This window comes from Mobula birostris, chromosome 10 (assembly GCF_030028105.1).
Source record: "Mobula birostris isolate sMobBir1 chromosome 10, sMobBir1.hap1, whole genome shotgun sequence".
NCBI lineage: Eukaryota > Metazoa > Chordata > Chondrichthyes > Myliobatiformes > Myliobatidae > Mobula > Mobula birostris.
The window spans coordinates 44,336,374-44,408,462 of NC_092379.1; the positions used below are offsets into that span (position 1 = coordinate 44,336,374).

The following is a 72,089-nucleotide window of genomic DNA, read 5'->3' on the forward strand; positions in this document are numbered from 1 at the left end:
GATACAGAGGCTCCTCAGTACAAGCAATTGATACACATGTGACATAAAGCCAAGGTGACAGCAGCAGCTTCAGCAAGATAAATCATGACAAGCCATGGGGAATAAGATCACCTTTCTTCACTATAATCCACGCTTCCCTCATCCACGTCACCTGCATTCCCACCCCACAAGCCTTTCCAGCGCCTCAGTGTCTGTAGCCCCCACCACCCACAATAGACTCCTAGACTAATCTCAATCCTCCGCTATCTGCAAGGGGCCTCTGCCACTAATCACACCCCCCTTCACCCACCCCACCCCTCAGGTTTCCACGCCACTCATTCATCCTCGCCGCTCTCCCCGAAAGCAAGACAAGGTCTACACTCGCCCATTTGCCTCCGTTCAGGGCTGCAAACAGTTCTTGCAGGCGAAGCGGTGCTTTCCTCTCGGAGCTATTCGCTGTATCTGGAGCTCCTGCCGTGGCCTCCTCGACATCGGAGGACCAACACAGATGGGGTTGGGGGGGTGCGCTTCTTCATCGAGCACCTTCTCTGGGTCCGCTGCAACAGCCGGGGTATCCCAATGGCCACCCACTTCAATTCGACTTCCCGCTGCCACTCCAGTGTCTGCTCTACAACTACATACCTGCTCATCAGAAGCCAGGGAAGTGAAGAGGGGTAGAATGTCACTTTTCAAAAACTCCAGCTCCACAACCTTTGCAAATTCACCCAACTTTGATGCTGCTGCCTGGCGGACCACTGGTGTGTCATCTGAGCACAAGCTGTGGAAAAGTCTGCAGAAAAAATAAAATTAAAGGTCACATAGGAGTAGTCGCCCATTGATGCAGAACTTAACAATTCGCAAGCAGAAATACAAGCACTAAAAATTGACATTTTTGCAATTAATGTTTCTAAATCAGAAGCTAGTAAAATATTTTACTAGCAGGAGAAAATATCGGTGGTTTCTAAGCAGGAGCTACACCTTGCCCAAGGGTGGCCTGCAGACCAGCAGAAGGAAGCCTTACACCTCCTTTGGTAGAGACGCATCTCCACTACACCACCCAAAAATCCAATATTTGTGGTATTCAGTTTTTATCCTGAGAAATACTTCAAGATAGCAACAGAATATCGAAATTTACTGCACATTACAGGCCCTTCAGCCCACAATGTTGTGCTGACCACGTAACCTACTCTAGAAGCTGCCTAGAATTTCCCCACCATACAGCCCTGTCTTTTTCTGAAACAACTGACTGTATCTGAAAGTTTACACAAATGACACCACAAAAAATTTTAATTCAGGGAGTAAAGCGGCTGGAAGTGAACCCCAGATATGGGACTCCTGCACTTGGAGCAGAACAGAGCCATTGGTTGTGGACTGCAGGGGCACACAGTTACCAAAGCAACCTTCTCGTCCGACAAAACTCAAACACCTCCGAACAAGTGAAATCCTCTGCGCGCCAGATTAATCAAAATGGCCCTGAAGCAGAGCAACAGGCTTGACAAGACACGGCTCTCAAAAAGAGCACGCTTTTGTAAATGACAAGGCCACTTCAACCCCACAGCCGAGAGTAAGCGATGAGCACCACTCGACTATGATGCACCTCGGCTTTTGCTCCTTCCTCACTAAAAACACACAAAAAATCTTCAGTTTATGTCATTAAAAACAAAAATGCCACACTTTCTGTGCTATTTTGGGGCTGATTATTCTCTAAACTAGAAACTTCTACCCACTCAGTTAAAACAAGGTCCTGTCCACCATGGTGGTAGCATCTTATTGCCAATAAAACCAAATTATACCGAAATTGGGTGGCAGGAAGGAAATACGTCCCTGCCAAAGGAGGTGTAAGGCACTCCTTCCCTCCACTAGCCTGCAGGTCACCCTAGGGCAAGGTGTAGCACCCGCTTAGCCTCCCCGATCGGGACTACGTGAAGCCGTGGGAGCAGGTGGTGGACGGTTGTATGAGCAGCAGGTGCAGATCTCAACTCCTGACACTGACACCAGGCAGACAGTCTCGGAAGCGTATTGATAATGGGCTGGGGGTCACCCGTCTTGTAAAGACACACGCTGCCCAGAAAGAAGGAGATGGCAAACCACTTGTGTAGAAAACTTCGCCAAGAACAATCGTGTCCACGGAAAGACCCACGATCGCCCACACCATACGACACGGTACATAATGAGCGATACTACAGGATGTAGATTTTCTACAATAATACTGTAATATTCCTAGCTAACTTCAATCATGTTCATCTGCAGCATTCCAAGGGAGGAAAGTACTTACTGACGCAGCTTGGTCTTTACAGAGCTGGATACCCGAGGGTAGCAGACACTGAAAAGGCTGCATGCCGAAGTCCTGGACGTGAACCAGTCACCACAAGTCAGGCGCTTGACCAGTGGCACAAAGTGGACTTCTAGGTCTGCAGGAGAGTGCTCGTGGGAGATGGCTCGCAGTGAATCGATGGCTTTATCTCGTACTACCGATTTTTCCACCGTTGCCAGGTTCTCCAAGGGAGGCTGATTAGTGGGAAAGAATTAAACTGAAACACATCTTCTTTTTACTCTACTTCTAAGAAACACAATATTTAGAACAATCTTTAAGATAAATTCTTAAATTTACTGACATCTTTCCTGTGGGTAGGCAGCTGAAAGTGCACACGACACTCCAAATTAGGTCTTACTGCTGTCTTATAGAATTTCAACATAACATCCAAACTTACCTTGATTTATGAAGGCCAAGGTGCCAGAAGCTTTCTTCATGACCATATCTACCCATGGTACCACTTTCAGTGAATTATGGTCCTGTATTCATGGAAATGGATGACCAAAGCAGAGGCTCGGCATCTGTAGAAAGAGAAACCATTTAATGACTGGGCTCGGACCTTGTGCTGACGAGAATAATGTTGTGCGCTGCCCAGTGGAGTGGCCAGTGTTATTACTGAACCTCATCAACTGTACTAATGAATTATACCTGTACCGTATAGCCTACTGTATAACATGGGACTATTTTATGTCGTAGTAACGCGTTATTGAGCATGCGCTATTAGGCGCGTATTGATCTGTATATCTGTGTTCAGTTCGGGTTCCGTCAGTGAGAAAAACCCTGTTAACTTGGCTCCAGTCTCTAGCATTTTTATTTATCGTTTTATTGTGTAACCCGGCCACATACACAACAATGCCCAAGCAAGAAATGGATTGAATCGCTAAATCATGAGATCCAATCTTTCTGTCACAACAATAACCGCACTCTGCTCTGGAAATAATGCTTTCTGCTATGGGTTTCTGTTCTGTTCGCCATTACCTGCATTTAATTGTTACAAGGGGCACTTAGTGGTGTATTTTTGATTGTAGCAGAGTTTAAGCAAAATATCTTTTTTTTTCCAGAATTCTGTTCAGGGTTGGATGGCATTGATCAATTTCATTTCTTTCCTTTCCCCAGTCACGGTTGAACAACATAAAGCAACTGTCCACAACTGCCTTGGCCTTGCTGGTAGAGCGTACCGGGAATGAGCTGCTCCCACTTCTGACTGGTAGGTACAAAGCTGCGTGTGGTTGGGCTGCCTCTCAGAGTCGCCTTGCCACTGATTTCTCGTCTCGATGCAGACACCATTTTCGATGAAGACGAGCCACTGCTGGCATTAGCGGAGCAACTAGGGAGCTTCACGGTGCTCGTTGGCGGACCGGAGTATGTTCACTGTTTGCTGGTAAGAGCGGACGTACATTTACAAAGCACTGCACAGGACGGTCACGCGGTTAATGCCATTGAAGTGGTATTACTGTCTTAATAAAGGTTAATTTCCAGAAGATGATTCTCAAAGCAGCAGCGTTCCACAGGCAATGATAAAGTAAATGACTTAATAATGAGTCATAGAACAGTTCAGCACATGTTCCCCTTAAACATTTCACCTTTCACCCTTAACCCATGACCTCTAGCTGTAGTCTCATCCAACCTCAGTGGACAATGACTGCTTGCATTTACCCTATCTAAACCCCTCATAATCTTGTCTCCTCCTGTCATATCTCTTAGCAATCTTCTATGTTCCAAGTTAAAAACAAGTCCTGACATATTCAATCTTTCCATATAACTCAGGTCCTCCACACCCGGCAATGTCCCTGTAATCTTTCTTTGTTATGATGGGTTGCATGTATGAGGGGGAAAACGGACACATACAGAACCCTCTCTGCTTTTATTGTTTGCAATAAAATCTTTGAGGCAGATGAGGCTTTGTGCCACCCCAACATATTTGTAGGCACGAGAAAGTCTGCAGATGCTGGAAATCCAAATCAACTCTCACAAAACGCTGGAGGAACTCAGCAGCTCAGGCAGCGTCTGTGGAAAAGAGTAAGCGGTTGATGTTTCTGGCCGAGACCCTTCTTCAGGACCTGGTTGAAATATTGGAGGGGTGTATCATTGAGAATTGCTACAGTGAAGTGTAGTTACTCTACCCCTGATCCAGGTTCAGCTGCGCAGCCTGTTGGAAAACCTACACGGACTGATACCGTCCCCCAAACACTGAAACCTCTGCTCTGTATTGACCAAATATCCGTTCAACATGAGCCCAACCGGGGGAAACAAAACACAGATTTTAATGCCCAGATGCAATGATCCTATGCATTAAATATTTATTTAAAATAACATACTTGTATTGTTTTTAAATACCCATAATGGGGAACAAGATTCTGAAATTAAATAACGAGGGCCTCAGTCTACTACAGGGCATAGATCAAATTAAAATGATTTTCAGTGATCAGTTCATCATAGGACAATTCGGAATTAAAATAATGAAATCAATTTATGAAACCACCAAAGTAGCTCGATCAATGAGGTTTAACCAGGATGCTGCCTGCTTTAGAGGAAGTGCTGCAACTTTATCAGACTCTGGGTGGGCCACGTCTGGAGTACTGCATGCAGTTCTGATTGTCCCACGATAGGAAAGATGTTGGGGCTTTGGAGTCGATGCGGAAGAGGTTCGCTAGAATGTTGCCTGGTTTAGAGGACATGCGATCATGAGAGCTGGATAAACTTATGTTGTTTTCTCTGAAGCGCTGGAGGCCGAGGGGAGATCTGCTAGAGGTTTGTAAGATTATGAGGAGTATGTGCATAGATAAAGTAGAGAGGAGTATCTGTTTCCCAGGATTTAAATGTCTAATACCAGAGGTATGCATTGAAGGTGAGAGTGGGTAGGTAGGTTCAAGGGGGATGTGAGGGGTAAGTTTTTTTACCATCAGAGTGGTGGATGCCTGGAATACATTGACTGGTATGATGGTAGAGACTTTTCAGAGATTTTTGGATAGGGACATGGGTATGAGAAAGATGGAGGGAGATGGACATTGTGCAGGTAGGAGGGATTAGTTCTTGGTGGTTTTTGATTTTCTTTTTAGCTGGTTCAGCACAACATTGTGGGCTGAATGGCCTGTTTCTGTACTGTACTGTTCCATGTTTTACTTTATTGTTTGCAGTGGTTCCAAATTAGACATTCCAGCGTCAGTATGTTGCGTATAGAGTGTGTACATTCTTTTGTATTGATACTCCTTTCAAAAATGTTTTCTTTTTGTGTAAAATTACCTGTGAGTACAGGCAGAGAATTCTTAAAGCATTTATGTAAGGAATCCAATTTGCTCATGTGTGGGTGGGGGCTGTATATAAAATATCACAAACTTTTAGCAGTGTTTCTTGAAGAACGCTGAGATGGCGTGGCTTTGTATTATAGAAAATAGCAATTCAGAAACGTTTTCTCAGAGCCCCTGTGATGCCTGCAATTCTAAACTGAAACGTGGGCACAGTTGTTGTTTGAATAGTTCCATAAGATATAGGTGCAGATTTAGGCTATTTGGCCCATCGATCCATTTTCCCCTTTCAGCCCCAATCTCCTGCCTTCTCCCTGTATCCTTCCATGCTGTGATTAATCAAGAGTCTTATCAATTTGTCTTTCAATCATGGCTGATCCTTTTTTCCCCTCCTCTGCCCCACTGCCCAGTCTTCTCCCAGTAACCTTTGATGCCATGAACCTATCAAGAACCTATCAATCTCTGCCTTAAATATACCGAATGACTTGTCCTCCACAGCCACCTGTGGCACAGAATTCCACATATTCACCACCCTCTGGCTAAAGAAATTCCTCATCATTTTCATTCTAAAAGGATATCCCTCTATTCTGGGGCTGCGTCCTCTAGCCTTAGACTCCCCTGCCATAGGAAACATCCTGTCCACATCCACTCTGTTCAGACCTTCCAACATTTGATAGGTTTCAATGAGGTCTCTTCTCATTCTTCTGAACTCCAGCGAGTACAGGCCCAGAGCCATCAAACATTCCTCACGTGACAAGCCTTCCATTCCCAGTATTATTTTTGTGAATCTCCTTGAAACTCCACACAATGTCAGCACCTCCTTTCTTAGATGAGGGGCCCAAATCTCCTCATAATACTCTAAATGATGACTCACCAATACATTATAAAACCTTAACATTACATCCCTGCTTTTATATTCTAGTCCTCTCGAAATGACTGCTAACATTGCATTTGCCTTCCTCAGCCTGCAAGTTAACCTTTAGTGAATGCTGCACGAGGACTCCCAAGTCCCTTTGCACCTCGGATTCTTGAATTTTCTCCCAATTTAGAATGTAGTTTACACTTTTATTTCTTCTAACAAAGTGGATGACCATGGACTTCCCTCAAACTTTGGCAAAATTATTATGACAGGCAGCTTCATGTTTATTTGCATATTAAAACCTCATAGGATGAGCAATTATTGGTACTTAATTTGAAGATGAAATTGTAATTACTGATAATTAGGAACATGACAGTGTAATTTCCATTTAATATTAGTACAGTGTTTTCTGGTTAGGAACCTTGGGAATTTCTGTGATTGAGAAAATATGTCCTTTGATTTATACAGTTTTTGGTAGTTTGTGTTTTATCCTCCACCACAGCTCTATATTGTTCTACCTTTAAATGTTTCTCTGTCTCATGTTCTTTATGAGAATTCCTAATTCTCAGCAATTTAAGAATTTATCTTAAAGATTGTTTCTAAATATTGTGTTTCTTAGAAGTAGAGTAAAAAGAAGATGTGTTTCAGTTTAATTCTTTCCCACTAATCAGCCTCCCTTGGAGAACCTGGCAACGGTGGAAAAATCGGTAGTACGAGATAAAGCCATCGATTCACTGCGAGCCATCTCCCACGAGCACTCTCCTGCAGACCAAGAAGTCCACTTTGTGCCACTGGTCAAGCGCCTGACCTGTGGTGACTGGTTCACGTCCAGGACCTCGGCATGCAGCCTTTTCAGTGTCTGCTACCCTCGGGTATCCAGCTCTGTAAAGGCCGAGCTGCGTCAGTAAGTACTTTCCTCCCTTGGAATGCTGCAGCTGAACATGATTGAAGTTAGCTAGGAATATTACAGTATTATTGTAGAAAATCTACATCCTGTGGTATCGCTCATTATGTACCGTGTCGTATGGTGTGGACGATCGTGGGTCTTTCCGTGGACACGATTGTTCTTGGCGAAGTTTTCTGCAGAAGTGGTTTGCCATCTCCTTCTTTCTGGGCAGCGTGTGTCTTTACAAGACGGGTGACCCCCAGCCCATTATCAATACGCTTCCGAGACTGTCTGCCTGGTGTCAGTGTCAGGAGTTGAGATCTGCACCTGCTGCTCATACAACCGTCCACCACCTGCTCCCACGGCTTCACGTAGTCCCGATCGGGGAGGCTAAGCGGGTGCTACACCTTGCCCTAGGGTGACCTGCAGGCTAGTGGAGGAAAGGAGTGCCTTACACCTCCTTTGGCAGGGACGTATTTCCTTCCCGCCACCCAATTTCGGTATAATTTGGTTTTATTGGCGATAAGATGCTACCACCATGGTGGACAGGACCTTGTTTTAACTGAGTGGGTAGAAGTTTCTAGTTTAGAGAATAATCAGCCCCAGAATAGCACAGAAAGTGTGGCATTTTTGTTTTTAATGACATAAACTGAAGGTTTTTTGTGTGTTTTTAGTGAGGAAGGAGCAAAAGCCGAGGTGCATCATAGTGGAGTGGTGCTCATCGCTTACTCTCGGCTGTGGGGTTGAAGTGGCCTTGTCATTTACAAAGGCGTGCTCTTTTTGAGAGCCGTGTCTTGTCAAGCCTGTTGCTCTGCTTCAGGGCCATTTTGATTAATCTGGCGCGCAGAGGATTTCACTTGTTCGGAGGTGTTTGAGTTTTGTCAGAGGAGAAGGTTGCTTTGGTAACTGTGTGCCCCTGCAGTCCACAACCAATGGCTCTGTTCTGCTCCAAGTGCAGGAGTCCCACATCTGGGGTTCACTTCCAGCCGCTTTACTCCCTGAATTAAAATTTTTTGTGGTGTCATTTGTGTAAACTTTCAGACACAGTCAGTTGTTTCAGAAAAAGAGAGGGCTGTATGGTGGGGAAATTCTAGGCAGCTTCTAGAGTAGGTTACGTGGTCAGCACAACATTGTGGGCTGAAGGGTCTGTAATGTTCAGTAAATTTCTATATTCTGTTGCGATCTTGAAGTATTTCTCAGGATAAAATCTGAATACCACAAATATTGGATTTTTGGATGGTGTGGTGGAGATGCGTCTCTTCCAAAGGAGGTGAAAGGCTTCCTCCTGCTGGTCTGCAGGCCACCTTTGGGCAAGGTGTAGCTCCTGCTTCGATACCACCCCCTCCCCCCCCGCCCCCCACCCGGTCAGGGTCAGGTGAAGCCATGGGATCAGGTGGTGGATGAGCAGCCGGTGCAGATCACAAGTCCTGGTTATGCGACCCCTGACGCCAGGTAGACAGTTTCTGAAGTGTATTGATAATGGGCTGGGGGTCACCCACCTTCTAAAGACACACACTGCCCAGAAGGCGGAAATGACAAACCACTTCTGTAGAAAACTTTACAGAGAACAATCAGGGTCATGGAAAGACCGTGACCACCCATAGCATATGACACAGCACATAATGATGATGGGTTTAGCAAAATATTTTAGTAGCTTCTGATTTAGAAACATTAATTGCAAAAATGTCAATTTTCAGTGCTTGTATTTCTGCTTGCGAATTGTTAAGTTCTGCATCAATGGGCGACTACTCCTATGTCACCTTTAATTTTATATTTTCTGCAGACTTTTTCACAGCTTGTGCTCAGATGACACACCAGTGGTCCGCCAGGCAGCAGCATCAAAGTTGGGTGAATTTGCAAAGGTTGTGGAGCTGGAGTTTTTGAAAAGTGACATTATACCCCTCTTCACTTCCCTGGCTTCTGATGAGCAGGTATGTAGTTGTAGAGCAGACACTGGAGTGGCAGCGGGAAGTCAAATTGAAGTGGGTGGCCATTGGGATACCCCGGCTGTCTCAGCGGACCCAGAGAAGGTGCTCGATGAAGAACCCCCCCCCCCCACCAACCCCATCTGTGTTGGTCCTCCGATGTCGAGGAGGCCACGGCAGGAGCTCCAGATACAGCGAATAGCCCCGAGAGGAAAGCACCGCTTCGCCTGCAAGAACTGTTTGCAGCCCTGAACGGAGGCAAATGGGCGAGTGTAGACCTTGTCTTGCTTTCGGGGAGAGCGGCGAGGATGAATGAGTGGCGTGGAAACCTGAAGGGTGGGGTGGGTGAAGGGGGGTGTGATTAGTGGCAGAGGCCCCTTGCAGATAGCGGAGGATTGAGATTAGTCTAGGAGTCTATTGTGGGTGGTGGGGGCTACAGACACTGATGCGCTGGAAAGGCTTGTGGGGTGGGAATGCAGGTGACGTGGATGAGGGAAGCGTGGATTATAGTGAAGAAAGGTGATCTTATTCCCCATGGCTTGTCATGATTCATCTTGCTGAAGCTGCTGCTGTCACCTTGGCTTTATGTCACATGTGTATCAATTGCTTGTACTGAGGAGCCTCTGTATCCCACACGTCATGGCAGTGTGTGAAATAACGGAGAGCAGTTGGCTCATTCCGGTAACAGGCTGTCTGTCATTCCGCTCACTGGAGGAATTCCCCCCCACCCCACATCACCGCTTGCATTTTACTGTATGGATGAGCTGGAGGTGGGAAAGATTAGTATGGATGGTGTGTCCGTGGCAAAGAACTGAGTTGCATCCGGTTAATACGGCTATGTACTCAGTATGCTACGCCTTGTTAATGCCAGTTCCTGCTTGCAAAGTTTCTGTTGTCGTAGTCTGCACCATCTGTTCACCTTTGTAACCGGGGTTCACAACCCTCTTTTACGCCATCGACCCCCTACCATCAACCGAGGGGCCCCAGGTTGGGAGCCCCTGCTTTATAAACTTCCTTTGTCCACAGTAGATGGAAGCAGTGCCTGTCAATCTATCGGCATGATTACACCATTCCAGTACTCCAGCTGGAGATGCTCCTCCAAGAAGGTGGTTATCTTGAGGCTTTTGCCTGAAGAGTGAACTGTTTAATCAGTGTGTGTCCTTTCATATTCCTCCAACCTAAAGTATCCCGGGCATAAGGCTTGACGCAGTCCGCAGTATTCTCCTGTACTAAGGAGCCAGAGTCGTACAGAAATGGTACGCTGAAGGGGAGCTGGGATGGACACTTTGACCCTCACCTAGCTTCTGGTTAACGGTTGGACGTGTGCTCCTTGGTGTTGAGTAAGCTTCTCTTCTGGTTACTGTCCAGTGACTCCTGGAAATAAACCTTCACATCTGTAGCCAAGGAGATGTTCACACTTGCTCCAGGTTCAGACCCCACCAATGATGGCTAGCGTATCAAAACAAGGATGTAATGTTCACATTTTATAAGGCTTCACTTGGAATATTGAAGGTAGTTTTGGGCCCCTTATCGAACAGAGGGTTTGCCAAGACAGGAGTGGGTTCAACCGAGAGTCACGAAAGTGATTGAAAGGTCCAGGATTGAAAGGCTTGTCGTACGAGGAGCATTCGATGGCTCTGTGCCTGTACTCATTTGAATTCAGAAGAATGAGGGGGAGGGATCTCATTGTAACCTGTCAAATACTGAAAGGCCTGTAGAGTGGATATGGGGAGGATGTTTTCTATGGTGGGACAGCCTAAGACCAGAGGAAGCAATCTCAGAGCAGAGGTTTATCCAATTAGAATGGAGATGAGGAAGGATTTCCTTATCCAGAGAATCTGTGGAATTCATTGTCACAGAGGCAAAGTCATTGGGTATATTCAGGGCAGAGAGGTTGATAGATTCTTGATTAGTCAGGGCATGAGAAGTGACCTGGTTGAAGCATATAAGATGATGAGAGGTATTAATCGTGTGGATAGCCGGAGGCTTTTTCCCAGGGCTGAAATGGCTAACATGATGGGGCATAGTTTTAAGGTGCTTGAAAGTAGGTATAAGGGGGACATCAGAGGTAAGTTTCTCACCTAGAGAGTGGTGGGTGTGTGGAATGCACTGACAACAAAGGTGGTAGAGATGGATACAGTAGGGTTTTTTAAGAGACTCTTAGATAGGTACATGGAGCTTAGAAAAATAGAGGGCTATGCGGTAGGGAAATTCTAGGCAGTTTCTCGAGTAGGTTACCTGGTCTGCACAACTTTGGGGCCGGATGGCCTGTAAAGTGCTGTAGATTTCCGTGTTTCGATGAAGGGATATGGGGAGAAGGCAGGAGATTGGGCTAAAGGTGAAATGGATCAACCATGATGAAATGGCAGGGCAGACTCGATGGGCCAAATGGCCTAATTCAGCTCCTATATCCTACGGTGAAAAGTGACCACTTGGGTGATTAGCTTGAAGATTCACTCAGCAGAGAATGGTGCTTCAAGAGCAGGAGAAAGAAAATTGATTTATCAATAAATTTTTGCACTGTCATGACATTTGCTAATATACTAATCCAAGGAATGCTTCCATCAAAGGTTGCATGTTGATACACTCCAGTACTTGTATCCTGGGAAGATTCCAGCACACATTGCAAAGTAATGAAACCTGTTGCTACTTTCTAGGTGATCTGAACGGATAGCATCTGGGAAACAATTGTAAAATTGTCAGTATTTATTTTTATGATTTTTTTGATGAGATTAGTTCTTCCTAATGTAAACTTCAGTAAATTAATTTTGTTTTTTAATTAAGAACCAGCTCAAACCCGGTTTGAACATCTTTTTCACAGGATTCGGTGAGGCTGTTGGCAGTTGAGGCTTGTGTGAGCATAGCCCAGCTGCTGCCCCAGGAAGACCTGGAAACGTTGGTGATGCCAACCCTCCGGCAGGCAATGGACGATGAATCCTGGCGTGTTCGCTATGTGGTGGCAGACAAATTTTCTGAGGTACGTGTTATTGCTAAAGCACAAAATGCATCTCTTTGGTATGATGATATGGTGCATTTATGTTTTAAAACTAGTCTTTAAGTTTTCTGTTCCAGCTGGAATCCCTTCTGATTCTGTCAAAAGTCATGAAAACACGATCAGTTCGTCTAATATAGTTTTAAAAAATCATTAAATCAAGCACCTGCGTATTTTTAATATAATTGACTGACATGCCAAAAGGTGCTGAGATTTCTTTCCAGATTCATTTAATTAGCCTGTTTTTAAACATGGATCTGAAATAGAACAAAGTTGGTCTGAATTGAGCTCAGATCTTTTTCAGTGTATCTGAAGGATAATCCTGTGACAGGGGTTTAGAACAAACTTGTTGGCATAGTGCCAGGGATCTGGGGATTCAGCACGTGCACAGGTTGATGACACTGATATTTTTCACTTTTGACTGGAGGAAGTTAAGGGGAACTTCAGTTCTGTTTAGAAATGAGCCGAAAGGTTGAAAAGCCAGGACGATCCTCAGAGACTTTGACACTCAGGAACTTGAAACTACTCACCCTTTCCACAGTCCCCTTGATTAGGACTGATGTGTGTTCCCTTGACTTCCCCTTCCTGACGTCCACAATCAGTTCCTTGGTCTTACTGTCATTGTGGTAAATTTTGTGATGTAGTGCATGAATTAATTAATTTAATTAAAATTTTGATGGACTGGACTTTGCTGGTTCCTTCCCACTGCTGACTTCACACAGACCGGGTATGGTGTAGGGAGTTGGTGATTCAACTTCACCTTCCTGTGGTCCACAATCAGTTCCTTGGTCTGACTGACAAGTGCCAGATTGTTGCCACACCACTCAACCAGCTGATCTATCTCACTCCTCTTCGGCTCCTTGTCACCATCTGAAATTCTGCCAACAATAGTTGTGTCATCGGCAGATTTATAGCCCTGAAGAGCAGTCTCAGCCTGAAAGAGCGACTGTTTATTTCATTTCCATAGATGCTGCCTGGCCTGCTGAGTTCCTCCAGTATTTTGTGCTGGGTTTCCAGCATCTGCAGAATCTCCTGTGTGTTTATAGTTTTTGAACCAGATGGTCTTTGTTCTCAGTACAAAACTTGTTGCCTCAGGCTTCCTCCTGGTGCTCCAGTTTCCTCGCACAGTCCAAAAGCATTCCGGTTAGTTGGTTAAAGGGTCATTGCAGATTGTTGCACAAGTTGGTGGCTTGCTGGCGGTGCAGTTTGAAGGGCCGGAACAGCTTGTTGTGTTCTGTGTCTCCAATTAAATCTATGCCCTTTAGTCTTAGGCTTTCCCAGCCTGGGAAAACACTTGGATCAACTGAAATCTCTGTGCTTTTCTCACCACAATGTAATCCAAATCCTCAAAATAAAGGCACATTGCCTACACAGGTTAATTGCAAACATTAACGATCAGTTTAACATTATTTAACAACTAAGAAACATTATTTAATCATTAAATAACATTATTTAGTTGTGTTTTTTGACCTGAGAAATTAGCTGATTACAATTGCTCACGTTATTGTCTGTGTACCATACTTTCGGATTCAGAGCCATCAACGACAATATTTTCTCAACTTTGCCTTTCTTTAAAAATTTAAAATTCCGTCTCTTTAGGCCAGGAAAATCCGGTCCCACCCAAAGCATTGAGATTAAATCTTTCTGTTCTGTACGAGTGTAAAATCTGTACTGAAGCAGCTGGTTTATCTGTGGATATACTATCAAGGATAGATCATTACAGCTGTTTTACCTGGGTAACACTAAAGAATGCTGCTTCTAAATGGACACCATTTATCTGACCATTCCCTTTTTCTCCCCACTCATTTATTTCTTTACCAGAGCATGAGGTATCCACTCATTGATAAACATCTGAACACAATGGCAACATTTCTCTGGGTTTCTTTACTCTTACCCCATAGCTTCACGTGACCCTGATTGGGGGGTGGGTTGGCTAAGCAGGTGCTACACCTTGCCCAAGGGTGACCTGCAGGCTAGCGGAGGGAAGGAATGCCTTACACCTCTCTTGGTAGAGATGTATTTCCACCCCGCCACCCATGCTAAAATTACATAATTCAAAACTGTAAACCTGATCGAAAATTAAAGCAAATTACAGATGGACCAGTGTTCAAAAGCACACAGAAAACACAGCCATTTTATCAGTTTAGGATTATTACCCCTGGAACAGGCAAAGACGTTATATTGTCTGTCTTTATTAGATAACTAACCCATGTTGAAAAATAAGCTCCATATAAGGTAACACACACAAAAATGCTGGAAGAACTCAGCAGGTCAGGCTGCATCTGTGGAAGTGAATAAACAGTCGATGTTTTGGGCCAAGACCTTTCATCAGGACTGGAAAGGAAGGGGAAATATGCCAGAACAAGATAAAGGTTGCCAGAGCACTTGTGAAATTGGCACCAACCCATTATTGGAAAACAATTGCATTAGAACGGTACGGAGTTTATTGTATTTATAAAGTTCTGCTATCATTGCTAATGACAGACCATCACAAAAGGCACTTTCTATGCTCAAGATCACGTATAAACTAATCTTGCAATGAAGTCTGTAGCTAAAGTATAGTTCAGATTTTTAATTTTGAAGTTCATATTTTCAGAGTACATACATGTCACCACATACAACCTTGAGATTCATTTTCCTGTGGGCATACTCAGCAATTTCTATAGAATAGTAACTGTAAACAGGATCAATAAAAGATAAAGTACAAATGCAAATGTAAATAAATAGCAATAAATAACAAGAGTATGAAATAACAAGATAAAGAGTAATTAAAGTAAGTTCATTGCTCGTGGGAACATCTCAATCGATTAAGTGTACTTATCCCCTGTAGTTCAAGATCCTGATGGTTGAGGGGTAATAACTGTTCTTGAACCTGGTGGTGTGGGTCCTGAGGCTTCTGTACCTTCTACCTGATGGTTGAGGGGTAATAACTGTTCTTGTACCTGGTGGTGTGGGTCCTGAGGCTCCTGCACCTTCTACCTGATAGTTGAGGGGTAGTAACTGTTCTTGAGCCTGGTGGTGTGGGTCCTGAGGCTCCTGCACCTTCTACCTGATAGTTGAGGGGTAGTAACTGTTATTGAGCCTGGTGATGAGAGTCCTGAGGCTCCTGCAGCTTCTACCTGATGGCAGCAGCGAGACGAGCGTGGAAAAGAAAGATGGTGTTGTCTTTGTGATTCCTCTGTTCACGTGTTAATGCAGAGATTGCTGCTATTGAAACCCGCTCTATCTTTGTTACTCATTCAGTTTCTCTTGCCTTTAAAGCTTCAGAAAACCGTGGGTCCTGAAGTTGCGGAAAATGATCTGGTTCCTGCTTTCCAAAACCTGTTGAAAGATTGTGAGGCTGAAGTGCGAGCAGCTGGGGCCAACAATGTTAAAGGTTGGTTGGGAATTCTCATTCTTGTCTTTTCCATCCGGTTAAGATGTTGTTGCTGAAGCACAGTGACAACTTTCTGGCAGCAGAAACAACTATCAATTACTTTAGTAATAGACTCTCGTTCTGGGCAATGACACTGCAATCTGTGCCTGTAACTTTCCTAGTGGAGACGAGGCCTTTGATCCAGCTGTACAACCTGGCATTTTGCAGTGCAGTCCTGAACATTATTTACTTCTGTTTCTTGTCTGCACAATTTGTCTTTTTTTCCTGCGCATTGTGTGATTGATGGTTTTCTGTTTTTAATAGGTTCTGTTGGGTTCCTTTGCTTTGTGGCTGCCTGTAAGGAGACAAATGTCAAGGTTGTGTATAGTACGCATGGTGGTTGCACATTTTGTCCGACGATGACAAGAAACCTGTGCGGGAGAGTTTTCAAAATGGAAAAGCCTTTGTACTGTGGCAGTTCCACTCTCTTGGCCTCAGAAGTCCGGGTCCAGTGGTATGAACAAGCGCCAGAAGAAACTGGGGTCTTCTTGTTTGCAGTGGATGACCAGGACGCTTTCTGTGCCTTTTCATGCCCCTCGTTCTCCACAGCGCGATGCAGAGCCACCTTCATGGCTGTTGGGCTTTACTATAGATCGCACCCGCCCAGTCCGCTGAGGCTGACTTTGCGTGCTAGGACTGGCTTGTCCGAATCTCAGCGGAGTATGAGACTGCTGTCACGTGCAAATGGCTGCTTGCAGCCACAGGGGAGAGATGAGTGTCCGGTGGGGAGCAGAAGTGAGTGAGCTGCCCCGGAATGGACACGACAAGCCCCTTCACCAGAGGTGCGACCCCTTCCCTGGACACCCCTGAACTTTGAACTCCTGTGAAAGATGTAAACAAGGTTGAAAGAATGCAGAGAAAATTTACAAGGATGTTTCCTGGTCTGGAGGACCTGACTTAGAAGGAAAGATTGAATAGGTTAGGACTGTATCCTTCAGAATGCAGAAGATTGAGAGGAGATTTGATGGAGGTACAATATTATGGGGGGGTATGGATGGGATAAATGCAAGCAAGTTTTTTCCCCTGAGGTTGGGTTGGACGACAACCAGAGGTCATGGGTTAAGAGTGAAAGGTGACAAGTTCAATGGGAACATGAGGGGAAACTTCTTCACACAGAGGGTCATGAGAGTGGAACGAGCTGCCAGCACAAGTGGTCCATGCAGTTTTGATTTCAATATTTAAGAGAAGTTTGAATAGGTACATGGATAGTACGGATATGGGGCGGGGGGGATGTTATGGTCCTGGTGCAGGCAGATGGGAGTAGACAGTTTGAATTGTTCAGAATGGACGAGAGGGGCCAAAGGGCCTTTTCTGCACTGTGCTTTTCTATGACTCTATTTAATGTGGTACCACATATCCAGGTGACACTTCTCCAAGTGAGAACAGCATGCCAGCATGCCTCCCCTTTGGCATCCTGATCTGATCCCAGAACTGGATGACAGCAAATGGAAAGGAATTGTGTGCCACTTGACTTCATGTTCCGATGGTGGCTGCTCCTTACAAAGTGCACTTCATTGCTTGTGCAGAGTCTTGAAAGGTTGTGAGATTGTGAAAAAGAGTGAATGCTGTTCTTTACGTTTGTACCACAGACTGCCTAACCCGAGGCCCTCCGTTGGTCAGGGTCCACCATGGATGTTACGTGCAGCTGTCTACGTGATACGTAAGCCAGGGCAGTATGATATGGAGAGTAAGCTGTTGCCCATGTAGCAGGCTCCCCCTCTCCACGCATCTGATGAATCCAAAGGATCGGCAGAGACCGATACAGTTTGGTACCAGTGGCGTCGCAGGAGTTGACAGCGTTGAACTCAACGTAGGACTGCCTCGGAGAATCCGGCTCCGGATTTTTCCCTCTGGGTTTACTCCAGGGAGAACGTACAGATGTGCCAGAATTGAACCTGTGCTGTCTGACTCTTGATGTTTACACTGTTGGTGCTGGCCTTGCTTTTCCTTGTGCGACTTAAATTGTGCTTCAGAATGTATGTTTTCTCTTGCCACAATCTTCTGAGAAGATACAAATATTAAGGCAGATGCTTTTCAGCAATTGCTTAATCTGTGAAACTTTATTGATTTATCATTGTGGTGAGAGTGTGGAACGAGTTGCCAGCGCAAGTGGTGCGTGCAAGCTCGATTTCAAAATTTAAGAGAAGTTTGGATGGGTACGCAGATGGTAGTGGTATTGAGGGCTATGGTCCAGATGCAGGTTGATAGGAGTAGGCAATTTAAATGGATCGGCACAGAATAGATGGGCTGAAGGGCCTATTTCTGTGCTGTACTTTTCTCTGACTCCATTGATTTGTTTGAGAATAACTCTCTAACATGCAGTACTCTATCTTGCAGATTTCTGTGAAAACTTGCCAGTAGATTGCAGGGAGACTGTCATAATATGTCACATCTTGCCGTATGTTAAGGTAATATGCCTTCTCAAATTTTTGGCTGGTTATACAGTCTATCTAAAATTAATGTAGCAACCCATCTCATTCACTTCAGGAAAAAGTCCCTCAGTATTTTGGGTGGGTCTGAAATGAGGACTCGGGCACCTTTTAATTCAAGTTTTATCACTCTGAACTGCTTGTAACTGGAAAAGCTCAATGTCCAAGCACAAGTCACATCTTGCCCCCTGTCCCGTCCCATCCCCCTGTCCCGTCCCATCCCCCTGTCCCGTCCCATCCCCCTCTCCCGTCCCATTCCCCTCTCCCACTCCCTCCCCATCCCCCTCTCCTGCTCCCTCCCCCTCTCCCAAAGGGCTGAGTTCTGCCGAAGGGTTTTGGACTGAAATGTCGACTGTCCTTTTCTCCATAGGTGCTGCCTGGCCTGCTGAGTTCCTCCAGCATCTTGTGTGTGTTGCTGGTTTTTTAACATGGTGTTGGCTGCCTGGAGTGATGGTGGAGGCTGATATATCGGGGACTTTTAATGACGTTGAGATAAGCACACAAATGTGAGGAAAACGGAAGAATATGGACATCGTGTAGATTAGATTGCCCACTTGATTAGGAATTTAAGTATAACATTGTGGGTTATAGGGCCGGTTCTGTTCCATGATTTATATAAACTAGAATATCAAACTGTAAAAGAAATTATTTAAGAATGATCCATGACTGACCAGGTGGATCATAAGAACGTGGAGGAGGATGGCATCATGAGTGAGATATCTAATGACAAACAAGAGAAAATCTGCAGATGCTGGAAATCCGAGCAACACACACAAAATGCTGAAGGGACTCAGCAGGCCAGGCAGCTTCTATGGGGAACAGTACAGTCGACGTTTCTGTAGGTGCTGCCTGGCCTGCTGAGTTCCTCCAGCATTTTGTGCGTGTTGACTGAAATATCTGTCTAGGTTATCATTTAATCATTTTATGTGTTTCTTTTCCAGGAACTTGTGTCTGACACCAATCAACACGTGAAGTCAGCTCTGGCCTCTGTTATTATGGGCTTGTCCACCATCCTGGGCAAGGACAGCACTGTTGAGCACCTGCTTCCCCTGGTCTTGGCTCAGCTCAAAGATAAGGTAATTTTATCATGAAGTACGAACTTTAACATACCCCTTGCGTGACTGGTGGCCATCGTGGATAATATTTGATTAGCCTACCGAAATCAGGCAAACACCAATGGAGAGCTTTCTTCTGTGTGCTGTTTGGAAGCTGTTGTCAAGTCCAGAGTGCTGAGGAAAGGTCGCTTATTGTTCATAAGGCGATCAAAAAGCTGGTTGTCGTCTCTGGAACTTGTACATCTGCTGAAGGTGACGAGCAGTCCATGCTCCACCACAAGATACAGGTATCTGGATAAGTGTGCCAGAACGGGACGTGTTGCAACACAGACTGATGTGTCTAGGCTTTTACTCTCACTGATATCGATTCCTGGAAGGGGACAGCAGTTGGCCCATGTTCATCTGCTTTCTTTCCTGTTGAGAAACATTGTAACTGCCGTTTGCTTGGAGCTGTGCGGTGATGTCCAGCATTCTAAAGTGGATAATCACAGATTCTGCAGATGCTGGCAATCCACAGCCACACGCGTGCACACACACATACACACACACACACACAATGCTGGAGGAACTCAGCAGGTCAGGCAGCATCTATGGAGGGGAATGAACCCTTGGGCTGACACCCTTCGTCAGGACTGGAAAGGAAGGGGGAAGGCACCAGAATAAGAAGGTTGGGAGGATGGGGGGTGTACAAGCTGGTAGGTGATAGGTAGACCAGGTGATGGGAAAGGTTGGTGTGTAGGGGAGGGGAGTTGAAGGCAGGTGATGGGTGGGAAAGGTGAAGGGCTGGAGAGGATAGATAGTAGGGGAATTAAGGGTTATGGGGAAAAGGCAGGTAGATGAAGCTGAGTTTATGGACAGGTCAGCCATGATCTTACTGAATGGCGGGGCAGGCTTGATGGGCCGGATGGCCTACTCCTGCTCCAATTTCTTATGTTTTTATGAATCATGAATGGAATAACAACTGTTTCTTCCACCGGAGTCTCTCGAACTGTTCTTTTAGTTTGAGAGCTTCAGATAAGAGCAAATGTGCAGTGCGTTCTTTAGAAGCAGTGATGTGAGCTGGTTTGTAATCTGAGTGCATATTGGATTAAAGATGAATCGGTTAATGGTGTGATGGAGCTGTTATTTCTCCATCCATCAAGTTCCTTGTTTATTTTGGCGTGAGCTTAAACAAAACTGTTGCATGTGCAAATTCTGGATTTTTAAATTAATATGGAAATTTGCATTCTTTCATTATTTTTACAGAATTAAGATTACTTTTAAAAATGTAAAAAAAATCTCTCCCCTCTCCTCTCCTTCCTCAATTCCCCGCTCTGAGCTTTTACTTCTCACCTGTCTATTACTTCTCCCTGGGTCCCCACCTCCTTCCATCTCTCCTGTGGTCCACTCTCTTCTCCTCTCCTCTCTCAGATTCTTTCTTCTCCAGCCATTGACCTTTCCCACCCACCTGTCTCACCTAACACCTTCCAGCTGGCCTCCTTCCCCTCTCCTCACTTTTATATCCTAGCATCTTCCGCCTCCCTTTACAGTCCCGATAAAAGGCCTCGGCCTGAAACACCGACTGTTTACTCATTCCCACAGATGCTGCCTGAGCTGCTGAGTTCCTCCAGCGTTTTGGGTGAATTGCTCTGGATTTCCAACGTCTGCAGACTTGATTCCCTTCATGTGCTACACCCGAAAAGATTCCCCAAATGTCGGAAATGCCTCGATTTTCCAGGCACAGCTGACAGATTCCAAGTGTACATCTTCAAATTGTCAGCTGTTAATTCAAGCCTTGAATTATTTGTTCATTTGAAATGAAATCAAGAAAAAAGCCTGCCGAATCATGATTTGAACTGTTGGATAATTTAATAGTAATTAGTATTTTGCATCTATTTATGCCAAAGGTGCAGAAGGATTTCTCAAACGCAGAAATTCAAGTGTTTTTCTTTTGTGAAATGCAGCTTTTCACAAAATGACCGTTGTTTCCTCCCATGGCCCTCCCGAGGAGCTCGCCTGCACTCCGGGAGAGTGAACGGACAATAAAGGACAATTACGACTCAGGAACAGAATTAGGCCACTCAGCCCATCGTGTCTGCTTCGCCATTCCATCATGGCTGGCTTATTACCCTCTCGGCCCCATTCTCCTGCCTTCTCCCCCGTAACCTTTAACACCCTGACTAATCAAGAACCTGTCAGCCTCCATGTTAAATATACCCAGTGACTCGTCCTCCACAGCCATCAGCGTTGATGGATTCCACAAATCCACCGCCCTTTCACTGAAGAAATTTCCTCTCAGCTCTATTCTAAATGGACATCCCTCTGTTCTGAGGCTGTGCCCTCCGGTCACAGGAAACATCCTCTCTGTTCTAGCCCTCTTAATATTCCATAAGTTCAATGAGATTCACCCCTCTTCCTTCCCGTCTGAACTCCATCGAGGACAGAGCCGGAGCCGTCAAGCACTCCTCTTGTATGTTTCATTCCCAGGATCATCCTCGTGAACCTTCTCTAATACCAGCACATCTTAGATAAAGGGCCCAAAGCTGCTCACTATACCCACAACTGCGTTCTGACCAATGCCTTATAAAGCTTCAGCATTACCCTTATATCTTTTCTAGTGCTCTCAAAATGAATGCCAACATTCCATTTTCTTTCCGTACCACCAACTCAGCCTGCAAGATAACGTTTAGGGAACCCTGCACGAGGTCTCCCAATTGCCTTTGCATGTCTGATTTCTGAATTTTCTGCCCATTTGGAAAATAGTACACGTCTTTACTCCTTCTACCAAAGTGCATGGCCATACGTTTCTGGTAGTAGGCACCCTTCGATCCCGGGGATGATGGGTTTGTGCCTCTGGTGGACTGTGTCCTCTCCTGGGCAGGAAGGTTTGAAGGACCGGCTCTTGTCCATGCAGCAGGCTCCCCCTCTCCACGTCACTCATGTTGTCGAAGGGAAGGGCAAGCGCCAATACAGCTCGGCACCAGTGTCATCGCAGAGGTTGCCGGAGTGAAGCTGTAAACGACATCAAACTGCCTTAGGGGTTTACCCCCAAAGCCTTTCCCATGGGTGGGCATGACTGCAAGGCAGCGGAGGTTTAAAATCAGGGTTTTCCCTCTCCTAAGCGGGTGCCGTCCAAGGCTGAGGAATCCTACCTACCAGAAACACTTTTGGTCAGTGCAGTACATTCCAACTGCCACTGCCTTGCTATTCTCACAATCTATCAAGTCCTTCTACAGAATCTCTGCCCCTCCACCTATCTTGGTATCATCCACAAATGTGACCACCAAGCCATCAATTCCGTTGTCCAGATCATTGACATCTGCTTGAAAAGAAACGGTCACAATACCAACCTCTGTGGAACACTAATGGTCACCTGCAGTCAACCAGAAAAGGCCCCTTTCATTTGCAACTCTTTGCTTCTCGTCAGTCAGGCAATCTTCTATCTTTACTAGGATATCTTCTGTAATACCATGGGCTCTTAACTTGTTAAGGCATCTTGTCAAGCTCCAAGTAAACAACATCCACTGACCCTCCTTTGTCTATCCTGCCTGTAATTTCCCCTTAAGGAAACCATGCACCTCCAAGTACTGGAAGCCTTGTCTTTAATAATGGACTCCCAACATTTTCCCAACCACTGAAGTCAGGCTGAAGGGCCTATAGTTTCATGTCTTTTGCCTCCCTCCCTTCAGAGTGAAGTGACATTTGGAAATTTCCAGTCCTCTGGAACCATTCCAGATTCTAATGACTCTTGAAAGGTTATTACTAATGCCTCCCCAATCTCTACAGCTGCCTCTTTCAGAACCCTGCGGTGTAGCCCATCTAGTCCAGGTGACTTGACTACCTTCAAAACTTTCAGCTTCCCAAGCGCCTTCTCCTTAATAAAAGCAACTGCACTCACTTCTGCGAACTGACTCTCGAATTTCTGGCATACTGCTCGTGTGACCATAACTTGGACCATAATGTATAGTACTGTGCAGAAATCTTAGGCTGGTGTATATAGCTAGGGTGTCTGAGTTTTGCACGGTCCGGTAGTAATTCTTATATACTGCACTGTGCTGCTGCTGCCGCAAAAAACAATCAAATTTCTTGACATCTGTGAGTGATGATAAACCTCACAGATGTCTGATATGGGTCTCTGATGTGGACTGAGAGTGGGCAGGGGGCAGGGAGAGGGGAGTTGTGTCCCTGCCCCCCTCTTTTGGTGAATGTCGGTGATAGCGTAGGATGATATCCTGGTTCTGAATTTGTGTTTATGGACTGTGGACTTTTTCAGATTTAGGGTTTTTATATTCTGTTTTCTTCATCGCCTTATTCTTTTCGTTTTGTTGTGTGAGAGGAGGGTGTTTGGGGGTAAAATGCTCTGTTAGTTTCTCGTGCGGGGAATGGATTGGGGGGGTCGATGTTGCTATTCCGTTTTGTGTGTGGAGGGAGGGGTAGTTTTGGGGATCAGATGATCAGGATGCCATTATTTTTTGTACCAGGGCTGGGGAGGTGTAGGTTTCATGCTTCTCTCTGAATGACTTTCATCTTCTTTCTTTGCTTCGTGGCTATCTGGAGAAGACAAATTTCAGGGTTGTATTTGGATACGTGCTTTGATCATAAACAAACCTTTGACTCTTTGGTTGGGAAAAGGGGGAAGGGAGCGGGAAGCACCGGAGAGACATTCTGTAATGACCAATAGACCAATTGTTTGGAATCAAATGCCCTTGCTAGTGTTCTCAGGGCTGAGTGTGTCTGCACTCGCGCCACTCCCTCCTGCCCCTGGCAGTCCTCAGCCACCTGTCCCTCACCCCTCCCGTGGCTGCTCCACTCTCACCATTGCCAACATCCTGTGCTCCCGCCAGATTTACAAACTTGCTCTCCACTGCACGTTGGCAAGTACAGTTCTGTGCAAAAGTCTTTGGCACCCTGGCTAGATGTGCATGTGCCTAAGTACTGTAAGTGTGAAAGTGGCATTCATATTTCTTTTGTGGGATTAATATTTCATAAATATCCAAGATGATACTTTGAAAGCAGAGAGTCTGGGGAGCGCCAGTGTGTTTGTCAGACAGCGTTCTCAGTATGAATGTTTTTCACCTTTGCTGTACTCAGAAAATTGCCTTTCCTTCCTAGTGCCCTGAGGTCCGTTTGAACATTATCTCCAATCTGGACTGCGTGAATGAAGTTGTTGGAATTCACCAGTTATCACAGTCTCTCCTGCCAGCCATTGTAGAATTAGCAGAAGATGCCAAATGGAGAGTGCGCCTTGCGATAATCGAGTACATGCCTCTGCTTGCAGGGCTGCTGGTGGGTGGTTTATTCTAAAATGTTTTTATAGTCTATTAGCAATGCTTCCATATGGATGATTTGCAGAATGGAAATGATTGCCCATATCAAATTGATACTTTAGTTTAAAGACGGAAATAACTTTGAACATCTTCTTTCCTTTTGCACCAGAAGCAAATGTGCGATAGTAACAATTATACTTGTAGCCCACTGACATGGGTAGTCTTACTTTAGACTCGGGACTCCCAACCTTTTTTTTAATTGACCATTAACCAAGCAGGGGTGGAAACCCCTGGTTTAGACCATCAGGTTTAGGCCCCTGTTTAAGGACTGCGGACTTTGTCAGACTTACGGATTTTATATTCTGTTTTTATATTGCCTGTTTCTTTTCATTTTGTTGTGCGAGGGGAGGGTGTTTGGGGGTAAAATGTTCTGTTGGTTTTTGTGCGGGGGGTGGGCTGGGGTTGTTGCTGTTCCATTTTCTGTGTGGAGGGAGGGGTGGTTTTGGGGGGGGCTGATGATCAGGATGCTATTCAATGACTTTCATGTTTTTTCTTTGTTTCATGGCTATCTGGGGAAGACAAATCTCAGAGTTGTACATGATAATAAGTGAGCCTTTGGCCTGCACATCAAACAGATCCAAACAGAAAGGGCAATAAACTCCATACAATCAGATGAGGGGGTGACAACGGTTGTCGCAGAGGAAATGAACAATATTTTTTTGAGATTTTACCAAGATCTGTACAGCTCAGAATATTCAGATTCAGCTCCACAAATACAAAAGGAATTTTTCGACTTGTTACAACTTATACCCCGAGATGAAACGTCCTTGACATCACTGGAGTTTAACTTAGAGGCCAAGGAATTGTCTGCAGCTATAACTAACATGAAGGGAGGGAAAACTCCTGGGCCCAATGGAAATTCCAATTGAAATATATAAAATCTTTAAGACCAAGCTAATACCAGCTCTATGTATCAGGAGTCATTTGACACTGGATCCCTTCCCTCCTCTCTTAATATGGCAGCAATCACACTACTGTTAAAACCGGGAAAACCACCATCCCTTTGTGGATCTTATAGGTCAATCTCACATCTGAACAATGATCTCAAAATTCTCTGTAAGGTATTAGTTAGGAGGCTGGAGCCACTGTTGCCAAAAATGGTCCACCCTGACCAAAATGGATTTGTAAGGGAAGGCAGGGCTTCCACAACATTCGAAGAGTGCTTAATATACTTCATGAAAAATCTGGAAGCTCTGATAGCGCTATTCTGTCATTGGATGCCGAGAAAGCCTTCGACAGAGTGGAGTGGAATAGGGGGAAAATTTCTAAGATACAGCTTCTATATTCTAACCCACAGGCTGAAGTTTCAACTAACGAGCTTTTTTCGGCATCTTTTAAACTCCAACGGGGAACAAGACAGCGCTGTCCCCTATCTCCCCTCCTGTTTATCCTGGCCATTGCGCCACTTGCTATGCCAATTTGAAAACAGGCTAACATAACAGGAATAACTATAGGAGATGTAGAACATCGCACAGCCCTGTACATGGATGATGTCATTTTGTCAGAACAGGGTTTACCTATTTGGGTGTTAAAATTACTCCTACTATTGATAAAATTATCCCAACTAATTATAAACCTCTCACAGACTCAGTTATTCAACTTACAAACAGATGGACGAAATTGCTCATAAATTTGATTGGACGCATAAACATTCTAAAAATGTCAATTTTACTGAAGTTCCTGTACCTTTTCCAATCTACCCCACTTTCTCCTCCATCATCTTTCTTTTATTTATTTTTTTTTTAATTTTATTTTTATTTGGATAAGGAATTCACAAATATCATGTACTTTTTTCACACATAACCTTTTCCATTTTTTTATATGTATAAAACTACAATTATTTATACATTCTTAAGTACACATTGAGATGATATAAAAGGAAAATAAACATTTAAAAAGATAATTATGTACTGTGGTAAATCTAACCAATTAGGCTAAGTAATGGAATTAGTTGTTAAGAAAAATGGTAATAATAGTTTCCATATAACCCTTCTGGACCATTTCCACTGGTCCAAAATGTTGTATATAAGCCTAAGTATCAACCATTGCAGGTGTTTATATCCTAATTTGTTCATGCTTGCTCCTGCCCGCAGACATAATTATCCAATCCCTATGTACTTATTTACTCTTTCTTTTATTTATTAAAGAAATTTTTTTCTAATTTCATCTGGAACAATAGATGTCCAAGACTCAGGCTTTCCCTGTTATATCTGCCGTATGATAGAGGTGGCTTACAGCTACCACATCTTATATGGTATTTCTGGGCGGCCCAAATTAGAGCAGGAATGTTTTATTTTGTTAAGGATCACTCCCCTCCTTGGGTCTCAATGGAATCCCAGTTGATCAATATCCCTCTAGAACTATATATGTATTCAGCAAATAAGAAAAACCTGGTCACACAATCTAAAATCCCTTTCTTAAAAAATACAACAATGATTTGGCACAATGCTCTTGCGTAAATAGGAGAGACATCACAGTTATCCCAGTTTACTCCTATCTTTGGTAATGATAGCTCCAGCCCGGCAGAGCGGATCCTAGTTTTAAAACTTGGCCGCCCCGAGGCATAGCTAAGGTGTCTGATCTTTATAATGGCAATTCATTTATGTCTTTTGAAGAACTCAAGGCCACATATGGAATTCCAACAAAACACTTCTTTAAATGCCTTTAGTTGCAAAGTTTTATTATGTCCAGGCAAAGTTACAGTTTGAAGCTCCCTCCTTTATTTACCCTAGAAGACATCACTCTGAAATTATCTGAAGCTAGGGGACAAGTGTCTGAATTAGACATGTAAGGCTTTCTTCTTTTATGTTACTTGCCAAGGCTAATAAAATGGCTTATCTGTACTGTTAACTGCTGAGACAGTGGTTCTCTAGAGCAGCTTGTTTGGGTTATAATTACTGATACAGGAATTGTATTCATTTGCTAACCAATTGGGATAGATGGTATTCTTTCTTGTGTGTCTGTAAGCTATTGTTTTTCGTGGGCTTTGGGCAGAAGGCGTGATGGGGACAGAGAGAGGAGACGCGAGGAGAGAGATGCTGTAAGCTGGGCGACGGCACGGACCCCGAGCGGGAGTCCGAGGCCCAGGGTCTTCAGCGAGGATAGGAGGCGAGGACAGACTCGTGTGGAGTGTTTGGTGGATCACCGAGGGTGGTCCCATTCGTGGGTCGGTGGAGTTCGGAGGACATTGATTGGAGGAAGGGGGACCCGGTTCTGTAAGAGCTCCAACGAGTGTGCACTGAACTGAAAGAGTTACTGACTTGGCACCTTTATTCTATTTGTTTCTACTAACCCATCACCAAGAAATACTTATAAAGTGTAATCATTTAATGGCATATGGCGTACTGTCTGTTAATTGGCGGTGTGGGGTACATCACACAGCATCCACACAAACTTGATCTCCCCGTTTGGCGGGGCTGAAAGCTGCTCCCCCTAGACGAAAGCGAGCTGAGCGAGTCTAGGCTTACCAGGGGGCTACATACAAATTGTTTGCAAGTAAATGCAAAGAGTCATCAAACAACATGCTACAAGCATGGAGAACTGATTTGCATGAGAATCTGTCAGAAAAAGAGTGGTCAGGAGCTTGTTCCTTCGTTCAAACCCAGTCAGTGAACACTCATTCTAAACGGATAACCAAACAGTACATTACTCCAGTCAGGTTTCGTCACTTTAACCCCAACATTCCAGACACATGCTTTAAATGTAATCACTAAAAGGGGTCTCTGTTCCATTGTATGTGCGAGTGCCCCCAGATAATCTGCTTCTGGAAGAAGGTGCTGGATTTGATTAGTCAGATTATTGGAAAAAAGGTGCTCCTTGATCCTAAATTATGTATTCTGAACATTTATCCAAAGGCCTTTCTAACCTCCAGAAGTGCAAGGTCTCTGCTTAATACTTGTTTTTTGGAAGCCAGACGTTGCATAGCCTATTCATGGAAGAAACCCACAACCAGTGGACTTTAACAATGGCTGAAAGGAGTGACTTTGTATCTTGCTCTAGAGAAGATCAACTACATCACAGAAAAACAAACTTGGCAAATTTCGGGAAATTTGGGATATTTTCTAGAAGTTTCTGGAGAACAATATTTGGGATGATGAAAGTAACAAATTGAATTGACAGCTTGTTTTTAATGGCCGGGTGTTTGCTTTTTTTGTGCGTTGTTTTTCCTTTTATTTCTGATGTATTTTATTTTTCCCTTTTTCTTTAACCTTGTTGCACTTTCAAACCTATGGATGATCGAATGTGTTTACTTTTAATTCTGTAAAAGCAATAAAGAGTTGTTTGAAAACAAATAAGTGAACCTTTGAATCTTTGATTGGGAAAAGGGGAAGGGAGAGGGAAGCACCAGAGAGATATTCTGTAATGATCAATAAACCAATTGTTTGGAAGCAAATGACCTTGAGAGCAGAATTAGTCCATTCAGCCCATTGAGTCTGCTCCAACATTCCACCATGGCTGATTTGTGATCCCTCTGAACCCTATTCTCCTGTCTTCTCCCCATATCCTTTCACGCCCTGATTAATGAAGAGCCTGTCAGCCTCCATTTTAATTATACCCAATATCTTGGTCTCCACGGTTGTCCATGGAAGTGAATTCCACAGATTCGCCACCCTCTGGCTGAAGAGTCGCTCCTCATCTCTGTTTCTGCCAGGCACTCCGATTTCCTCCTGCATCCCAAAGACGTGCTGGTTGTAAACTGGTTGTTGTAGAGTCCTCCTCTGTGTCGGTAACTAGCAGGAGTACTGAGGTAGTGTTCATGGGTACGGTGTCCACTCAAAAATCGTATGGCAAAGGGGAGGAAGCTGTTCCTGAATCAGTGAGTGTGTGTCTTCAGACAAATTGTCCCTCCTTTCTGGTAGCAGCAATGAGAAGAGGCTGGTGGGGCCCTTAATGATGGACACTGTCTTTTTGAGGCACCGCTCCTTGAAGATGTCCTGGATAATATGGAGGCTGGAGCACACGATGGAGCTGACTAATTTTATAACTCTCTGTAGCTTACTTAAGCTCTCCTGTATCATACCGGATTTAGTATGTATTTGGTTTTAAGGAAGCAAATCGCTCTCAGTTTCGGTGTGCAAACACAAAGTAGATTTTCTTCAATAAGGCCTTTGACAAGGTCCCGCATGGGAGGTTAGTTAGGAAAATTCAGTCGCTAGGTATACATGGAGAGGTGGTAAATTGGATTAGACATTGGCTCAATGGAAGAAGCCAAAGAGTGGTAGCAGAGAATAGCTTCTCTGAGTGGAGTCCTGTGTCTAGTGGTGTGCCACAGGGATCAGTGCTGGGTCCATTGTTATTTGTCATCTATATCAATGATCTGGATGATAATGTGGTAAATTGGATCAGCAAATTTGCTGATGACACAAAGATTGGAGGTGTAGTAGACAGTGAGGAAGGTTTCCAGAGCCTGCAGAGGGACTTGGACCAGCTGGAAAAATGGGCTGAAAAATGGCAGATGGAGTTTAATACAGACAAGTGTGAGGTATTGCATGTTGGAAGGACAAACCAAGGTAGAACATACAGGGTTAATGGTAAGGCACTGAGGAGTGCAGTGGAACAGAGGGATCTGGGAATACAGATAGAAATTCCCTAAAAGTAGTGTCACAGGTAGATAGGGTCGTAAAGAGAGCTTTTGGTATATTGGCCTTTATTAATCAAAGTATTGAGTATAAGAGCTGGAATGTTATGATGAGGTTGTATAAGGCATTGGTGAGGCCGAATCTGGAATATTGTGTTCAGTTTTGGTCACCAAATTACAGGAAGGATATAAATAAGGTTGAAAGAGTGCAGAGAAGGTTTACAAGGATGTTGCCGGGACTTGAGAAACTCAGTTACAGAGAAAGGTTGAATAGGTTAGGACTATTCCCTGGAGCGTAGAAGAACGAGGGGAGATTTGATAGAGGTATATAAAATTATGATGGGTATAGATAGAGTGAATGCAAGCAGGCTTTTTCCACTGAGGCAAGTGGAGAAAAAAACCAACAGGTGCGTCTTTGGATTGTGAGAGGAAACCCGCGCTTTCCGCAGGGAAAATGTACTGGCTCCTTACAGGTGACATCAGAATTCCCAAGCTGTAATAGTGTCACGCCAACTGCTACGCCACCGATAGTGGTTAGTAACGTTCTTACTGTCTGCATTAAACCATCGGACACTTTTAAGATTTTTCCTATTTTTCATGGATCACAGTCCTGGTATTGACACAAAGAAATTAATTAAGGATAGTCAAAATACTAGATGCAAGTCCCTTAGATAGGGTATCTTCTGTGTAGCCTTCTGCCACGGCACAATCTAGTTTTGTGCAGTTTATTAGAGCATGTTGCCAGTCTTTCTTGTGTGACCCCTTCACCATTGGCTCAAAGGAGTTAGCAAACTGTACTGGTAAGTAGCGAAAGGTGAAGACGGCTACAATGCAAATGTGGCAAGTTGGCATGTTCTACTAGAAATTCGAGGGGTTATTTTATCAACATTCTTTCTTTTGTCAAAACCTGTTTAGGGAGTGGAGTTTTTTGATGAGAAGTTGAACTCCTTGTGCATGACGTGGCTGGTGGATCGCGGTGAGTATCGCCTGATGAATCGTTACTTTTGTTGAACGAAAGTCCTTCAAAGTTGTCCATGTCATCTTACTGGTGCTTCCATGATGCTGAGTGACCCTACCAGGTGCCTAACCAAAAATCCTTCATCGTGCTTTGTCACATCCTCAAAGGATTGGGTCAGGCTCAAGACACGACATGCCCCTCACAAAGCCATGCTGACTGTCCCGAATCAGACTATGCTTCTTGTAAATCCTGTCTGTAGGAATCTTCTCCTGTAATTTGCCCACCAGTGAAGTAAAACTGACTGGTCTATAATTCCCAGGGTCATCCCTACTCTCTTTCCTGAACAAGAAAATAACATTTGCCAACTTCCAATCATCTGGTACTTCCTCCGGTGAGGACTGGCCAGTGAGGATGCCCAGATCGTCACTAAAGGTGCAGCAATCTCTTCCCTTGCTTCCCGTAGTAACCCTGGGGTATATCACATCTGGCCCCGGGGACTTATCTATCCTAGGGCTTTTCAAAATTCCAGAACATCCTCTTTCTCAATGTCAACATGTTGCAGCATATCACTGCCCTCGCAAGCATCAAGGTCCCTCTCACTGGTGATTACTAAAGAAAAGTATTCATTGCGGATCTCCCCCAAAGTCCACCGACTCCAAACATTTTGCCTCTTTTAGCTCTGGCCGGCCCAGACTCTCACTCTGGCCATCCTCCTGTTCTTCAAGTTTGTTCTTCTGAATCCAACTCGCCAAGTCCTTCTCGTGGCCCCTCCTAGTTCTCCGAAGTCCATTCTTCACTCCCTTACTGGCCACATTGTAACCCTCTGGAGCCCAGGCTGATCTTTGCATCCTATGCTTCTAGACTAGCTGTTGCGCATCTCTTGTCAAGCATGGCTCCTTCACCCTTCTGTTCTTTCCCTGTCTCAGTGGGACAAAACTCTGCAGAGCTCCATCCAAGTGAAGCCCAAAACAACTTCCACTTTTCAATTGTGTGTTTCTGAGTGCATTCATCACAGTTTGTACTCCCAGATTCCTGCCCAATGTCCAATACCATCATAGTTCAAACACCGGCGTCCCCCTCCCCCCCCCCAGTTATTACTGCTGCAAGCAATCTTGTCGTACTCTTGTACACATGGCAACAAGAAACAGACTTGACTTTGACCAATACGTTTATTTATTTAATTATTCCAGAATAGCATGGAACAGGCCCAACGAGACGCACTGCCCAGCAACCGGCCGATTTAACCCTCGCCTCATCACAGGACAGTTTACAATGACCAATCAGACTACTAAGTAATAAATAATGGTAATCTATTCAAAGTATTTTTTAAGTATCCACTGGGGTGACACAGTGGCGTCTGGTTAGCGCAACACTTTGCAATTGGGTTCGATTCCCACTGCCACCTGTGAGGAGTTTATACGTTCTCAGCCTGACTGCGTGGGTTTCCTCCGGGTGCTCCTGTTTCCTCCCAGAGACCTACTGGTTGGTAGGTTAACTGGACATTGTAAATTGTCCTATAATTAGGCTAGGGTTAATCGGGGGTGGCTCGCAGGGCAAGAAGGCCCTGTTCCACGCTGTATCTCAATAAATAATCAATAATAAATAAGTATATTAAAATGCTACTTTCCAAGTGCATAATTTCCTCCACTGTGTGTAACTTGGTATGGAACTGGTTGACATTTTGAAGAAGGTGGTACGAGCATTTCATTTCGGAACTTTGTATTTTATCAGCAAGGTACATATTTGAAAATCAAGTAGTAACAGCGATCAGATCATTTCTTGACCTGTGAACGCTGTCTTGCAGTGTACGCCATTCGCGAGGCCGCGACCAACAACTTGACCAAGTTGGTGGAGAAGTTTGGCAAAGACTGGGCAGAATCCACCATTGTGCCGAAAGTACTTGCCATGGCCAGTGACCCCAACTACCATCACAGAATGACCACCCTCTTCTGCATTAACGTGAGTATAGCTTTGACAATGTACTTGCCCATGACCAGTGACCCCAACTACCATCACAGAATGACCACCCTGTTCTGCATTAACGTGAGTATAGCTTTGACAATGTACTTGCCCATGGCCAGTGACCCCAACTACCATCACAGAATGACCACCCTGTTCTGCATTAACGTGAGTATAGCTTTGACAATGTACTTGCCCATGGCCAGTGACCCCAACTACCTTCACAGAATGACCACCCTCTTCTGCATTAACGTGAGTATAGCTTTGACAATGTACTTGCCCATGGCTAGTGAGTCCGACTACCATTGCAGAATGACCACTCCGTTCTGCATAACGTGAGTATAACTTTGACAATACTTCCATTACACTTCACAAGCTGCTAAAATATTTCATGAATAAAACGTACAGTAAGAACACACACTAAAGAATAAAGAATTTAACAAAAATACTATGGATTTGTTTAAAATGTTCTTTTAATATATTCTTTGTGAATGTTTAGATTCTGCAAAAAATCAATTAACACTTTGCCAAAGCTGCTCCTTCCAATATTGACATCTGCTTCATACGAGCTTCTGTGCTTTCGTTATTTGCTGAGGTGTAGCGGTGTTTTGTGTTTAATCTGCAAGGTGTCTGGAGTAAAAATTGAGTTGAGGACGAGACTTTTTATGATTTCGTGTGGCAGAGTTCCTAACCGTCCCTGTGGAAATGGACTGATGGTGTTAGCTGAAGGACAACTGATTTAATGACCTGTTGACCCACCAGATGGCTTACAGCTTTCAAGTTTTATTTCTCAAGGGTCTGTTTCCGTGCTGTAGTGGACTATGGCTCTGTCTTTTGCTTAGAGATCTGAGTACCTTGAAATGGACATTATACATTATCTGGCTGAGGGAATTGTAAGTTTTTTGACGCAACTAGTTTCAATTTACAAGTGTACTTAAAGGCCCCCACAGTCATTCCAGTTGCGGAATTAACTTCTTTCCCTGGATTTATTTGATGGGCCTGGGCTTTGCTGGAGTTTGGACAAGGTGAAGGAGAGATTCAGTTGAAATGCCTAGATAAAATGGATGTTTCTAAAAGTGGGTGAGTCTCGGACTGGAGGGCACAGCCTTTGGAACAGAGGGATATCCCTTTAGAATGGAGATGAAGAATTTCTTTAGCCGAAGCGTGGTGAGTCTACAGAATTCATCGCCACAGGCGGTGATGGGAGGCCAAGTAATTGGGTGTATTTAAAGTGGAGCTTGATAGGTTCTGGAGGGTGTCGAGAGGTCTGCACGACCTGGCGTTTTTGCGGTATCCTCAAGGATTTGGCAAGCTGGACTCTCAAGAATGCAGGTGCAGCGGCCGCGACCATTGCTGGGAGTGGACTTCAGGTTGGATGAGAGTGGCCTGAGAGGGGAAAATGAAGTGGTGTTCAGTCGATTTCAACAACGAGCCAGGTTAAAAAGTTTAAAGAGTCGCAGGGGGAAAGACTAACTTCTCTGTGAGGCTTTACACACCTCAGCAGTGAACCGACTGTTACTGTCAGCACTTGTCTCCGCACTGAATTGACTTGCTGGCTGTGCCCTGCGACCATTGGGACCCTGGCTCAGATAAAGTGCTGAACTGGCTCCTTGGCTGTGGACTGCAACCATTGGGCCCCTGGACTGGTTTCACTTCTCTCAGCACAGAACTGATTCCCTTGCTGTGGCCTGCAGCCATCTACTGATCTGAACTGGCTCCCTGCCTGTGGGCCTAATTTCAGTGACCCTGCGGTTCATGTTCTGTTTCTTACTGGTTTACTATTTTTTTTATCCTTGTTTGCCCGATTTGTTCTTTTTGGGCACATTGCGTGTCTGACAGTCTTTGCTGTGTAGGATTCTTTCTTTTTCCATGGATTCTCTTGTGTTTCTTTGCTTTGTGGCTGCCTGCAAGAAGATGAATCTCCTGCTTGTATATGGAGTTCATACTTTGGTAGCAATGTACTTTGAAATTTAGACCTCTGGATCAGCAGGAACACCTCAGAAAGATATGCCTGCACGGGCTGGACCAAAAGAGGGCTAACAGCCTGCGGGTGTGCTCGCTGGGATTCAAACTCATAGGGATGGGCCACAGGCCACATTTACAGTTGAGGTGGCAGTGGAGTTAAATATCGAAGGGAAACAAAGCAAGCCCCAGTCAGTCTGATAAGAAATGCAAGATTATATTTATTTTGGTGTAAGCAACGTTACTAGTAAAGCAAATGAGCTCACAGGAGGGTGATATTGTTACTGTCATAGAGAGGGTTGAATGGCTGAACGATTCACTCAGTGAATGGTGTGGTGGGCGTGGCACCGTAATATTGATTTATTACTGAAATATCGAGGAGGAGGACATTCTGGGACACACCTTACTAATCCACAAGCCTCTACTGGTGAACTTCCAGTAAGATGGCGGTGTGCTGGGGCGCATCGGGTTCTACGGGGCCAGCCAAACATGTTACTATCTTTTGTTTATTTCTTAACAATCTCAAGACCCTGCTGGAAGTTAAGCACTTAAAGAGTGCTGCGGCCTACCCCATCGGCGTAGAAACTGAAGAAGCTGGACTTGGGGCAGATCGTTCTGCTCCCCGCGTCAGAGAGTCAGCAATGTGGTTGGCGTGCAGACTGGCATCGAGCAATTGTCTTAGTCTCTTTTCTTGTGATTGCAAAACCCTGTTGAGCATTGTTAATGTGTAATGCTGCAAGTCTGGTCTTCTGATTTATTGCGGACTACAGGGGCTGGCAGCAGGGGTGACTGACACCCCTGCAGGGTGAGCGGATGTGGCCTCAAGCCATGGGGCCGCCTGTTTGCAGCCACCCAGGAGAGAGGCATCAAGAGCTGGCACTGGAGGTGGTGTAGCACAGCGTTTAAGTTAACGTTGGTGCTGTCCCTCTCCCCCCAAGTGTTTGCTTGGCAGAAGGCAGGATGTATGTGTTCGACTACAGACTGCTGCAACATTCATGGACTCAGGGACTTGGACTATATTTGTTGTGTGACTATATTTTACTGCTATATGTGCCACGTGCTGTGTATGACTGTTGGTACTGTGTTTTGTACCTTGACCCTGAAAGAACACTGTTTCGTTTGGATGTATTCATGGGTATTCATGAATGACAATTAAACTTGAACTTGATGTAAACAGCCAAGAACAGCAAAACATTGGAATATTACCTGCAAGCTGCACACCAACCGGACTTGGAAATATATTGCCATTACTTCTGAAACCCCCTTTTCACTGGGCGTCTCTGGAAATGCAGCCTTTTAGCCCCTCGCAAACAGCCACTGGACTCCGCGGGGAGAAACTTCAGGCTTCGTACATCTGAGGTGTATGTGACTTTGGTCCCGCAAAATCCGTGAGGTTGGGATGTCTCACCTACCCAAACCCCGGTTTGTGTGAATGCTGTGTGATTTACTGCCCTTGGCAATCGCCTGTCAGCAGAAAATAACAGATTGTACACTGCATAGAATTATTCAGGAGTATATTTAAGAATGTTAACTTCAGCAAACAGTTATTAAAGGAAAGAAAGAGAAAAAAAGCAAAAAGGGCCCATTCTACTTAAAAAGTCACGTATACAGTGGAGCTCAAATCTTGAACTTGTCTGTAAATGGTGTGCTGGACCCTCCCTCCATCTGCGTGAAAGCACACAGCACCTTCCGAAGGTCACTGGAAATCCATCTTGAACAAAGAGGCTTTCCCACGGGATTATTGGTCCTTCCTCCTTGAAGCCATTCATCTGCAGAAAGCACCCTCATCGTCCACCATCTTTCCTCCTGTCTTCTCCCAGCTCCGGCCAAACAAAGACCTCTCTGCCCAGTAATCTCTAGCACCTTCTCCCAATTCTACCATCCTGATTGGATGACACCTCATTCCTCAGCTCAGACCCAAACAGGCTGAAAGCAGAACAGATTGCTCTTACAGAACTGCTAAAATGAAATGCCTACAGCATAGCAGTAAAAATCTGAACCAGGGCATTGACACTGACTGGGTCAGAATCCTGGATCACCCACCCTAACTGCATTGTGGGTGCACCCACACCTCAAGGGCTGCAGCCCACCACAAAGGAATTAAATACCACTTCAACCTGCGATGCCCACACATTCCTTGGAGGAATATGCAAAAAGAGCTTCAAGTAACAGAGTACAGGTAGTCCCTAGGAGTGGTCACATGTGACAGCTCTCCCAGTATTCAGCATGAGGTACAGGAGCAAGGATATCAGAATCAGGTTTAACGTCACCGGCATAATGTTGTGAAATTTGCTGTCTTTGTGGCAGCAGCACAGTGCAACACATGATAACAGAGAAAACTGTGAATTACAGTAAATATATAAAATAATAGTGCGGAAACAGAAATAAAAAGTAGTGAAGTAGAGCATGGGTTCAGTGTCCATTCAGAAATGGCAGAGGGGAAGAGACTGTTCTGGAATCGCTGAGTGTGTGCTTTCAGGCTTCTGTGCCTCCTTCCTGAGGGTAGCAGTGAGAAGAGGGCATGTCCTGGGTGGCGGGGTCCTTCACCATGGATGCCGCCTTTTTGAGGCATCGCTCCTCAAAGATGTCCTGGATATGAAGCAGAAAGGCAAAACACAGTTGTGCGATTTATCAGGTTATAGCAGTACAGAACCTCAACTTCTCTGATATCAGCACGAACTATTTCAAAGGGAATGGCCCAAAGGAGGGGGGATCCAGGAAAACTTCGTGAGAAACAGAGTGAGAGAAGGACGTGGCTGGAAAACTCGAGCAGGGCAAGAAACCGAGTTATTAGGAGTCTTCAGTGGGGTTGGATATGGATATGTTTCCAAGGCCTGATGAAATGTATCCTTGGCTGTTATGGGAAGGAAGGGCTGAGCTCCCAAGGTCTCTTTGAGAGTTTAGTGAAACCCTCTCTCATTGCTCCCCCTCCGTGATCTCTGCTTCCCTTCGACGGGAGTCAGTGAAACCTTCTCTCACTCTGTGATATCTGCTCAGCTCTTTACTTTATCCCTCCCCCCTCCTGGTTTCACCCAGCATCTTGTATTTCTTTCTCCACTCACCTTCCACTCCCCCCCCACAACTTTTAAATCTACTCATCTTTTTTCTCCGCTCCTGCCGAAGGGTCTCGGCTGGAAATGTCGACTGTACTCTTTTCCAGCGATGCTGCCTGGCCTGCAGAGTTCCTCCAGCATTTTGTGTGTGTTCAAGGATCCTGGTAGTTTAAAATCCTAAATTGTCACAGAACAGGTGGCAGGTAACTGGATCCCAGCAGTATGGTGCCGTTCTTCAACGAAGGCAGCAACTGGTAACTACAGAGCTGTGAATCTAACATCAGTGGTAGAAAGGGTGTTGTAAAAAGTCTCGAGGGACGGGATTCAGCTGCATTTGGGCAGAGCTTCATCAGAAATGGTCAGCGTGCAAGTGGTGATTCTGTCGGCCAGTTTGAGTTTCTTGGAGTTACGGGTGTACTCATGCAGTTGGTGTTGTCTACAGGGACTTTGGTAAATATTTTGACAAAATCTCCAAATGAGCAAGAGACCGAGGGATCCGAAGTAACTTCACAAATTGGGTTCAAGGTTGATTTGCTGATCAGCTTTTGTGATTACCCCGTGGCGTACCACAGGAATCTGTGCTGGAACTCTCCTGTAAATGATTTGGATGTGGCTGGAAGTTTAGAAGATGACATAAAAATGTGAGCTTTGTCTTGCAGCGTTAGTGCTAATGATGGTGAATTGGTTAGTTGGCAAACTGGGCAGAGCAATTGTACCTAGAACATAGAACGTTAAAGCACTGTGTTAAAGTGCTGTGCTGATCTTTTAACCTACTCTGAGATCAATCTAACCGTTCCCTCCTACATAGCCCTCCATTTTTCTGTCATCTGTGTGCCTATCTAAGAATTTGTCAAATGCCCCAATGCATCTGCCTCTACCATCACGCCTGGCGGGGATTCCACACACCCACCCACTCTGTGTGTGTGAAACAAAAATCTTACCTCTGTACCTTCCTCCAATCATCTCAAAATTATGCCTCTGGTATTGGCCATTTCTGCCTTGGGAAAAAGTCTCTGGCTGTCCACTCTATCCACACCTCTCATCCTCCTGCACTCCAAACAGAAAAAGCCCCAACTCACTCAACCTTTCCTCATAAGACACGCTCTCTAATGCAGGCAGCCTCCTGGCAAGTCTCCCCTGTGTCCCCTCTGGATCTTCTCCATGCTTCCTATGACAAGAAGGAAGAAAAAGAAAAAATTTAAAGAAAAACTGGATAGGTATATGGACAGGAAAGGAATGGAGGGTTATGGGCTGAGTGCAGGTCGGTGGGATTAGGTGAGAGTGGAGTTCGGCACGGACGAGAAGGGCCGAGATGGCCTGTTTCCGTGCTGTAATTGTTGTATGGTTCTACAAGTCACTTATAAATCAATAGCATCATAACATTTTAAGTAACATTTGGATATTAAACACACAGCACGTATTTTCCCCGCATGAGCATATAAATTCATTACAACACACCAATATCGCTGATTCAGTGGGAGCCCTGGGCTTGTTTCCCTGCAACAAGACGGTCCTATCACGGGCTGATGGGAGTCAGCGATACTCGAAGGAGGTTCCTTCTGTCCAGTCTTTTCCGCAATTTAGTTTTTGTTGCATTCATTGCAGAGATATGTTGGAAATGGAAGCACCGTTTTCAGTGCTTTCATGGCTATCTCAGGATATTTAGCCTTGACTTTGATCCAAAATGTCGCCAGAGATGTTATGTCAAACATACTTTTCAGCCCGCCGTCATTTGCAAGCTCGAGGAGCTGATCTTATTCCCGTGCTGACATGGATGACGTGCGAGTAATGACCTCGCGTGTGTTCAAGCTGAACAGTGGGTGAGAGGGAATGAGGAAAGGTGCAGCGACTCCTATCGCCAAATCATGTCGTTTCCTCGCGGCCCGGTAGCACATGCTTTGTGGCTTGGTACTGGTCCGCAGCCCGGTGGTTGGGGACTGCTGCGCTAGGGAAATTCTAAGCAGTTTCTAGAGTAGGTTACCTGGTCGGCACAACATTGTGGGCCGAAGGGCTTGTAATGCGCTGTGAATTTCTGTGTTCGGAAACATGTGGTTAAACCTCCCAGCCCTCTCGTGCTTTCCCACTTATTTCTGCCTTCTCTGCTTACCGGACCTGCCTGTTCAGTGAGTTTGACATAGAATTCTGAGTTAACACCTGCTACACTAGTATCCTGTGTCCCAGCCCTGCTGCCTCACCAGCTTAAACCCTCCCAAAGTGCTCGAGCAAAGGTATGGATAAAAGGGACGCACAGAGGCGGTTTCCAATAGCGCAAGAGTCTGGGGCCAGAGGGCACAGCCTCAGAATAGAAGGACATCCCTTTACAGCAGAAGTGAGGAGGAATTTCTTTAGCCAGAGGGTACTGAATCTGTGGAATTCATTGTCACAGACGGCTTTGGAGGCCAAGTCATTGAGTATATTTAAAGTGGAGGTTGATAGATTCTTGATTTGTTAAGGGCGTGAAAGGATACGGGAGGAGGCAGAAGAATGGGGTTGGGAGGAAAAATAAATCAGCCATGATGGAATGGCAGAGAGACTCATAGAAACAAAGAAAACCTACAGCACAATACAGGCCCTTCGGCCCACAAAGCTGTGCCGAGCATGTCCCTACCTTAGAAATTACTCCGCTTACCTATAGCCCTCTATTTTTCTAAGCTCCATGTATCCATTCAAGTGTCTCTTCAAAGACCCGATCGTTTCCGCCTCCACCGCCGCCTCTGGCAGCCCATCCCGTACACTCACCACTCTCTGCATAAAATAAACTTGCATTGAAACATAGAAAACCACAGCACAATACAGGCCCTTCAGCCCGCAAGGTTGTGCCAAACATGTCCCTAACTTAGAAATTACTCAGCTTACCTGTAGCCACCTATTTTGCTAAGCTCCATGTACCTATCCAAAAGTCTCTTAAAAGACTCTATCGTATCTGGCTCCACCACCGATGCCGGTAGCCCATTCCACACACTCACCACTCTCTGAGTAAAAAACTTACCCCTGACATTTCCTCTGTCCCTACTCCCCAGCACCTTAAACCTGTGTCCTCTTGTGGCAACCATTTCAGACCTGGGAAAAAGGCTCTGACTATCCACATGATCAATGCCTCTCATCATCTTACACACCTGTATCAGGTAACCTCTCATCCTCCATCGTTCCAAGGAGAAAAGGCCGAGTTCACTCAACCCATTCTCATAAGTCATGCTCCCCAATCCAGGCAACATCCTTGTAAATCTCCTCTGCACCCTGTCTATGGCTTCCACATTCTTCTTGTAGTGAGGCGACCACAGTACTACAAGTGGGGTCTGACCAGGGTCCTATATAGCTGCAACATTACCTCTCGGCTTCTAAATTCAGTTCCATGATTGATGAAGGCCAATACACTGTATGCCTTCTTAACCACAGAGTCAACCTGCGCAGCAGCTTTGAGCGTCCTATGGACTCGGACCCCAAGATCACTCTAATCCTCCACACTGCCAAGAGTTTTACCATTAATACTATATTCTGCCATCATATTTGACCTACCAAAATGAACCACTTCACACTTATCTGGGTTGAATTCCGTCTGCCACTTCTCAGCCCAGTTTTGCATCCTATCAATGTCCCGCTCTAACCTCTGACAGCCTTCTACACTACCCACAACACCTCCAACCTTTGTGTCTCAGCAAACTTACTAAGCCATCCCTCCACTTCCACTTCCTCATCCAGGTCATTTATAAAAATCACGAAGAGTAAGGGTCCCAGAACAGATAACTGAGGCCGACCTCCATGCAGAATATGACCTGCCTACAACCACTCTTTGCCTTCTGTGGGCAAGCCAGTTCTGGATCCACAAAACAATGTCCCCTTGGATTCCATGCCTCCTTACTTTCTGAATAAGCCTTGCATGGGGTACCTTATTAAATGCCTTGCTGAAATCCATATACACTACGTCTACTGCTCTTCCTTCATCATTGTGTTTAGTCACATCCTCAAAAAATTAAATCAGGCTTGTAAAGCACGACCTGCCCTTGACAAAGCCATACTGACTATTCCTAATCATGTTATACCTCTCCAAATGTTCATAAATCCTGCCTCTCAGGATCTTCTCCATCAACTTACTGAGGTAGGACTCTTTGGTCTATAACTTCCAGGGCTATCTCTACTCCCTTTCTTGAATAAAGGAACAATATCGGCAACCCTCCAATCCTCTAGAACCTCTCCCATCCCCATTGATGATGCAAAGATCATCACCAGAGGCTCAACAATCTCCTCCCTCGCCTCCCACGGTAGCCTGGGGTACATCTCATATAGTACTAGCGATTTATCCAACTTGATGCTTTCCAAAAGCTCCAGCACATCCTCTTTCTTAATATCTACATGCACAAGCTTTTCAATCTGCTGCAAGTCATCACAACAATCACTAAGATCCTTTTCTATAGTGAATACGGAAGTATTCATTAAGTACCTCTGCTATTTACTCTGGTTTCATACATACTTTCCCACTGTCACACTTGATAGGTCCTATTCTTTCACGTCTTATCCTCTTGCTCTTCACATACTTGTAGAATGCCTTGGGGTTTTCCTTAACCCTGCCTGCCAAGGCCTTCTCATGGCCTCTTCTGGCTCTCCTAATTTCCTTCTTAAGCTCCTTCCTATTAGCCTTGTGCTGTGGTAAAGGAGATAGAATTATGATCACTATCTCCAAAATGCTCTCCCACTGAGAGACCTGACACCTGACCAGGTTCATTTCCGAATACCAGATAAAGTACAGCGTCTTCTCTTATAGGCTTATCTACATATTGTGTCAAGAAACCTTCCTGAACACACCTAACAAATTCCACCCCATCTTAAACCCCTTGCTCTTGGAATCCACCAATCGATATTTGGGAAATTAAAGCCTCCCATCATGACAACTCTGTTATTATTACACCTTTCCAGGATCTGTTTCCCTATCTGCTCCTCGATATCCCTGTTACTATTGGGTGGCCTATGAAAAACACCCAGTAAAGTTATTGACCCCTTTCTGTTCCTAACCTCCACCCACAGAGACCCCGTAGACAATCCCTCCATGGCGTCCACCTTTCCTGCAGCTGTGACACTATCTCTGATCAACAGTGCCACGCCCCCACCTCTTTTGCCTCCCTCCCTGTCCTTGTTGAAACATCTAAAACCCAGCAGTTGAAGTAACCATTCCTGTCCCTGAGCCATCCAAGTCTCTAATGGCCACCACATCATATCTCCAAGTACTGATCCACGCTCAAAGCTCATCCGCTTTGTTCACAACACTCCTTGCGTTAAAATAGACGTATCTCAAACATTCGGTCTGAGAGCATCCTTTCTCTATCACCTGCCTATCCTCCCTCTCGCACTGTCTACAAGCTTTCTCTATTTGTGAGCCAACCCCCTCTTCCCTAGTCTCTTCAGTTCGGTTCCCAGCCCCCAACCATTCTAGTTTAAACTCTCCCCAGCAGGCTTAGCAAACCTCCCTGCCAGGATATTGGTCCCCCTCAGATTGGAGTGCAACCCGTCCTTTTTGTACAGGGCACACCTGCCCCAAGAGAGGTCCCAATGATCCAGAAATCTGAATCCCTGCCCCCTGCTCCAATCCCTCAGCCACGCATTTATCCTCCACCTCATTAACCACTGACATCTCCTCTGTACCCACTCCCAAGCACCTTAAAACTATGCCCTCTCGTTCTAGCCATTTCAGCCCTGGGAAAAAGCGTCTGACTATCCACACAATCAATGCCTCTCATTATCTTGTTCACCTCTATCAGGTCTCCTCTCATCCTCGTTCGCTGCATAGAGAAAAGGCCGAGTTCACTCAACCTATTCTTATAAAGCATGCTCCACAATCCAGGCAACATCCTTGTAAATCTCCTCTGCACCCTTTCTATGGCTTCCACGTCATTCCTGTAGTGAGGCAACTAGAATTGAGAACAGTACTCCAAGTGGGGTCTGACCAGGGCCCTATATAGCTGTAACATTATCTCTCGGCTCTTAAACTCAATCCCACGATTGATGAAGGTCAATGCACCGTATGCCTCCTTAACCGCAGAGTCAACCGCATAGCAGCTTTGAGTGTCCTACGGACTCTGACCAGAAGATTCCTCTGATCCTCCACAGTGCCAGGAGTCTGAGCACTAATGCTATATTCTGCCATCATATATGACTTGATAGCCGAATTCCGCTCTTGCGTCTTATAATCCTGGTTCCCTCTTGGCTCGGGTCACCTTGTCATGGAAGAGATTCCAGTGATGCTGTCTGCTCTGCACCCACACTTTGTACATTTCAGCCGTCCTGCCTTCCTGTTTCTAAACTCGCTCGTACATGGCAGAAGGGGTAGTCCAGCGATTACAATATACCAGCACTTCTTCTTTACAACTTATCTATTGATCTGTAAATCTCTGTTGCAGGACCTCATCTCTCTCCTTGCGGATGATCATTGGTGCCAGTGTGGACTATGCCTTTTTATCATGGGGCAAAATACATTCTGAGCGTCGCACAAATCAGATCGATGATCTTTTCTTCAGTCTTGCTTCGTGAAGGTCGGGGCTGTGAATGAACGTTTGCATTTTCTGCTGGTTTTTTTTAGGTGTTGTCTGAAGCCTGTGGCCAAGAAATCACAGCAAAGCACATGCTGCCGACGGTTCTCCAGATGGCAGGCGATCAGGTGGCAAACATTCGCTTCAACGTGGCTAAAACATTGCAGAAAATAGGACCGGTTTTAGATGCCGGGTAAGTATTTGAGTTGGGGCTTATAACCCGGCCTGTGGAGAATGTTTCACCTCCAGTTTGGAATGGAAATTGAGACGCCACTGTGGTGGCGTTTAGTGATGGAGTCGCACCGTCTTTTGTACCCACAGGTCCAATCCGGCCAAGACCACCGTCTCTGCCGGTCCCATCGTCCCAGGTTCTCAACCTGGGGTTCATGGACCCCTAGCATAATGATCCATGGCACCAAAATAGTTGTGCACCCTTGCTCTAAACCTTTCCTGCCCGCGTACCTGTCCTTATTGAAGTTGTTAATGTGCCTGCCTCAACCAGTTCCTCTGGCAGCTCATTCCATGTACCGCGTGGGGGAGGGGCATAAACTTAACCCTCGAGCCTCCCCCTCCCCTGTGGTGTTTGCCTCACTTTCCTGCTTGACCTTGATCCTTTGGTACCCTTAAACGATCTTCTTCTCTATCCAGAGGTTAAGGCCATAAGACACAGGAGCAGAACCAGGCCGTTCGGCCCATCGATATTGCACGGCCATTCTATCATGGCTGATTTATTATTCCCCTCAACCCCACTCGCCTGCCTTCTCCCCTTTTTTTTAAAGAAAAGACATCCTCGCCAAGAACATTTAGTAGCCCGTTTCTACCCTCCAAATTACCTGTTTAAGGTCTCTCCACTGCCTTTGTATTCCAAGGGCCTCATTTTACTACAGCTTTCCCAAGCAATGCGCAATATTCCTTTGGGTTCTGGATATAGTCAGTTGTACTGTATAGAAGCATGACCTCTTGTCCATTGCATCTATACTGACAATTACTCCTTGCTATAGTAAACCCACTCAGCCACACTAACTCCACATCCCTCTGTCTTGCTCACTGAACCTGTAGAACAGGCCCATTGGCCCACAATGTTGTGCCAAACTAATTCTTCCTTTTCAGTCCGGACGAAGGGTCTGGGCCCGAAACGTCACCTGTTTATTCATTTCCATAGGTGCTACCTGACCTGCTGAGGTCCTCCAGCATTTTGTGTGTGTTGCTCTGGGTTTCCAACACCTGCAGACTTTATAAATAAAGCAGCGCCTAATTGAACCGTGTCCTTTTGCCCGCATGTGGCCGATATCCTCCATTCTCCGCACGTTCATTTGCCTGTCTAACAGTGTCTTAAATACTTCAACGCTCACACAAAACGCTGGAGGAACTCAGCAGATCAGGCAGCGTCCATGGAAATGAATAACCATCGACGTTTCAGACCGTGACCCTTCATTGGATCGTAAACAGTTGTTTCTTGTTTCATACCTGCATCCACTTCCACCAGACCCGTCGGTGTGTTCCAGGTACTCAAATCCTCAGCACATCTTTGAGCTGTTCTCTTCTGGCTCTTACATCTCAACTGTGAGCCGTCTGCCTTTGCCTCAGAATTTTGTAAACTTCTGTCAACTCGTCCCTCCCTCAGACTCCATCACCCTGGAGAAAGCAACCTCTCCGGTAACATCTGCAGTACCAGCCAGCATGTCTTCTGTACCTTTTTCAGATCCTTTAAAGGGGAGGCCAGAGCTGAATTCAGTACTCCAAATGTGACCTAACCAGAGATTTATCACAGGCAACGTCCTGTAAACATCTTCTGTACCTTCTCCAAAGTATCCACACCCTTTAAAGGGGAGGCCAGAGCTGAATTCAGTACTCCAAAAGAGACGTAAGCAGAGATTTGTCACAGGCAACGTCCTGTAAACATCTTCTATACCTTCTCCAAAGTCTCTACACCCTTTAAAGAGCTGGCCAGAGCTGAATTCAGTACTCCAAATGTGACCTAACCAGAGGTTTATCACTGGCAACGTCCTGTAAACATCTTCTATGCCTTCTTCAAAGTCTCCACACCCTTTAAAGGGGAGACCAGAGCTGAATTCAGTACTCCAAATGTGACCTAACCAGCGGTTTGTCACAGGCAACGTCCTGTAAACATCTTCTGTACCTTCTTCAAAGTTTCCACGCCCTTTAAAGGGGAGACCAGAGCTGAATTCAGTACTCCAAATGTGACCTAACCACAGGTTTATCAAGTGACTGTCCAGGTTTTTGTTCCGGCCTGCACCACCACCACCTCCTTTGGCAGCTCAGCTACCAACTCCTGCATGAAAACTTTGCTCCTCCAATCTTCTTCAATACATCTTCCCTCTCTCCTTCAACCACTGATGGATAAATCCTGGTTAGAAGTGAAAACCGCACAGTGAGATTTCAGTTAACGCCACCACCATCTTCATCAGCATGTGACGTGGGCGATCGTGGTCTCTCCATGGCCACGGTTGTTCTTGGCAAATTATCCTGCAGAACTGGTTTGTGCCATTGACGCCTTCTGGGCCGTGTGTGTTTTTACAAGACGAGGTGACCCCCCCACCCCCCAGCCATTATCAGTGCTCTTCAGAGATTGTCTGCCCGGCATCAGTGGTCGCACAACCGGGAGTTGTGATCTGCACCGGCTGCACACATGACCGTCCACCATCTGCTCCCACGGCATCGCGTGACCCTGATCAGGTGGGGGGTCTTAAGCAGGTGTTGCACCTTGCCCAAGGGTGACCTGCAGGTCTGCGGAGGGAAGGAGCACCCTGCACCTCCTTTGGTAGCAACGTATCTCCACCCCGCCAACCCGTCCGGTGAACGATTTTTGTGAAATTGTGCGTTTGTGATTTGATTGGAATTTGTGTGGAAAGCAATAACAGACGGATTGCATTAAAAGGAAGAATATGCATTCAGTGCCCCCTCTCTTCAACGGCATAAAAATGCGGCATCCAAATTATTCTCCTTTTGCATCCACTAACCCAAATGAGCTCAGCTGCAGTTTCTGACCGTAGTCTGCTAGTTGAGCTCTGACCCGTATCTGGCCAGTAAACGATCAGTTGTGGTAGTGGGAGCCTGCGTGAGAGGCAGAAAGAGGAGATTTTAATCTGGGTAATATCCAGTATCGCTTTAGATTTAAGTGAATGTGCTGCTGTCTTCTTTTGAAGGTCACAGGTACTAAAAATTGCTTTTAAATCACAGCACTTTACAGAACAAGTTCAAACCAATACTGGAGAAATTGGGTCAGGACCAAGATATGGACGTAAAGTACTTTGCGCAGGAAGCCATGACTGGTAAGTTGTGGCTTTGGACCCAGCTCGGTACGAGCACAAGCATTCTCCCTTCAAGCAGTTGTGGCCTGCATTGTCCTAGAGTCTGTCACTGGGACTCTGAAGATGAGCACAAGACAAGATGGGTGTCTGCTGGGATCCTGCTGTGGGGGCACTGATGGTAGAAAAGGCTCTTTAAGCTAAAGATGTGTGCTTTGTAATCTGCACATGTAACGAGTGAGGGTCGGGGAAAAACATGCAGTCCTCAGCACGTTCATTAAAGGGGATAAAACACAAATTATGGATTCAAAACTCTGAACCAGCAAGAGGGTTATTCGAGCTGCTGGAACAATGCCGTGATATTTGGAACTGATTCCAGTTAAAGGGATTTACTAATTGTTCAGAATTATAAACCTTGTTACAGAGCCAAGCATGAAGTTCTCAGTTCTGTCTCTTACTTGCCTCCCTGTTTCTGTAAGCTGAATATTTTAAGAACCAATCCAGAGTTTTGAGTACAATCCTCAGTAAAGAGTTCTGTGTTTATATTAGGTGATTCTTAGGGTTTAGGAACGGGTGTTAAAATCTAGTGCCAGACATCCCACCCTGCAAAACCTCATTTCAGGGAGGTAGCACCATCAATTTGCAGGAGACTTTCGGGAGAGGTGGGATGTCTGCAATAGAGTAGCCATTAGCAGCTAGCCAGCTAGTTTAAATAATGTTAGTTATGTTAATGAATGAATGACACCTGTTAAACTCACCTCAACACGTCTTTTACAGTCTTAACCCACCATGGGCAAGAGAAACGTCATTGTTGCAATCAGTGCAGCGAGCAACACTGTCATTATTTTGACCCCTGTTAGGCAGGAGTACACTTTAGTGTAGTCTGGGGTGATGTATGTTTTCCATTTTTTTTGGAACACTCTGCATGGCGGGCTCTTGCTCACACTCTCTCTCTCTCTCTCTCTCTCTCTCTCTCTCTCTCTCTCTCTCTCTCACATGGTCGCTCGCGCGCTCTCAAGCACTCTTGCTTGCTTTCTCGCTCGCTCTCTCACTCGTGTGCTCTCGCTTGCTCTCTCTTGCGCTCACGCTCTCTTGCTTTCTCTCGCTCACTCTCAAAAAAATTGATTTCCATGATATTGTATATAATTTGTGGGCATCAGGGAGCCGCTATTCATATCCGGGAGCCTCCCGGAACTTCCGGGAGAGGTGGCATGTCTGTAGTGCTACCATTCAATAGGTCTTATAGTGACTGAGGCCTCCGTCGGTCGGAGTCGACCATGGATGTTGTGTCCTAGCTGTCCAGATACACAAGACTGGGCAGTACGATATGGAGAGCAAGCTGTTGCCCCATGTAGCAAGCTCCCCGTCTGCACGCACCCAAAGGAGTGGCAGATTGAGTTTGGTACCAGGAGCACCACAGGAGTTGTCAGTCAGCGTAGGACTGCCTTAGGGACTCCAGCTCCGGGTTTACTCCCGAAGCCTTCCCTGTGAGTGGGTACAGCCGCAAGGCAGCAGAGGTTTGAGATCCGAATTTTCCTTCTCCTAGATGAGCTGACGAGTCCCATCTGCTCGAATAGGTCTTGAAGCAACAGGAATTAAGAGTTGGCAATTGTATGAATTCACTTGCAATATTTTAGAAATGACATACTCCATCGCTAGAATTCCCACAAGTTGTCGTCATAGCTTACAGATAGATGCGTGTTCTGATTATCTTCAGAAACGTTCCCATTTTGTCTCCTTTTAATATCTAATCTGTATGTTTTCCTTCTTATCTAGTGCTTGCCTTATCGTAGAAAGGAGTGAAGAAACGGCTGTCCAGACTTGCAACGAGATCTGCCGCTGACATCTTTGAAAACCTTCTTCACTCTCTCTTTGTACCGTATAGGAAAAAGGAAAGTTACGTCACATCCGGAGTTTTTCCAGTTGGCGGACGATTTCCCTCCACGCCTCTCTGACGTAGTGGGGAACTGCGTACGAGACAAGTTACAGCAGTGGTTTGCCATTGCCTTCTGCCGGGTGAGTTTCCAAAGAGATCACCAGCTCGTAACCCAGCATGGATGGAAAGCGTGCAGGGGAGCCGGCTGGATTCAAACTCGGGGTGACGCCACTACAGCATCAGCCGGGTCAGCCTACTGTATGATATGGGGACTACTTTATGTTGTAGTAACACATCGCTGCACGCGCTGTTAGGCGCACATTGATACGTATGTGTGTGTTCTGCATCGTTTTCTACTGGTAAAGAACCATGAAACTTCGCTCCTGTCTCCAGCATTTTTATTAATAGCATTGTTGTGTAGCCAGGCCACACACACAACACTCTTTAAAGAATTACCCCTGGAAATGTAAACGTCTCATACGTAGTGTCACCGGATTTTAGCTGCCTTGTAGATTCTAGTTCTGCAGTCTTTCTGCTGTCTCAATTTAGCTTGAGATATCAAGCTGTCTACTCCCCCTATTTATTTTCATTGACTGTAGTGTACCCAGTGGCATTGTGTATCCGATGGGTTTAACTGTTAACAAAGATGTGAGGTTATTAGCTTTGCTGCTCTGTCGACAGTCACTTGTATCCAGCATGCCTCCTCCTCCTTTCCCAAAACACCTTCGCTTGTATTCCCAGCATCCAGTGGCAAATGCTTGAATTAAAACTGAAGATGTTGTCCAATCTGAAACTGTTCTCGGATGGGGTGGCAGAGGAGGGGCCCAGTGAGGGGCCCACGTTGGATGGGCCTTGGCTTGGGGAAGTGGTCCACATTAATGGGTCCTGACCCTGATGTAGGAGAGGGTTTCGCATTTGATGGGGCCTGGTGAAGGGGTGGGTTCCACATTGATGGGTCCGAAGGTGGGGCCTCATGTTTCTGCACTGCATTGTCCCCAGGTTGCTGAATGATATGCTATAAGTTTTCACCTACCTTAATTTCCCTTTTAATCATTTTTAACATTAAAAGAACGAGTGCCCGTTAGACACTTATTGAAATGACTTTCAATGCCGACCTCATTATTCCAGTGACTTGAACAGCAGTGCCAGTGAATGCTGTGATTACCTGATGGTTTGGTTAGGCAGCCATTGCTTGTGTACGTATTAGTTAAAGTAGATTTTTCAATAGCTAAGCTTCTCTTCCCGACCAGAATTACACAATATTGTATCATTCCAGTGGTCTAGTCACATTTGGGATGCCATTTCAATATTGCAAATCACGTAATTTAATGTCTGTTAGCTTTTTGAATGATTTTAGAGATTGTGTTAGGCACATTTACCCTGTTACCGGTGGACGTCTTTCTCCTAATTTGTTGTTTTGACTGCTTTCCCTAATAAAGTGGATTAAGGTAAACGCTGCTTCGTGTTGCACACCAGAGAGGTGCAGGATTTACCTCCTTGCGACTTTTGCGGAGCAGAAACACGTAAAAAGCATGTCATGTGTTTTGTTTCCTTGTAATTTTTTCCTTCTGTTAAATTTCTTTTTGAGGTAGCTTTCTGTGCTATTCAGCTGGTTTTAGACCAAAGTCTTGCACACAAATCAGAGTTAGTCACTGACGATTTAGTCAACGTGGAGAGACAAGTACAGCAGGGGAACAGGCCCTTCACCTCTTCTCTCTGGCGTCTTCTCTCTTCATCTCTTCCTGACAAAAGCCCCAAGCCCAACCTTAGTGTCCCTCACCAGAGAAACCTCCCCTTAATCATAAGACCATAAGATGGAGGAGCAGAAGTAGGCCCATCAGCCCATCGAGTCTGCTCTGCCATCCAATTCTTCCAGTCATCCCCATTCCCCTTACCTCCTCATGATGCCCTGGCTAATGAAGGACCTATCTATCTCTGCCTTAAATACACCCAATGATTTGGCCTCCACAGCCACATGTGGCAACAAATTCCACAAATTTACCACCATCTGACTAAAGAAATTTCTCCGCATCTCTCTTCTAAATGGATGTCCTTCAATCTTGAAGTCGTGCCCTCTTGTCCTAGACTCCCCGACCATGGGAAATAACTTTATCATATCTAATCTGTTCAGGCCTTTTAACATTTGGAATGTTTCTATGAGATCCCCCTCCCCTCATTCTCCTGAACTGCAGGGAATACAGCCCAAGAGCTGCCAGACGTTCCTCATACAGTAACCCTTTCATTCCTGGACTCATTCTCGTGAATCTTCGCTGAACCCTCTCCAATGTCAGTATATTCTTTCTAAAATAAGGAGCCCAAAGCTGCACACAATACTCCAAGTGTGGTCACACGAGTGCCTTATAGATCCTCAGCATCACATCCCTGCTCTTTTATTCTATACCTCCAGAAATGAATACCAACATTGCATTCGTCGCGTTCACCACCAACTCAACCTGGGGGGTAACCTTTAGGGTATCCTGCTCAAGGACTCCCAAGTCCCTTTGCATCTCTGCATTTTGAATTATCTCCCCATCTAAATAATAGTCTACCTGTTTATTTCTTCCACCCAAGTGCATGGCCATACACTTTCCAACATTGTATTTCACTTGCCACTTCCTTGCCCATTCCCCTGAACTATCCAAGTCTCTCTGCAGGCTCTCTATTCCCTTCACCTATCTTGGTATCATCGGCAAAATTAACCACAAATCCATTAATCCCATAGTCCAAATTATTGACGTACATTGTAAAAAGCAGCAGTCCCAACACCGACCCGTGGAATTCCACTGGTAAGCGGCAGCCAACATAGGATCCCTTTATTCCCACTCTGTTTTATGCCGTTCAGCCAATGCTCCACCCATGCTAGTAACGTCCCTGTAATTCCATGGGTGCTTATTTTGCTAAGCAGCCTCTTGTGGGCACTTTGTTAAAGGCCTTTTGAAAATCTAAATACACCAAGTCTACTGCATCTCCTTTGCCTACCCTGCTTGCAATCTCCTCAAAAATTTGCAGTAGATTTGTCAGGCAGGATTTTCCTTTCAGGAAGCCATGCTGGCTCTGGCCTATCTTGTCATGTGCCTCCAGGTGCTCCATAATTTCATCCCTAACAATCAATTCCAACAACTTCCGAACTACTGATGTCAGGCTAGCAGGTCTGTAGCTTCCTTTCTGCTGCTCCGACCCTTCTTAGATAGCAGAGTAACATTTGCAATTTTCCAGTCATCCAGTACAATGCCAGAATCTATCGATTCTTGAAAGATCATTGCTAATACCTCCGCAATCTCTCCAGCTACTTCCTTCAGAACCCAAGGGTGCATTCCATCAGGCCCAGAAGATTTATCCACCCTCAGACCATTAAGCTTCCTGAACACCTTCTCGGTCATAATTTTCGCTGCACATACTTCACTTCCCTGACACACTTGAGTGTCCGGTATACCGCAGATGTCCTCCACTTGATGCAAAATACTCTGCCATCTCTGCGTCTCTCATTACAATATCTCCAGCATCATTTTCTATTGGTCCTATAGCTACCCTCAACTCTCTTTTGCCCTTTATATACTTAAAAATGCTTTTAGTGTCTTCTTTGATGTTAGTCACCAGATTCCTTTCATAATTCATCGTTTCTTCTTCCATAAAACTGCAACTTTGAAGCACCCAGGCAACAGTTGTTGTACGCACAGACTTTCCCGTCTCAGCCTCTGAAGCTTGTAACTTCTCCAGGGTTGTCACAGGTCTCTTCATGTACTCCCCTTCTTGCACGGTCACTCAGTTTTCGAGAACGGCCTACTCCCTTCAGATTTATAGCTGCGCCATATCCTTTCCATTTCTTGATGATTGACTTAACTGTACTCCAAGGGATATTCTGTGACTGAGAAATATTCTTGTATCCATCTGCTGACCTGTGCTTTTCAATAACCTTTTCGCGGAGTTGCTTGGAGTGTTCTTTTGTCTTCGTGGTGTAGTTTTTGCCAGGATCCTGACTCACCAGCAGTTGGACCTCTACTTCTTCTTCTGCTTTTTTGTTTTATGGCGGTTGGCAACCAGTTTTTCAGTGCATTACGGCCACCTGCTAGACTTGTGGTGTTCCAACCAAATATGTCCTGGAGTTCTCTACTTTAGACAATCCAGTTCAGCCTGCAGTTCTCTATTAGCATCACTCTGTAGTTGCAATTCCTCGTGAATGCTTAATGCGCTCATTAGATAATGCCACAAACTGCTATTCTTCCATAATTTTGTCAGATGTTTTCGTGTAGTTGCATTACCTCAATCACATTGATTTCATCTGCATCACTTGTAAGACTAAAATCGTCTTGTTAAAGAATAGTAACTATTGCACGTGATACTTTTAAAATTGCTGTTTTTCCAAGTCTGCTGCTTTTTCAGGTTTTCCTTTTCTTGGATCGTAGCCTGCAGTTGTTTACTGAGACCTCAGAGTTCTTCTTCATTTGCTTCCATGTTTTCATTTTATAATCCAAATGTAGATAATTCGCTTTGCAACACATTCCTTTTCTTTTTGTATCCCTGTAATAATTTCCTCCATTTCCCAATCTCCTTTCCAATTCACAGTTGTTCTTGTCGGGTACTTCTATTTGTTGTTGCAGTTCTGCACCCTGGGCTTCAACCCTAAAATCTGAGTATTTTCCTTAAGTTCTGAAACATATTTCTTGAATTATTTTTATTTTCATATTCTTTTTATTTTTTTATTACAAACAAGAAAAACAAAACAAAACAGCACATCTACAGAAACCACGACCTCAACAAAATCTAATTAAATATCGAGCAGCAAAAGGGAGAAAAATATGAAGGCTAAAGTATACATACGTAGCAGAGGTGCACCGCACCAAAAAACCTCAGTCCTCACCCCGTGAGAAAGTCCAATACAGGGCCCCATATCCTTTCAAAGATGTCCCCTCTGTCCTCATTACATAGTCTCAGTCTCTCCAAATGTACAGTATTTGCCAGTTCTCTCAGCCACAGATCGTACGTAGGCACAGAGTCCATTTTCGGCATTTGCAGGATTAACTTCTTAGCAATCACCCTGTCAAACAATACAGCCTTTTTTCATACCTATTGGCTGAAGATAGGGAGCTTGTTGCTCCAAAGATGGCTATAAGCAGGTCTGGATCCCGTCGCTTCCCATAAGCCGCAGAGAAAGAGTGAAAAATACTTTTACAGTATGCATAAAGCTTACAACATGACCAGAATGAATGTGACAAGTTACTGCTCACAGATTTACATCTATTACAAGCCGGTGAAACATCAGAGTAGAAACTGTGCAACTTTACTTTGGAATAATGAAGTTTATGTATTGTTTTAAACTGTATAAGTCTGTGTCTGACGTTGACCGAACAATCATGTATACTCTTTAAACACTCATCCCAGACCTCCTCTGTCAGTTCTATACCCAGTTCATCCACCCATGCCTGTTTAAGACCTGCAGTATTCACCCGAGCTCCATTATGTAGAATCTGACAAAGATAGGATACCGCACTACAAGTAACAGGATCAAATTTATTTATTGCCTCCAGGGACTCATGTTTGTCTAAAACTTCGAAGTTAGGTATATATTTCCTAACATAATCTGAATTTGTAAATATCTAAAAAAAACTAGATGCAGGGATATTATAAACTGCTTGTAACTGTGCAAATGAGGCAAAGCTTCCATTACTATATAGGTCACCTACACTACAGATGCCTCTCTGTTTCCAGGTAGAAAAAAACAGTATCATTCAGGCCAGGCAAAAAGGAATGATTGTCACAAATCGGAGTGTTAATATAAATTTTTGCGGCCTTAACGTGCAGTTGAATCTGCTTCCAAATTCTTGTAGTGCTGCCAACCACGAAGCTGTTACTAAAATGTGACTTATTAACAGCAGTGGGGCAAATAAGGAGAGCTTGTAAGGAAGTCTTTTTACAAAGCACTCGCTCTCTGAGTAACCATGCTGGGCACGAGTCTGAGGTAGAGGGTGGGCCTTTTTTCCACCATGCAAGCATGGATAGGTGGGCAGCCCAGTAATACATTTTAACGTCCAGTAGGGCAAAACCACCTGCTTCCCTAGGCTTTGACAAGTGCTTTTTAGTAATTCTAATGGCTTTATAATTCCAAATGAAGGGTATAATAATTGAATCCAATTGCTTAAAATATGACAGAGGAATAAAACATGGAATTGACTGGAAACGATGAAGAAATCGTGGCAGTACAATTACCTTGATTGCATTAACCCCCCCCACCAAAGAAATGGGAAGGGTTTTCCAAAAGTCAATATTGCATTTAACCTGCTCACCTTTGTTTCGCCAATTCACTTGCAAAAGGTCATCTGGGTTTTTTGTATTAGTCACACCAAGATAGGAAAAATTATCATGAATTATTTTAAAGGGAATGGACTGTAAATATGCTGTATTAAACCACTGCAGTGACTGGCATTAGTTCACGCTTATCCCAATTAATAGAGAAACCTGAGAAACTACCAAAATTATTAATTAGAGTCAGAAGGGCAGGTATTGATGTTTGTGGGCTGGAGATATAGTCATAGTCATAGTCGAACTTTATTGATCCCGGGGGAAATTGGTTTTCGTTACAGTTGCACCATAAATAATAAATAGTAAAAAAAACCATAAATAGTTAAATAGTAATATGTAAATTATGCCAGTAAATTATGAAATAAGTCCAGGACCAGCCTTTTGGCTCAGGGTGTCTGACCCTCCAAGGGAGGAGTTGTGAAGTTTGATGGCCACATCAGGAATGACTTCCTATGACGCTCTGTGTTGCATCTCGGTGGAATGAGTCTCTGGCTGAATGTACTCCTCTGAAAACCCAGTACATTATGTAGTGGATGGGAGACATTGTCCAAGATGGCATGCAACTTAGACAGCATCCTCCTTTCAGACACCACTGTGAGAGAGTCCAGTTCCGTCCCCACAACATCACTGGCCTTATGAATGAATTTGTTGATTCTGTTGGTGTCTGCTACCCTCAGCCTGCTGCCTCAGCACACAACAGCAAATATGATAGCACTGGCCACCACAGACTCGTAGAACATCCTCAGCATCATCCGGCAGATGTTCAAGGACCTCAGTCTCCTCAGGAAATAGAGATGGCTCTGACCCTTCTTGTAGACAGCTTCAGTGTTCTTTGACCAGTCCAGTTTATTGTCAGTTCGTATCCCCAGGTATTTGTAATCCTCCACCATGTCCACATTGACCCCCTGGATGGATACAGGGGTCACCAGTACCTTAGCTCTCCTCAGGTCTACCACCAGCTCCTTAGTCCTTTTCACATTAAGCTGCAGATAATTCTGCTCACACCATGTGACAAAGTTTCCTACCATAGCCCTGTACTCAGCCTCATCTCCCTTGCTGATGCATCCAACTATGGCAGAGTCATCAGAAGACTTCAGAAGATGACAAGACTCTGTGCAGTAGTTGAAGTCCGAGGTGTAAATGGTGAAGAGAAAGGGAGATAAGACAGTCCCCTGTGGAGCCCCAGTGCTGCTGATCACTCTGTCGGACACACAGTGTTGCAAGCACACGTACTGTGGTCTGCCAGTCAGGTAATCAAGAATCCATGACACCAGGGAAGCATCCACCTGCATCGCTGTCAGCTTCTCCCCCAGCAGAGCAGGGCGGATGGTGTTGAACGCACTGGAGAAGTCAAAAACCATGACCCTCACAGTGCTCGCTGGCTTGACATCATCAGCGTATAACGAAAGGTGATGTTTATGTCCATGCATATCAATAGGAGCTATCAAAGGGTCCTGTCGGATGCTAACAGCCAGTGGCTCAATGATAACTGCAAACAAAAATGGAGAAAGGGGCAGCCTTGACGAGTCCCACGATGAATTGCAAAAGGGGAGGAAATATTCTGATTAGTGATAATAGCAGATGGGTGTGAATAAATTATCTCAATCCATTTAATGAAAGATGGTCCAAATCCAAATTTCTTAAGTGCAAACATCATATATGGCCATTCCACTTGGTCAAACGCATGTTGCGCATCTAATGAAATGACTACAGCCTCTTCTGCATGTTTTGTGTATAAAGTATTGAAAGGATGTCGCAAATTAAACTGCATATGTCTACCTGGCATAAAGCCAGTTTGATTTGGATGAATAATAGAACAAATCCATTGAAATCATCAAGAGATCCTTCATATGAAAAGGTATTCAGAAACCAAGACAGGGTCAGCAGGACTTGCGTCAACTTCTGACATGCTTGCAGAATCTTATCCTGTTGCAGTCAAGGGTGTGGATGTTAGGGAGGAACACCGAGAAGTGGAGAGCCAGCAGGCCTCAGTCTTTGTCTCAGAACCCTCCAAGATCATCTTCCGACTCAGAATCCATTCCATGAAGTGGGATGAGATGTACTCACATTACCTCTTCCAAAAGGTAGAGGGGGAGCACTTTGCTCCACAGCTTTAAGGAAGAGGTCCGGTAGCACCCTTGCAAATGGCCATACTGAGGAGCTGCAAATGCTTCTATGCCATACTCCTTAGTTACTCCCATTGACTTCCATTGACTTGGCAATACAGGGGATTGATATCAAAATTCATGTACTTATTTACAAATCCTTCCATGGCTTCATCCCACCTAGCCCACTTAGCCTTTCCCGGCCAAGTATCCCAAATCTTGTCTTCCCCTGTTCCAGCTCTGGATTCTAATTCTTGAGATGTTCCCACACTCTGAGACTCCCACCTTGCATTGTTATCTCTGCACCTCCTTCCAAAAAATGTCAAACCACCTGTCCAATCTCCCGTTTAACAACTAACAATTTTTAATCGTCCAAAACACTGCTGCCTTGTTCTAACATGCACCAAGACCTTTCATCCATCTCTTCTGTCCTCACCAAACGACCTAAACTCCTGGTTAAACAACATTTCAATCTTAAGACTCTTGCTTTCAATCCCGTCTGTTTCTGCAACCTCTCCCACACCTACAAATCACCCCACCCCCAATCTCTGCACCTCCAATTCCAGCATCTTGTTCAACCATGATTTTAAGCACTCTGCTATCCATGACTGTGCCTTCAGCTGTCTGTGTCTCAAGCTCTGGAATCCCTTCCCAAAACCTTTCTGCCTCTCTCCCCACCTCTGTGATGCTCCTATGAAACTTCCCATCGACCAAACTCTGGTCACCTGCTCGAAAATCTCCTTTCACGGCCTGGTGTCAAATTGTGTTTGATGCTGCTGCTATGAGTGTCTCAGGACCTTTTGCTGTGTAGCTGTCAGTTCCAGTTCCGTCATAATTCACCTTTAGGCTCATCGGCCACTACAGCACAGAATCAGGTCCTTTGTCCTGTCCAGTGCGTACCAAACTATTATTCCACTTAGTCCCAGCTGCCTGCACCCGAACCTCGCCCTCCGTACCCCTCCTATCCATGTACTTATCCAAATTTCTCTCAAATGTTGAAATCAAACCCTTATCCACCACTTCCTCTGGCAGCTGATTCCACATTTGCACCACCCTCTGAGTGAAAGTTCACCCTTAAGTATTTCACCTTTCACCTTTAACCTATGACCTCTAGTTCTAGTCTCACCCTTCCACCATGAGAAAAGCCTGCTTGCATTTATCCTATCTACATCCCTCATAATCTTGGATACCTCTATAAAATCTCCCCTCATTCCCCTACACACCAGGGAATAAAGTCCTAACGTATTCAACCTTTCCCTATAGCTCAGTTCCCCAAGTCTTGGCAACGTCCTTGTAAATTTTCTGTGTGCTCTTTCAATCTTACTGATATCTTTTCTTTAAGTAGGTAAACAGAACCACACACAATACTCCAAATTCGACCCTACCTTTGTGAAAGATTGTTTCTTTACATTATAAACACCAGTTTTGTTTTTATCAAACGTATCTGAAAATGACTTCAGGCATATTACTATCTTTACCTGCTGGTTCTTAATTATTTTGGTCAGTTTCTTCTTTTGTGTTCCCATGTCAGGTGGGTGTCACTGAAATGTTCCCTAGGCCATGGGAAAGGAGTTAAGGGCAATTTATACTTCTGCATTGAATTAATGCCATAGGTACGGCGTAGCCGCGTACCCTACGCTGTAGCCTGACGTACACCTCCCCAAAAATGTAACCACGCGTTGCGGTGACGCAGACAGCAACAACTGATTGGTTGGCTTGATAGCATCGCATTTCCTCCTATGCATTTCTGGTTACTTCTTGTCTCTCAGTGGCCGGACAAGCACAGAAAATTCACCCTCCTTCTGCCTCAATCCATTCAATGCTCGTACACACCATCTCCTCCCACGTCTTCCCTCCTTTCTACGTTGCAGTAACTTCAATAAAAGTAACTCTTGTTCAACATTTATTAGCTCCAACTGCAACATGATGCGCTCAGTTTCAGTCGCCACTGCTTGAAGTACACGAAGAAACTCAACACAGTGGCATAGAAACCCCATCGCCAACTAGCGTTTTGGCGGTGAATTGCAGAGCGACGCGGACACACCAGTGCAGAAGTAAAAATGCTCACAAGGGCATAGACCACTTGCGTAGGCTACGGCATCGGCTACAGGTTAGAGCCGACGCAGAAGCATAAATCAGCCTTAACGGTGGGGCGGGTGGAGAAGGGACGAGGGGAGGCCAAGTCAGTCAGATGACATCTTGCATCTGGCTTCGATCGGCTGTTTCTTTGTGGCAACTATTCACCTGTCTCTCTGCTGAGTGCACAGATTGTTCTTATTAGCACTTGTTGATGTGGAAATGTCTTTGGTACCATAGTATTATATGGGAGTTGAATTCCAAAACAGTCCAATTGGCTCAACTAATCTGTCTCAGTGTTTTGCCCCCCACCCCATACAAGAAAATAGTACTGATCATATTTACCCAATCAGCTCCTATATGACTTTAGACTTGTTTCCATCATGCACCTGTCCAGTCTTTCTGCTGCAACTGTGAACTGTGAAAATTAATTCCATGGCTTCTCCAATATCTCCGGTCTTTTGTTTGAAGTTTCTTGCATTTACTGCTGTATCCATGGGCCTTTGCAGTGGATCCCATGACTACTACTGGTCCATCTTTGCAACATTTGAGAAAACACTGTCATTGCAGCACACTGGGTTCCCTTTGTCCTTACCTACCAGCCCACGAGCCTCTGTATCCAGCACTTCACTCTCCAAAACTTCTGCCATCTGCAACGGGATCCAACCACGAAACACATCTTCTCCCTGCCCCCCCCCACTCTCGCTTTCTGCTTGTCCACTCATCCCTCCCCACTGATCTCCCTCCTCCACTTATCCCTGTGAACTGCCCTTAGACCACCTCCCTCACCACTATTCAGACCCTTAAACAGTCCTTCCGTGTGAGGCGATAGTTCACCAGCAGGTCTGCCTGGGTCACCTGCTGTAACTTGGTGCAGCCTCCTCTACATTGGTGAGATTCGGCGTAGATTGGGGTATCAAATATTTGAGCACCTTCACACTATCCGCCACAAAAGGCAGGGTCTCCCAGTGGCTATCCATTTCAATTCAACATCCTATTCCCATTTTGGTGTGTTGGTTGTCTCCTCTACTGCTCTAAGAGGCCACACTCAGATTGGTGGAGCAACATCTCATATTCGATCTGGGTAGCCTCCAGCCTAATGGCACAAACACCGAGTTCTCCAACTTCCAGTAATCTTTCCCCACTCCCTCCTTGTATCTGTTTCCAGCCCTCATGCGGGCTCCCCTCTTACCCTTCTCTTCACTTCCTCTGGTTCCCCCCTCTCCTTCCCTTTCTTCCATGGTCTCTATCAGATTCCCTCTTCTCCAGCCCTTTACTTCTTCCACCTATCACCTCCCAGCCTCTCACACCCCCCCTCCCCCTTCCCCCTCACCTGTTCTCGCCTATCACCTTCCAGCTTGTACTCCTTCCTCTCCCCGCACCACTTTATTCCAGCTTCTGTCCCCTTCCTTTCCAGGCTGTCCTGATGAGGGGTCTGTTTATTCCTCTCCAGAGATGGTGCTTCACCTGCCGAGTTCCTGTGTTAGTGTGACCTGTGCTGTTCCAACAAGAAAGATTCCAGTTTCAAGGTCACTCAAGCTAAGAGCAGTGGGGTAATCAGGTTGTTCTCACTGAATCCTGGTCTTCATTGGTGTGTTTTCTTGCAGGGAGTGCTGTTGGAGAGAAGTGGAAACACACTGAATAAGGAGAAGTATGTGACCCAGCATGGAGCAGTGTGCAGGGGAGCTGGCTGGATTCGAACTGGGGACCTTTCGTCCCCAAGTCCGACTCTGATGCCACTACACCACCAGTCGGGTCACAGAAGGAGTATAGATGGGGAAATGCAAGCAGGCTTTTTCCATTGAGGTTGGGTGGGACTACAACTAGAGGTTATGGGTTAAGGGTGAAAGGTGAAAAGCTTAAAGGGGAACAGGAGGGGAAACTTAGAGGGTCATGAGTGTGTGGAATGAGCTGCAAATGCAAGTGGTGCATGCAGACATCCCACCCTGCAAAAACTCATTTCAGGGAGGTAGCACCATCAATTTGTGAGAGACTCCTGGAACTTTCCGGAGAGGTGGGATAGCTGCAAAAGAGTAGCTCCTTAGCAGCTAGCCGGCTAGTTTAAATAACGTTAGTTATGATAATGAATGAATGACACCTGTTAAACTCACCTCAAAATGTCTTTTACAGTCTTAACCCACCATGGGCAATCGAAAAGTCACTGTTACAAGCAGTGCAGCGAGCAACACTGTCATTATTTTTGACCCCTGTTAGGCAGGGGTACACTTCAGTGTAGTCTGGGGTGAAGTACGTTTTATATTTTCTTTTTTCTTTTTTTGGAACACTCTGCCATCCATCCATCCTCTCTCCCTGCGCCCACTCTCCCCTCCCCCTCTCTTCCTCCCTCCCTACCCCTCCCCCCTCCCCCATCTGTCTCTGTCTCTCTCTCTCTCTCTCTCTGTGAAAAAAATCCATTTCCAGGATATTGTACATAATTTGCAGCCATCAGGGAGCCACTGTCAATGTGCGGGTGACTCCTGCAACTTCCGGGAGAGGTGGGATGTCTGTGCGTGTGAGCTCAATTTCAACATTTAAGAGAAGTTGGGATGGGTACATGGATGGCAGTGGTGTGGAGGGCTATGGACCCAGTGCAGGTTGATGGGAGTAGGCAGCTTAAATGGCTTTCTATGAAATAGATCAGCCTGGGGCCTGTTCCTGTGTTGTATGACCTATGGAAGGCTATCTTAAGTATGAGAAAACAGTTCCAAGGGAAGCTAGAGACAGAATCGGATGCACCTCAGCTTTGGCAGAGTTTGCATGCTATTACTTCCTACAAGGTGAAACCTAACATCATAAATGGCTGAATTAAGATGAATGCCTTTTATGTACACTTTGAAAGGCAGAATAAAATTATACATGTGGAATTCCGTGCAGCATCTTATATCTGTCTCAGAGGCCGACATCTGAACAGCTTTCAAGAGGGTGAACCCTGACAAAGCTTCAGGCCCAATGGTGCACCTGGCAAGGCACTGAAAACCTGTGCCATCCAACCAACCGGTTCTATAGGGAATGTATCTCATTGGCACTGAAAACCTGTGCCACCCAACCAACCAGTTCTACAGGGAATGAATCTCATTGGCACTGAAAACCTGTGCCACCCAACCAACCGGTTCTACAGGGAATGAATCTCATTGGCACTGAAAACCTGTGCCACCCAACCAACCAGTTCTATAGGGAATGAATCTCATTGGCACTGAAAACCTGTGCCACCCAACCAACCGGTTCTACAGGGAATGAATCTCATTGGCACTGAAAACCTGTGCCACACAACCAACCAGTTCTACAGGGAATGTATCTCATTGGCACTGAAAACCTGTGTCACCCAACCAACCAGTTCTATAGGGAATGTATCTCATTGGCACTGAAAACCTGTGCCACCCAACCAACCAGTTCTATAGGGAATGAATCTCATTGGCACTGAAAACCTGTGCCACCCAACCGACCAGTTCTATAGGGAATGTATCTCATTGGCACTGAAAACCTGTGCCACCCAACCAACCAGTTCTATAGGGAATGAATCTCATTGGCATTGAAAACCTGTGCCACCCAACCAACCAGTTCTATAGGGAATGTATCTCATTGGCACTGAAAACCTGTGCCACCCAACCAACCAGTTCTATAGGGAATGAATCTCATTGGCACTGAAAACCTGTGCCATCCACCCAACCAGTTCTAGAGGGAATGAATCTCATTGGCACTGAAAACCTGTGCTACACAACCAACCAGTTCTATAGGGAATGAATCTCATTGGCACTGCACTCACCCTTGCACCAGCTGGTCAACAACAATGCCTACGTCAGCCTACTGTTTATTGATTATAACTCAGTGGTCAACACCATCATTCCTTCATTACTGATCAACAAGCTTCAAAACCTGAGCTCCTGTACCTCCCTCTGCAACTAGATCATCGACTTCCTGATCGGGAGATCAAAAATAACATCTCCTCCTCCAAGACAATCATCAAAGTCTTATTGTAACTTAGTTATTTTCTTTTCTGTATTGCAGCCACAAACAACAAATTTCACAACATATGCCAGTGATAATAAACTTGATTCTGATTTTATAATGAAGGTCCATGAACAACTCATCATTATGCATTTTAAATACTATTTATTTTGAAACTTGTAGCAATTTACTGTCTTTGGGCTGTACTTTTGCAACTTTGCACTTTACAATTGCTGCAAAGCAGCTAATTTCCTGTCATATGAGACAGTATTAATTGACCTGGTTACGGTGTCACTGGAGACTTTGCTCCAGGAGGTCATCATGCCGTTAACAATAAGTACTGTAGAACTGGTGAGTAAGGCGAACAGATTGAAATTACAAATGAGGCTAGTATGTGGATCCAGACAACACCAAGAAAACTCCAGTCCTTGTATCTATTCAAGAGACTGCAGAATGGATGAGCAAAATTACCATTGTACTGTGGTATAAAGAATACATTTTCCAAAATCCCACCTCTTTCTCCTTGAGGTTCCCCTCAAGTGGAAGGAAGTAAACGTAACCCCACTACTTAACAAAGTTGGGAGAGGACAATTGCAGAGAAAATACTTAAAGTCTGTCATTGAGTGAGTGGGAAGAGCACATTTAAAAAAGTAGGACTGATCAGAATTGGCGTGTAACTTGTTCAAGTTTGCTGAGAATTGATCAGGAAGACAGCTATGCTGCTCATTAGACTTTCAGACCTTGAATAAGGTGCCACAGAAGAAATCATAAAGCACATGGGATTGAAGGAAATATTTTTGTGTGGGTTGAGGATAAGTTAATAAACAGAAAATAATGACTAGGAATAAATAGGTCACTTTGAGATTGGGAGGTTGTTGACTAGTGTTGTAGGAGTTGATGTTGAGCTCTAATATTCAGTCAATATCAATGATCTAGCTGAGAGGGTTTACAATAATATACAGTACCCATGTTTGCTAATGATACCAAGTTGGGGTCTGTATGGCTTGTAATGATGGTGCAGAGAAGTTTTAAAGGGATGTACACACAAAATGCTGGAGGAACTCAGCAGATTTATGGGAATAAATAAACAGCTGATGTTTTGGGCCAAGACCCTTTATCAGAGCTGGAGAGGAAGGGAAAGATGCCAGAACATGAAGGGAGGGGTAAGGGAAGGAAGACAAGTTTGAAGGTGATAGGCGTAGACAGGTGGGTGGGGGAGAGAGGATGTAACAAGCTTAGAGATGACAGGTGGAAAAGGTAAAGGACTGGAGAGTGGACCATGGGAGACAGGGAAGGAGGAAGGGCACCAGAGGGAGGTGATAAACAGGGAGGAGAGGTAATAAGAGGCCAGAGTGGGGAATGGAAGGGGCAAAATTACCAGAAGTAATTCAAGTAAGAGAAATCAATGTTCATGCCATCAGCTTAAAGACTACTTAGCTGTAATACGAGATGTTGCAGTGTAGGATACGGGAACAATGAGGTTGGTGGCAGTGGATGGGAGATCTCCAGAGTCGATGAGGTTGCTGGTGGTGTTCGAAACAATATCCTGATGGTCCCAAGTGTGGTCCTTTTCAAGGGGTCGGTAAGAGGAGGTGTCCAGAGAATTGACACCTGGTCCCAAGATACACAAAGCTGAATGGTTGGGTAGGCCCATTGTTTCTGCCTGCTCTCGCATCCACATACCACAACTCCATTTTATCCCTCTTGTTTCAGTTGCGTCCCACCGACATCTGCAAGTCACCTTCCAGCTTCTTACATCATTCCCCCCTCCCCCATCCACTTGGCTTCACCTATCACCTTCAAGCTCGGTCTCCTTCTCCTCTCCCTACACTTTTATTCTGGCATCTTCCCCCTTCCTTACCAGTCCTGATGGAATGTCCCAGCCTGAAGCATCAACAGTTTATTCATTGTTGTAGCGTGGACGAAATCATCAGAGAGACAGAGTCACTGGTAGGTACAAAGCAGCCTCTTTATTCGACACAAGCTACAGCAGGCATCTTACGGACGGAGACACCTTCCGCAGAAAGGTCTGCTAGCCCCATGCGGGCTCAATATTTATATGCTAAACACAAAGGTAATCGCTACTTAAAAGTTATAGACAATGCTTCCTTTTGAGGCTACATAGAAAATATCACACCATCCTTTCCTTCTGACGCCAACATGTCTGGGTTGGTATCGACAGCCTTTAGGAATGTAAATTAAGTCTACGATACATTTATTTGGCATTTCCCATGCTAAGATAGAAGATAATTAATATTTATAATGTATAGATAATACTGTCTTCAAAACTACAGCAACAGGTCAAACTACGGCGCCAGAAGCATAGGAAGTGCATTGTCAAGTAGAAGTCTGGTGGCCAAAGTTATTTAAGTGTCTGTCTGTCTGTGTCTTGTTTTAGGATGGTCGGCGTCCAGCTTAATGGTGCATTACCGCCACCCTCGGCTCCGGAATGTGCACTAGACCTATATTCTAAATCCCTTCACCTAAACGCACACACAGACACACACACACACACAAACCTACATTGTACCCTGCCATCTTTGGCCTTCCTAGTACCCTATTCCTGTTTATCCGTCATATCCTATATAAAACCGCTGTACCCCTTAAAAACGCTAATAATATCCAGACTTGTGCTCTCTCACCCATGCCCAGCAACCCTTTTAATGTGAATTCCTGCACCCCCAACTCCCTTAATTTAATTCTCATCATCTCTCTCTGTCTCCCAAACTTCCTGCAACACAAAACTACATGTTCTACTGACTCCTCTTCCTGACATTCCTCACACAATCCTGTCTGGTGTTTCCCTATCATTTTCAATGTTTTGTTTAATGCACAATGCCCCAGCTTTAACCTAGTCCACACAATTTCCTCTCTTCTGTTTCCATTACCTACCCTAGTACCTGCAACACTCTTTTGTATTTGATATAAATGCCTCCCTTTCCCCTCCCTGTCCCATCTTTCTTGCCACATTCGGTTGACATTTTCCCAGATTACACACTGCTTTACTGATACTAATGTGCATTTCCACATTTTCTTTCTTTAACGCCCTCTTTGCCAACTCATCCACCCTCTCATTCTCCTTCACCCCTACATGTGCTGGAACCCATAGAAATTTTACCTGACCTCCTTGATTTGCAATTCTTGTAACTAACTGAAGGACTTCATAAAGTACATCTTGCCGACTGTTTGTGTGAAAAGACCTTAAACTTGCTAGAACTGAGGATGAATCTGAACATATCAATGCTTTGACTTGTCTGGCTTTCTGCACCCATTGCAACGCAACCAACACTGCCAGCATCTCCACTGTAAACACCCCTAACTTATTAGATGTTCTTCTGCTGATTCCAGTTTCTTTTGCTGGTATTACCACCCCAAACCCTGTCACTCCTGTTTCAGGTTCCTTCGCACCATCCGTATAAATGTGAGTATAATCACTATAGTTTTCCATCACATGACAGTTAAATGCATTTACCAAATCTGTTTTATATCTTTCTTTCCTTTTTACCTCTAACAAATGCCAGTCTATGTCAGGCCATACAAGCTTCCATGGAGCTACAACCGGATAAACTACTGAAGGACTTATCCTCAGATCAAACACACCACATTCTTTCGCGATATCATTCCCTACCCGACTAAGGGTATCCCTCTGAAACCTCCCATTTTCCCAGCACTCCTTTAGCAGGGTGAGAATCAGTGTGCCCCTGCAAGTTAGCCCAGTAGTTTGTCATCAGTTGCATCCTTCTTAGCTCCAAAGGCATTATTCCCATTTCTACCTGCAGGGCTGACACTGGTGATGTTTTAAAAGCCCCACTGCACACTCTCAGGGCCTGAGCCTGAATCACATCCAGTTTCCTTATAAGAGACCTAGCTGCTGATCCATATACTATATTTCCATAATCAATACAGATCTCACTAAAACCACATACATTCTCTTCAACGCTGAACAACTTGCTCCCCATTCCCTACCAGTCAAACATCTCATCACATTTATTACTTTTTTACATTTCTCCTCAACTTTCCTGATATGGTCTGCCCATGTTAATCGTGAATCAAATATAACTCCCAGAAATTTAAATGATACAACCCTTTCTAATTCAACCCCATACATCCTTAACTTCTTCCCTACCTCAACCTTTTTCCTGGTAAAAAATACAGTTTGAGTTTTATCTACTGAAAATCTACATCCCCAATCATAACCCCACTCCACCACTTCATCAATTGCTTCTTGTAGTTTCCTGATTATATGGTCCATGTTCCTGCCTCTTTTCCACAAGGCCCCATCATCCACAAACAGTGACCTACCTATATCCACTGGTACCTTTGTAAAGACATCATTGATCATATAATGATGAAAAATAACGGGCTAATCACACTACCTTGAGGTGTGCCATTTTCCACTATGTACTGTTTTGATAATTCTGATCCAATCCCAACTTGAATTTTTCTACCAAACAAAAAATCTTTAATCCAATTAAAAACTCTCCCACCAACCCCCATCTTGTGCAGTTTAATTAATAATCCTTCCTTCCACATCATATCATAGGCTTTTTCAATGTCAAAGAACACTGCCACTACTGACTCTCTATTTGCCTGGGCCTTCCTTATTTCAGTCTCTAACATTATCACTGAGTCCATGGAATTCCTTCCCTTTCTAAAACCACTCTGATAACTTGCCAGCATTCCCCTTTTCTCAAGCTCATATGATAACCTTTCTGTTATCATCCTTTCCATTATCTTACATATACTTGATGTTAATGCAATTGGTCTGTAGCTTGTGGGTTTTGACGGATCCTTGCCAGGCTTCCTTACTGGAATTACTACTGCTTCTTTCCATGCACTTGGTAATCTTCCCTCCTCCCACACTCTGTTATAAAAATGCAGCAACTTCAAGAGCGCTCCTTCTCCTAGATTTTTTAGCATCACAGAGCATATCAGATCTTTCCCTGGGGAGGTTGGTCCCGATCTCTTTATTGCTCTCACTATTTCTGCTAATGTAAATGGATCATCAATTATATCATCTGTCCCTTCCCTCCTGTTTAACACACCTGGGTGTTAACTCATTATACTTTCCCTTCTCCTTCTCCCTTCTTAAGACAAATTTTCTGAACTGTGTATCAGTACAAATGACTTGGCCATGACCTCAGCCTGATCCCTACTGGAGACTGCAGTTTCCTCCTCAGATATCATTACTGGATATTCCCATTCCCTTCTATCTCCTCCCATCCTCTTAATCATTCCCCATATCTCTCCCACAGGTGTTGTTCTTCCTACCTTGTCGCAAAAACTCCTCCAACTTGCCCTTTTAGCTTGACGTATAGTTCTTCTCACCACTGCCTGTGCTTTCTTATATTGAACCAAATGCTGCATATTATGGGTTCCTTTAACTAGCCTGAATGCTCTATTTCTGTTTTTTACAGCCTGACAACATTCCTCTGTCCACCATGCTACCAGTTTCCTATTCATCCTATTTTTACTCCTGGGAATAGATCCTTCTGCTGCCATGATAATTGCTGAAGCCACCTGACTGTTTAATTCATCTACATTTCCAGAAATATCAATCTTTGTCAACCCTTCTTCACTCAACTTCTGGAACTTACCCCAATCTGCTTTTCCAAACACCCACTTTGGGGTTCCGTCACCTGGTCTTACTTCAACTCTTTCACCCACTGAACATAAAACTGGGTAGTGATCACTGCCTACTGTTGAAGCAGTCCAAACTCCCCAGTTACTAATGCCAGCCAAGGTATTAGACACTAACGTAATATCTAACACTGACTCAGTTCCTGTTGTTATGTCTATCCTTGTGCCTCTACCATCATTCATACACACCAAATCCCTTTCTTCCATCAAATCTTCAATTACCTTTCCATTTGGATCTGTAATCTGATCCCCCCATATTGTGCTTTGAGCATTGAAATCTGCACACCACACTACTTTATGTCTGTTTTGTCCTTGTATCTTTAATAGGCTGTCCAAATCCAACCTTTTACATGGATTGTAGTAGTTAATTATAACCACTCCCTCCCCTCTCTCCCACACTTCCACCACCATGTATTCCTGATCATCTCCTTTTTCCAGTACCCTATATGGTATACCTTGCTTGATTAACATAGCACAGCCCCCTCCTCCCCCTAGATTTCTATCTTTCCTTATCATTGTATACCCATATACCACAAAGTCTAAAGTTGGTTTCAACCAAGTTTCCTGAATACACACTACATTCGGTTTTACAACCATTTCTTTAATAAAGTGCTTGAATTCCTGGCTATTGGCCAGTAAGCTCCTTGCATTCCATTGTAAAAGAATCACCATAATTAGTATTAACCAACACATGACACTTCCTGGCTTGACTGAATAGTGAGGTTCTCCCTCACTTCCTCCCATGCCAGTCCTACTAACCCTAAATGGTTTACTGCTGCTTTTACCACCAGCTGAATTTTGTCACTTTTTGACTTTACCTCAGCCGTACTATTAACTACTCCTGCAATGAATGTTACTAGAGCCTTTTTGTCTACATAAATCCTGCCATTTGTTCTTTGTTGCATCTCTCGTATCCCTATTGCTCCCTGTTCATTAGGAGCATTATTCTATTCTCCTGACATTCTTACAGCTTCTGCATAAGTGATCTTTCTTTTCACTCTTATTTCTTGAATTTTAGTCTCCCGTCTGACAACCTCACACCCACTATATGCAACATTATGAGCTCCTCCACAATTGCAGCATTTTGGTTGAACTCCTGTTCTGCACTTTCCATATTCATGATCACCCCCACATCTAGCACATCTCCTCTGCCTTTTACAGTTTTTAGCTATGTGTCCAAACCTTTGACAATTATAGCACCTCAGTGGCTTTGGCACATACACCCTTACTGGGTAACTCATGAAACCCAGGAACACCTTCCTTGGCACTCTTTCTTCTTCAAATTCAATCAATACAGATTCACTTTCCTTTTTCACTCCCTCCTTTGTTGTTTTCAGTCTTTGAACATTCATTACTTTCCCTCCTTTGATATTCCTCTTTATCTCCTCCATATTTATACTCATTGGTACCCCCATGATCACACCTTTACAACCACTATTTTGTGCTCCCACCCTCCCAGTGTATTCCACCTTGCATTTTCCTATCTCTTTTAGCTTCAGTGCTTTCTCAAGTTGTTCCTCATTCACACATCTTACCAATAAGTTGCCATCATTAAGGACTTTTGCAAATACTATTTCCCCTATCTTATTTGCCAAAGTTGTTGTTAGCACAAATGGGTCAATTTTCTTCATATGTCCCTGAGCCTTCTCATTAAACCTAATTATGACAACACCTCCTCTCTGAGCTTGTTCATCTTCCTCACTTTCAGAGCTTTCTCCACTATCATTTCTTATTCTTCTATTCCCTTTGTCTTGGTTATTATTCATCCGACCCCTCACTACCTCCTCATTCCCTTTATTTCTCCCTTCACAATAATCCACCTCTCCCCAGCTGCCTACCTCTGATCCCAAGTCTCTATCCCTCTCCTTCTCCACTTTCTTTCCCTCAACCCCACCTCTTACCTTGTCCGCCATTACCGGACCCACACGACCCCCTCCCAACAATTTCCGTTCCTTGCCCACTCTCTTTCCCTCAACAGGTTCCAAACCACATTCACGCATCAAGCAAAACACAGCCAGCTTCCCGTCCAGCCAACTCCAGTTCCAGCCTCAGCCACCACGCCCTGGTCTCCTCGCCGGTATCAGCTGCCAACTCCCCAGCCCACCCTTTCATTTAAGTGTAATAGAACTAGAACTTTTATTTACAGCAGCAACTGCAACCACGTTTACCATAGAAGTTTCTGGATGATTTCTCCGAACACTGTTCAATCACGTTCTGACACGTGATATCACCACACGAGACACCGAGTGCTGCGAGCAGGGGAACTGGGTCACGCCATCCTGATCCCCGGCCAGGGCACGGGAGAAAGGTCCATGGGATTCGGTGCAATCTGTGAGCTGAGCCGGGATCGGAGCCCATTATAATCTGCCCAGCGCAGGTGGAACTATGGCGGCTTTATGGCTGCAGGGTGACGAGCCCCACCACTCGTTTGGCGTTGAGGAGGCCAAG

At 44.9% G+C, this 72,089-nt stretch overlaps 1 protein-coding gene across 1 annotated transcript; it reads left to right on the forward strand.

Annotated features, from left to right (window-relative positions):
• The first annotated feature begins 2,786 nt into the window (after positions 1 to 2,786).
• On the forward strand, positions 2,787 to 57,992 carry LOC140203645 (serine/threonine-protein phosphatase 2A 65 kDa regulatory subunit A beta isoform-like). Its single transcript, XM_072269693.1, has 15 exons — positions 2,787 to 2,816; positions 3,410 to 3,500; positions 3,574 to 3,674; positions 7,069 to 7,301; positions 9,067 to 9,214; positions 12,030 to 12,185; positions 15,462 to 15,576; positions 17,953 to 18,023; positions 18,986 to 19,120; positions 24,191 to 24,364; positions 30,899 to 30,959; positions 32,746 to 32,900; positions 44,484 to 44,626; positions 47,635 to 47,726; positions 57,811 to 57,992. Exons 1-15 carry the CDS (start codon positions 2,787 to 2,789, stop codon positions 57,990 to 57,992), a joined length of 1,887 nt encoding a protein of 628 aa, XP_072125794.1.
• The last annotated feature ends 14,097 nt before the right edge of the window (positions 57,993 to 72,089 follow it).

Excerpts from the sequence above, each read along its gene's own strand:
- LOC140203645 (XM_072269693.1), top strand. The coding sequence starts at position 2,787 with ATGGATGACCAAAGCAGAGGCTCGGCATCT. Across the intron at positions 9,215-12,029 it reads CCCTGGCTTCTGATGAGCAG|GATTCGGTGAGGCTGTTGGC; the intron begins GTATGTAGTTGT and ends TCTTTTTCACAG. Across the intron at positions 44,627-47,634 it reads GGACCGGTTTTAGATGCCGG|CACTTTACAGAACAAGTTCA; the intron begins GTAAGTATTTGA and ends TTTAAATCACAG.